Source organism: Trachinotus anak, unplaced genomic scaffold, assembly GCF_046630095.1.
Source record: "Trachinotus anak isolate AG129_WGS33_773 ecotype Australia unplaced genomic scaffold, CSIRO_AGI_Tana_v1 ptg000032l, whole genome shotgun sequence".
Taxonomy (NCBI): domain Eukaryota; kingdom Metazoa; phylum Chordata; class Actinopteri; order Carangiformes; family Carangidae; genus Trachinotus; species Trachinotus anak.
The window spans coordinates 22,888,481-22,945,351 of record NW_027273883.1 but is presented as its reverse complement, the minus strand read 5'-3'; the positions used below and the strand labels follow the sequence as shown (position 1 = coordinate 22,945,351).

Below are 56,871 nucleotides of genomic sequence, written 5' to 3'. Positions count from 1 at the left end.
AAGTTTGGAGCCCACTGCCCCTGCCTCCAACTCACTCCTCTCAGCTGTTAGACCCTATGGGTGGACCGGTACAATGCCAGCATGCCCTGCTAGACAGGGGAGCATCAGGGACATCAGGGAAGTGGGTGATAGGGGAGCTGGGACAGCAAGAGTGGACTAGTTACTAGCAAATGAACTACCAGGGCAAGGAGAAGGAGCAGTTTACCCCTCTGTTACTGCCAGAGCATGTGGAGTTTTGAATGGGATTGATTGGGCCTGCAGAAGAGAGGGCGGTGGTGACATTAAGTTGAGTACATGAGTGGAATGTCTACAGCTGCATATATGGGGAAATTATGGTGGAAATATGCTTTGTCTTGGCGGCAGCAGCCAGGGAAACAAAGCTATCAAGCACCTTATCTTTTTTTGCGACGGTCCGACTCCATGCAGTGGATGTCATCCCTTAACTGTGAGTAAGCAAGTTTTCAGTCCGCACACACAGCCGTAATACTAGCTGGATTTAACAAGTGTAACTCATAAAACAACACTGCTGATGAAAACAGGAAATTTAAGACAGCAAGATCAAGTAATCCTACAATCAGTAGAAGATAACCTTAGAAAGATTAAAAGATGAAAAGATTGTTAGGGAGGCTGAACAAAATACTGATAAGATTCCTTAATAGAGATTGAATAAAAATACATTACATTTTGGGTGAACACATGGAGAAGCCAAATCCTGCAAGGTTGGACGGTGGGCCATGCTGGGGGCATGGCTGTGACGGTGACTGTATAGTTGTGACATCACAAAATTATGGAAGGCCTTGCGACTTGTTTTAAGGCATATTTTCTCAATACAGGCTTTACATTCACTGTATTTATATAACACCTAAATCTGTTTTATACCGTAATCAGAAAAGACATGGAAATCTCACTTCCTACAATATAGGAGTGTACCTGTAAAACTAATGATATTCCATGAGCCTTAACTGTATTCAGTGTTCAGTCCTAAATCGCAAATTTAGCAAGTTAACACACTAAACTAAGATGGTTAACACTGAAGAGAACTGCAATCGTGGCGTCACTCTGGGCCAGCAGGTATGCCACTGGCTTCAAATAGTTTTGTGGGCAGAGAAAAAAAACAACTCCCATGAAAGAAAACTACAACCATGGCAGCATGGGTACTTACACCATTGTAACTTGGTTTTGTCCATATCCATAAAACACACTTGGAGTGAGCTGCAGCCCCTCAATTTGTAGCCCACAAATGCAAAGGCTGCTGAAAAGTTACTATTATAGTAATTATATTTATACATTATAATAACATCTTATATTGTATCATTTTTATCATTATATCATTTATATCATTTTTCTTTCCATACCTGCTAAACATTAGCATGTTAGCATTGTTATTGTGAGCCTGCTAGTGTGACGCAGCTGTACGAAGACTCACAAACTGTAGACTCTTAGTCTTGTTACTGCATACAATTAAATCACTTAATATTTTTATATAAATATTTAACATGTATTGATCAGCGTAAGTTTTGGCTTTGCAAACTGCAAACAAAGACCATTTTGTGTTAACTAGCAGAGCTGCCTGCAGAGCTCAGTCAGCTGAGTAAACCAAAATGATCTATCACTGATCGGCACTGGAGCTTGTGATGCCCACACCTCCACTTCATGGCTTGTGAACATGGCGTCCAGGCTCCATAGGTTACCTCTGACCAGCAATGCAGCATGTGTACGTTACAAGCTCTCAGTGAGACCGAGGGAACTATTTTCTTCTGCTCCCGACTGCATGCCTGGATCTGCTGAATGCTGATTCAAGTGACAATTACTTTTAAAAATACAAAGAAGCATTGTGCCCACTGAGGCGGCAAAGCAGAGAGTGAATTGGCTAATTAAATACATCTAACACTGAACCGTCAAGGGGTTCTCATTTCCTTTCTGCCCTTTCTCCACAAGTGCAAATGAAGTAGGCTCTAAATAACCCATTTGTTTCAAGCCTGCTGAGCAGAAGGAGCTACTCCACATTACTGGCTGCTGCTGCTGTTTTGAACACACCGACAGACACAGTCACCCACAAGCCACAAGGAGTTGCAGGCATTCTTCTCCCTTTTCTTTCTCCCCTTGATGATAGACAATAGAAGTGTCAAATTAAAAGTTTTTTTGGCCGGTACACCACCGTCTGTTGACACTGTGCAGCTCATTAGCCTTTTCAGACAGTTATCTCATGAAAAATATCAGTCTGAACAAAGGTCTACTCCATATTGAGCCTTAGTAATTACTTGTCCATGGTGGAAGACAGTTTTTGCTTGTTCCTCTTTTACATGTGCTGCTGGTGTGCAATAGATACAAGAATAAAAGGGAGACACTACTCAACAGGAGCCAGCAAGAATGGGAATATACTTATATTGCTGTAGATTGCTACAGATTTCCCATAAGAGCAACATCATGCTTTAGGATCACGCTGCATCTGACAGATAGTACTGTCATGTCATTATTTTAATGGGGATTTCTATGTTTTCGGGTTTGGCCAGTCCGATATAATGAGTGTAATACCACAGCAGTGATTCAACCTGATGAACCAAACTTAACTTAAGGTGAAAGATTTGGGAGGGGGTGGGGGTCTACTACCCTTGGGCTGATGAAAACATTTTAAAGCCTTCTTAAAACCACACAGATAGCATGGCTGTTGACACAAGAGTCGACAGCCATGGTAGCAGCTTTGTGAGGCTGCTTTGTGATTTCTGATCTGCTGATAGTTTACATGTAATCTTTACGTGTTCACTATCTCAAACAGTAACATTTGATAATTAGCCTTAAATGGAAAGTAAAGCTGAGGCAAATGGAAATCTGATTAGTTTTTCAGGTGTTTGGTCACAAATTGTCTACATTTACACATACAAGTGTCTATTCGATAAGGGGCACATAAAAGTCTATGAGGTTTATGGCAATACATAAAATTGTTGTCAACATTTCACTCAAAATCACAAACGTCAACATTTCTGTAGCACTTGACTACAAGGGATCACCAAAACGGTTACAATTCATCAGCTAGGGACCAGGAATGTATCTAACAGATACTAAGAGGTTTTGCTGGGCAACTTTTTGACTTATTGTTGGTGATAGATGGAAAGTCAGGGGATCACCAAAGCTATTAGGATTCATTCTCTGGGGACTGTGAATATCCATACAAAATTTCATACAATAGTTGAGATATTTGGTAGCACTGTAGCTAAAAATCTCACAAAAAATTAATCATGATGCTGTGAAGGACAAATATATTTAGGTTCGTAGAAAGTTGTTGTCTTGATCAGGTTTTCACCTGACTGTGTGTTGTACTTGGCATGACAGGTGTGCAATCTAGGAAACAAGCTGCCTGTTCTCCAGTGCTTCGACTGGTACCAAACTGTAGCCTGCAACCTAATGCATCTCTTCACACAGGACTTCCCACCTTCCTCTATAACGTCTATCCTATATTGGAGATAAATGTCCATTGAAACCACAAGTGACATAAAACATATGGAGTGATCAAGTCTACGAATGCCACAGTATGAATTTCAAATTGGATTTTCCGGGCCTGTACCTTTGCTAATGTGTTTGATATTATTTTCAGATTAAGCGAGACAGCGATGTGTGAGATTACAGTGGCCACTGTAGAAAGAAAGAGATCCTTTTGGGAGAGGTCAAGCCATAAAGCTTGTCTCATCTCTGAGAGGAAATGAGGCATTAGATTGAGTTCCCGTTTTAGTCACCCAATCCTAATGGGTCATCTATCCTGAGAGTCTTGGAGTTCTGTGAAAGAGGGATCACAAGCTCTTTGCTTTTTTCTTGATTTACACTCTGAAGGTGAAAAATAAAGACAAAAACATCATGATAAACTTTGTAATAACCATGGTTTTAATTGGATTGCAAAGGTGTTATGGTCTGTTCCTGGATGCGCTATTTGACCCTACCCTACCACCTGTTTCATCTAATTTATCCTTTTACAGTTTCCATTTAATTCATTGCTTTGCACTTGAGAAGCCAAACACCCCCAATAAATGGCTGAACTGGGTTTCAGAATGAAAATATATTACCTTCAATTCATTTTACTGATTTTGCATATTATACCTTTATGCACAAACCATTGTCATCGAAATTGGACTTGGTAGTTGAAAGCCTTTTTTGACTGACCCCAGAGGATGAATCCTAACAATTTGCTGATCCAGTGAATTTTTCAACGAGCTCCCACATGAGGCTGATAATTTTTTTGTCTTAAAATGCTTTAAAATAAAAGCGTAGGTATAGCGATTGGCCAATCATCACTTCTGTACCCGTTTTCATACGTTTACGGACACTGGATTTGACATAACCAGGAATAAGACAGAATAGCAGTAGAAGGAAACTGGGACAGTTGCTAAGCCTAGTTAATAAGCGAATGTTAGCATGCTAACACGCTACAATGTCAGCGCGTTAATATACTGTAGCCACTGTGAGCGCATTTTATTATGCCGATGTTAGCATTTAGCTCAAAGAATACTGTTGTACAGCCTCAGAGAGCCGCTAGCATGACAGCAGACTCTTAGTTGTTTCACTGTTATCGTCATTCCAGTCATACTGTCTTCCCCTCTAGCTTCCCTCACTTACCCCATAACTTTGACAACCACCCAACCCCCTACACCCATACCTCAGTCTTTCTCTCCCTCTGCAACTCTCCCATCCTGGCGTTTCTAACAAGGCCATGGGGCATATCAGTGGGGCCTTCAGGGGCTCATTAGTTTGTCCATTAGTCCCAACAAATCTCAGTGGCAACCTTAGAGCAAACCCATACCAAAGCCTTCAAGGAAGCACAGGCCATGATGTCAACCAGCTCCTGGTGAGGAATGACAGAGCTGCCTCAGAGAGCACATGGCAGAAACAGCAACTCAAAACAGACATCCAGGAAGGATACTGGAGCTTACAAGGCCTGTGACAGCACAATGACAGGCAGAAAACTGCTTACTGTCATGAGTGGCCAGTCCAATGTGAAAATACAGTATGCGATAATGAAACTTGTCAAATCCATCAGCAATATTTCTGTTGTTTATGCTGCAGAGTACTCTCATGATGTACAACCTAATTTCTAAGTTTGGAAAGAAAGTGTTGAGGTAGTTGGGCAGACAGACACGGACTGAGTTAAAAGCTCTGGTCTGACAGGTAGGAGACATTTTGAGCTGACAGCTGACAGAGGAGATGGAAGCCCTGCTGAAAGAGGGGTGTTAGGATGCTGTTTCTGCCGCTGCTGCAGCTTGATATCTCCTCCAGCCTGAGGGAAGATGAATCGGCTGCTGCGTCTGAGTCTGGAGACGGAGGAGCTTTTGCCTCGCTGTCGAGGGTGGGTGGGGGGGACAAAATGCTTATCAGCGGTTATGTTCGGCATGTATTATGGAAAAATAAGCAGTTAAGTTTCCTGTTGCTGCTAATCCGCTCTCCTCGGGGAAATACATAGTGTGTGGGCTTGCATTCTAGAAACCATGAATCAAATTGAGAAAAAATGGGTTTTTTTACAGATAGAAGCTGCATATAAAATAAAAAAGTGTTCCAATGATGAAGAGATTGAATATGACTTTTTGAGAGGAAGACGATGGCTGATGCAACACACCACATCCTGCAGATAAGACTCCAAAACTGTGATCTTCTAACTATTTAGCAAAGACTGATCATTCAGTTGTTTCCCATGAATGATATGACAGCTATATGGACTGCTGTCCTGCTGCTTCAGGGAGGATCTAAATGAGGGATGGACAGAATTGGGAACAGGGAGAGATGGAGAGGGGGATGTTAACGACAGGGCAATCTGTCAGCACTCATGGCTAAGACAAATGGTCCAATCGACACAGACTCGTGTCTGCTCTGCATGTTTCATGGGGGTACTCACTGCAGCTGTTGGTGTGGCTATTGCCACCTTGAACATTCATATAAAGAGCAAAGTATATAAACAGGAATTGACCTTTTCTCCTGGTAATATCAGGCAACAGATAAGGTGCATATTTCTATCGTTGTGATAGAGGTGACATAGATCTTGACAAAAGTGCATTACGAGACATCACTGTCCAGTTATTCAGAATTACAATGGTTAAAATGACCCGATCAATGTGTTTGACTTAATGTGTAAGACATAAAGATGTTTTCAGGCAGAGAGTAAAGCAACTCCTTTGAGAAGTCTTTGCTGATTTGCTCCAAACAGCCGATGCACCTGATGTTAGTTGCAAGCTAGCAAGAAGCGAACGCACAAACCATGTGTTTGGGAGTGTGCTTGTGCGTGTTTTTGTGATCTGATCTCAGAACTCATAAGCTATTTCCCTCCAGCCTCTCTTTTTGTCACATTTCTTATGAAGGAGATTCATAAAGCCCCAGGTTAAGTACACATTTTTCGCTCAGCTTGAAACATTTTCCAGGGCAATCGTATCTTCGCCTCAGTTCATGCACCCACTAACATCTTTCCATTGACTGTACGCAATTGTGCCACCACTAAAAGTGGCCTTGCATTCTGCCTGAATATGTGGTAAGAGTCCACAGCCACGGCTACATCAGTGCTTTAAGCTAAATGCTAACACCATTATACTATAATGCTCATAATGACTATGCTAACACACTAGGGTTTTGCAGATATCATGTTTTCATGTTCAGCATCCTAGTTAAGCACGTTAACCTGCTAATATTTACAAATAAGCACACAAAGTAGCTGGGGACAATAGGGATGTAATTAGATTTGCAGACATTTGGTCACAATCAAGAATTGGACAAAAAAAAGATTAAAAGTCAGTCATTACAGTTCCTAAAGGAGGCGTTAAATGTCTGTATGAAATTTAACAGCAATTCATCCAATAATTGTTGAGACCTCCCACTGTTGCTTACAGAAAAGTCAGAGGATCACCAGAAGGATTCTTCCCCTGGGGATAATGAATGTCTTTACCAAATTGTGTTGCAAGCCATTAATTAGATGAAAAAAATTTCACTAAATATATGAAATATCTGCAAGTGGTGCCAGATGAAACGTCATGAGAATTCATCCTGTGGGGGCCATGAATGTATGTACAAAATTTCCAGGCAGATGTCGAGATATTTCAGTCTGGACTTCAGTAGCAAATTGACAGACTGACAGTGCCGTCCACAGAGCCAGGCTGCTAATGTCCCTAAAATCACAGTGATGTGGACAACTTTTATTCCCGCAAATGTAAAAACCAGCAGATAAAATTGGATTGTCCATCTTTCCAGCGTTTCTAGAATAAAAAATCCAGGGAGAGAGAAAAGAAACAGGCACAAAATTGCTCAGCACATTTCTCTTGTCCTCCCCCTCTCTTTCTCCAGGAGTTTCAGCTGATTGTAGCCTCAAGCCTTTCTGTGTGTGTAGCAGACCTGACCTCTACAACCCTGCAGCAACACATCCTTCATATGATAAACCTAAGAAAAGTGGAAACCTGGAACTAAAGCAAATAATAGACGGAGACATATTCCCACTGGCCAACAGGACAGTGTCCACGGTTTCTGTGTGCCTGCGTGCCAGTTTGTGTGTTACCCATTGCCTCTTGCCAAAGAGAGGCCTTTTGTCTGTTCCAATATATTTTCATGAATCTATCTTTAGATGGGATTCATCGTGGTGAGACTTGAGTCCAGTTTTCTGAATGGTTCCAGGACTGTGCACATTATGAGTCTCTGAGGAATTAATGTTTTGAGGTGCAAGAGTCCCATTTGCTGGAGCTGGTCTTCTAGGCAGCTCGTTCTATTAGACAGAAGCTTTTATTCAGTGGAGGGTTTATCGCTGAGACACAACAAAGACTATGGCTATCCCACAGAGGTGACAGGTGGTGGGGAGGACGTTTTGATAAGCTGAGAGCATCATCTCATCTCATCATTTCCCTTTCTGCTGCAGTGTCTTCCTTCCTACAGCTTAGAGGATAAAAATGACTATAATATTTTTTTTTCTTTATATGATTTCTTTATCTTGTTTCAGTATTACTCACCTACACTGTACTGGGGTGGTGGCAGAAGCCTCAATGATGGATATTAGGAACCTCAGCAAACTCAAACTGAAACTAATGAAAAACATTCACTAGAAACTGCCAGGTGTAATTTGGATTAACTGACCTGTAAATGATTTATTTATGGTTAAACATGGAAATTTCCAGCCATAACAGAGGAAAATATATGATATAATAAATGATGGAATGATGGAAATGATATAATACCTAACGCACTAACTTTCCACTGAGCTACTTTGTGTTTCGCCTCCTTCAAATAATCCCTCATTTATGGGAAAAAACTATTTCCGTCACATTTTGTGCACGGGGCTTGTCTTTGCATTGTTTTCGTGCAATTTCAGGAAAAGACTAGAACCAAAGCTGTGATGTTCAGGTGTTAAAACTTAAATGTTGGACCTGCTCGTCTCCACGTCCTCTCATAATGATGAGCTCATCCTCGTGATGCCTGTGGCTGCAGATCTGGCATTGTGTCATGTTTAATAGCTTCTGTAACAAAGTTAAGAAATGATTCACTTCAATTTGCTGAAGGCTACTTGTGTTGTACTGTGCTGCTGCACTACGCTTTTCTGCACATGGAGAATGAATCATGGTCACGATTTCCCAGTTTTTAATGTAACTTTTGCAGAGGAAAGATGGGGGAGAGACAGCCAGTTTTTTTCCTGCTTTAATTGCAGTGCATGTTATTATCTGCAGGAGTTAGCGAGGACATTTTCACCAGTGATGTCTTTATAATTACCATACAATAGTTTTGACAGTCACTCATTGTAGCGCCATACTGTCGCATTTGCATATTTCTATAAAATGATCATTTTAACACACTGACAAAAAATACCATACTCAGTGGGAGAATGTGCAAATGTAATATATATTGAATTTACATGTGTGAAATATTTGTATATATATAATTAAAATATATGTAAAAAAATAAAAATAAAACATAACACATTTCATATTTTGACATGTATATGTGGCCCATACAAATATGTATGCTTATGTATATATGCTTATTTTGTAGACATAGGTTAAATCTATATATATCCATCCAAAGCCTGTCAGGATATGCTGATTATAAATAGCGGGTACCAAAACTTTCCCAGAAAGAAAGAAAGGAATAAGAACAACATACACAAGCATATAGAAGTTTGTATATGTATGTATATGTAAACTTAAATATAGAAATTAAATTATTATTAATAATTATTTTGTATTATTAACATATATTCTGACAACATAATATACCAAATAGAAATTCATCATAGGTATTTTTTTTATATTTTTGCAGGTACAAATTTTACTATAGGTATTTCATGTATGATATAAACTTATATCCTCATATATCCAGAGGATGTATATGTGTGATAATAATATACATACTGTATATGGCAACATCACTCTTGATATAGGGACATACTATAGATTTAATTTCTGTATGTTTCCCCCATCCTCAAAGACTTAATGTGGAGTAGAAACACAGAATCATTTGATGTGGAAATAGTGTAGTAAAGGTTATATTTCTCTTAGACTTTGATGACCAGGATTAAGTTACACACATTCAATATTTTTTTGATTTAATCTTGACCAAAACCATGCTTAGCCTTAAAGAGGCACTCCCCCGATTTTACATGTCACAATCAATTTCTTCATTGTGCTGAATATTATTCAGGCTGTGAAAACTGTTTTATAAAGTCCTCTGTGGCTGTAACGGACCTCTGTCAAGTCTAAGAAAATAACACAAGGTTGAGGTAATATAAAATTTCTCATGCCCCTTTTTTATATGGGACTGTGTTAAGTGTGTTACTGCCTGCTCATGCTAGTGTCAGGCTATTGTCCCATCCAGATATCAGTAGAAGCGTGTGGTATCACAGTGTTACATGGTTTGGGCTTGGAGACTAACGCCTGTTTTACAAACTAGCAGCGTTGAGTTTGAAAGACAATGGTATTGAACCTAAGCATAAGGAGCTACCTAACAGCAGCTTCACTGCTCCACCTGTGTTCACACAGCATGCATTCAGACACGGTGTTGAGTGTAGGACAACAGCATCTGGTATTTGTCTGAGCCCAATACAGAAACACTGTAGTTATTGGTGTAAAACGGAAGAAATATACTTTTCAGTTTGCTTTTACAGACATAAAGCTCAGGTGAAGCAGATGGACTGATTAAAATAAAAGTGTTCTGTCAGACAAGCTGCTTAACAATAACCAAAGTTTTAGCTTTACAAACTAAAGTATTAAAGTGACACTATGTAAGAGGAAGAATATGTTGTTTTGTCTTTCAAAAGTTACAATGCTCAGTTCAATACACTTAGAGGTTTTGCTGCAACAGCCTTTTTGGTTTGGCACGACCAGTCGCTTATAATATCTAATGGTAACAAACTTCAGATTTAGACATTGTTGTGTTACCAACATTATTTCAGCTGACAGCAACAGCTGACTTCATGATTTTTCTCCACCTGCTACTTTTACAGTGTATTTTAAAATAACAACCATCCCGTTATTGCCTCTCAGATAGGCTCACTTTGTGTGTGCACAACTCATAAAACTGTCATTTCATTTTTTTTCTTTGTGGAAAAGTAAGTTTCACACAATTTGTGGCTTCAACATATAAGCAGCGATTTTGGAGTGTAATTCCGCAAAACATTTCGGAGGAGTAGGCTGAAATCAAGTGTAGAGTGTAGCTTTTGCCTGTGAGCCTTACAGCTCTCTGTTGTTTTCATACCACTAAATGATGCCTCTCAGCGCTGTCAGCGTCTCAAGCAGCGGATGTTATTACAGCAGCCTTTTTCCTCTGATCTTCCTCTGTCTCTGCTTGTTATCCAATAGCTTCTTTATGACTTGAACAGCTCCATCATCACAGTACAGTGTCGCTGTAGAAGAGTGCTGCAGGCCCTGAACACTGAGCTTGTGTCACTGGCGTTATCGTGTGTCACAAGGTTGCGGCGCTTATAGGACACAGTATGTAGGCTGCAGCCCATCAATGGTTGTTGTGGAAATGCAGCTCCTACTGAAGGAGGGAGACTAAACTGGCCAGTAGGGATGATGATGTGATTACAGCGTGTGTGCATGCACAGCCGATCTGTTGTCATTAACATTTTACACTCCTCTTTGTAACATCAGTGTAGCACAGCATTATTGCCTGCGGCCTTGGCCTGCCTGCAACCCTGCCAACCTCGTTCAGGATCACTGCTGATGAGAGAGGGATGTTTGAAAACTCTGCTAATGGGCACAGCGAGGAGAAAGCGTTTCATTTTTCCACAGCAGCTGTCTGCTTGACTTTGTGCACCCTCTCACACATACACATACACACCTTTGTAGTCGCTCCCTCACTAATTAAAGCTGGAGCTTACCTGATGTCTGTGAAGGTAAATTAGCTCGCAGTCCTCAGTAGTCCCCTTGATTTTCTAAAAGTTTATTTATACAGCATATTTCAAAACAACCAAATAGTATTGAAACGCCATCATTATATAGCCAGTGCACGCAAGGGAGTATTCACATTTTTCACAGTTTTTATTGTGTTGCAGTCTTATGCTAAAAAAAGCCCTCATCAATTTAGACTCAATATGATAATTATATGTAATTATAAAATCATTTTTGCAAATTTATTAAAAATGAAAAACTGAAATATCACTTTGACATAAGTATTCACACCCTTTGCTATGACACTTGAAATTTAGCTTAGATGCCTCCCATTTGATTGAATCAGTCTCCCCCCGTCAAACAAAAAATAAACACTGAGCTTCCTCCATGTTTCCCCTGCTTTCAGTTCAGGCCTGAATTTTCCATCATTATCATTAAAATAAAAAGTGCTCTGAAAATGTATTATTTGGCCTCTGTATTGTCATGGGTTTGGATGTGGGCCGCCGACATTTTTGAGATTCTCACAGCCCAGCCAACATGTAGCTAGTTAGCCAGAGAGGTCGTAGCGAGTGTAAGATGACATTTAGTTTGTAAGATTTATTTTCTACATTAAATTGTCTTCCTCAGGTTTATCGAGAGAATTGAAGTAATGGTAACTGCACTACAGACAGTACATATACTGTATATTACATTCTGTTCCTTAATTAAGATTTGGAACTATATTACCCATGATGCCTGTAAAGTTAGTGATGGATAAGATTGGCGGAGTAAAATGATGTAAGGCCGTAAGGTGATTAATGACAGTTGTCAGTGTTCAGTTGTCCTACTTTAGAAGTGAACTTTCTCTACCCAGTTGCTCTGCCCACAACCCAAATGTAGACTGATTTAGTAAGAACTAAGTTTATTGTTAACACTACGAGTAACCAGCGTTACACTAGATTGTGCAGCCTTGTACAGCTAAGGTATATAAAACTTCAGAGGTTTAGATACAGTTTTATTGTTCACAATTATGTGACCTATGATAATAGTAAGACAGTTCTGTGTCTCCAGATTGTGAGAAAAGTACATGGTGATCTCAAAGTGACTGAGGTTAAACACACATTACAAACCAAGCGTGGCATTACAGCACATTCACTGCATGCAAATGCATAAGCCAAAGAACAAAATGGGTTTTGAAACAGCCGAGAGATCTTTATCAGACACTGCGGGTCTAGTGGGTCAGACCATAGCAGAAAACTGAAAGAGACCTGGCGGAAATGAACATTAACACAGAGCTCGCCTCATTTCTTTAATCTGCATATTCTCCATCAAATCAAAGAGATATTTGTGGGGGAACAATGCCCCACAGACATCAGGTCAGAACCTTCTCTACTTGGGCTGATTCTGATTTACAAAAATTCATCTGAAATAAATTGATTCTTCGACAAACAGCATCTCTGAGGGCCGACAAAATGTAGAAGTTGAGAAAAAGATAAATGGAAAGAGAAAGTAACAGGGGAAATAGCACATTTTGCCTCAGTCCATCCATTTTGAAGACTAAGAGTGCAGTGACGCCACAACATACCTTACTGGTTAGTGAATTTTGGCTGCCCACTCATGGACCCCTAAACCACAAGACCAGTTGTCACATCAAGTTTTCTGTTCATGTTTATTCCCACATTACTAAAGGGATTTGTGGGAGAGCATGAGAGATTAATCCTCCCTGAGCTAAACTTTTTGTATACTCCAGTGAATTGCAAGAATTTGGTTTTACCAGGAGAAATTGTATTTTCAGCTCAAAATGCCAAATACTGACATTAACCAATAATAAAGGGCTTAACCTGGTGTTTAAATGCATTAAGAAAGTATGGAATATGTGAGCCTGTACGTATAGAGAGGGCAGCACCTCACCAAAGCTAATTGAGTTTTTATCCCCCTCATCTCGGACTGGCTCACGTACAGAAGAGTAACCGGAGAGATCCTAATTGCCCAAAGCGTTGGCTTGTGGATGGTAATAGAGGTATTGCGAAGTACTATCTGATATCTACATATGAAGCTCATGTTACACAGCACTTTAAGAATATTGCATTTCATCTGTCGAGGGGCTGTCTGAGCCTGTATCTGAAGCCTATTTCATTATTCTCCGGCGCTGCTGCCAGACTGCTTTGCTGGCACGGAGACTCGTCTCATTTCATACAGAGAATAGAAAATGACAAGATGGAGTGCAAAGGGGCGGAACGACGTACTTGACAACTGGGGGCCGAGATTGTAACTGGAGAAATGTGAATGTAAGTATTTCCACATTCACTGAGGCTCCCAGGAGAGAGGGCTCCATTTGAGGTCTTGGATATTATACACACATGGAGAGTTAACAAAGTATGGACCCCTGAAACTGGCAGAGTTATCAGAAAAGGCCCAAATTATAATGCAATACATAAATAAATAATACTGTTCACTAAGAAATTAAAACTGACTGGAAAAATAAATAGTATTATACTTTTCCTTTGACATAAAGTCAGTCAGTAAAAAAAAAAAAAAAAAAAAGTGAAATGCTGTTATTTTTTTTCTTTGCCACCAATTACTACGGCTCATTTTGTCTCATTTCTTTAGTTTTCCCATTTTTGTAAACATTTTTTGTACACATCATCACATTTTAATTTTTTTTCTCATTGGTATATTATTAAGAGATGTGTTTCCCTGAAAATACTGATAGCTTAAGACCAAGCAGCAACCTCCTGGGCTTAAAAGTGAAGCAAACATCAAGGGCCAAAAAGTGCAGTTTGCTTCATTTGGCCTCTTGAGTCTGGCTCCAAAAGCGAGTCGTTCCTTGTAGACTCCATGTTAAAATGTTCAACTTTACAGCAGAAAAACAGTTTTGGTCTCTAGAGGTAATTTCTCCCTTGATGACAACTGAACTGGGTGGATTTTATATAACTCACCTGTTTAAATTTCATTAAGGATCAAAGTTATGCATATTTGAAGTGTGGTGGTGCAGCTCTGGGAAAAAGTGGAGAATAGATAAATCATTAAGTGTTTGCCAAGTCCAAAAAATAGATAAAACTAAGGAGCTGAAAAATAAAATGAACAATTCAAAAAGTCAATTCAATTTACTTATCTGAGAAATCTTGACTCTAGGTTGAAGGAAAACTGTATAACTCTGAATTTCTCTTCACACACCATTTAAAAATATGACTGAATACATTTTTTCTACATAAACACTACATTTTGTCAGATGGACAGTCCATCCTTGGACAGCATAATCCAGAGTAAATATTATGTAAGACCAGATGTAACATAGCCGTGAAGAGAGAAAGAAAATGTATTTGTAGACTAAACATACATGTTAAAGACCGGGGACATGCTGGTTTTCTGACCTGGCTGCCTCGTGTCGAGGTCTGTGAAACACTGGATCATTTTAGGCAACATAACAAATTCCTACTTCCTCTGTAAATGCTGTAGCCCGAGGAGTTGAACCAGTGTCCACTTTAACGCCACTTGTACCAAGAGATTAATGGCAGGAGCAGAGCTTTCATATTCTGTGTGGACCTTGTTACAGCGTTTCTACAAGGCCTGCTGAGCATCCTAATTTGGAGAAGAAGAAAAAACTACATGTTTTTAAACAGGGGTTTTTGACCTTCTGAAAACATTGCAGGATGGCGTGATCAAGTTCTCCTGGCTGTCGCTGCTCCCGGTGCCTTGCTGCTGTGTTGCTGAGGTCATTACTCACTGCGACACCCTCCGCTGATCTACATCATATTACCAAACGTTTAATATTGTTCCCTGCTGACCGCGTGGCCTCGCAAAACAACCACCAAGAGGTCTAGCAGGCTGTACTAAATACATCATCAAGATTGTTAAAGAGCTTCCCTCAGCAAATCCCTCACACCGCTGCGCTTCGTCTGGAAAACTTTTTCATTTTGCTTTGCAACTTTGGTCTGACGCTCTGGCTGATTAGTTATTGATCATCTTCTCTGAAGTGCATTGAGAAAATACACACACTATGCAATCAAAATCTTTAAGATTTTCCCTCCTGAGGAGTAAAGTGCTCAAAAGTCAGTGTGATAAACAACTGTACTGGGCTACAGTATATCATGCCTTTTTTCCACTTGTATTGTATTCAATTTTCTTACACTTCACTCTACAAAATTGGAAAGAAAAGTGCACGCAGAGAACAGAAAGCAACCAAGATGGTTTTTCGTATAGACCTGAGGCTACTGTATCTCTCTATGGCTCTCTAAATCAGTTTCATTTATCTCTCCCCTCAGATTATATAAGAATCACTTGAGCTTTATCAGATGGCAAAAATCTGTCACTAAGCTCTCGCCCTTTATTTGGACATGAGGGGGGGGGGGGGGGGGGGGGGACGACACTTGCTCTTGATGCTTGAAAGCAGAGAAATGATGGACAAACACACACAGCTCAAGTGGTGTTTAGGTTGCAGCATGTCCACATAGAAATGTTGCTGCATTTACCAAAAGAAAAACTGCTATCTTAGCACGTCAGCTCCAGTAGTTTTCATTAAAGGAGACATGATTAAGAGAGTATCATAAACAGTAACATTACAGCAGCAGTGTGACATTTCAGTGAATAAGCTTCTCATCTAACTCTCAGATCTTGAGAATTAGATGAGAAGTGTAGGATCACAACCACTTATCTGTCTCTAAGTAGAAAGCGTGGAGATGGTTAGCTTGGCTTAACATACAGACCAGAAATGGGGGAAACAGCTAGAAAGGTTAAAGCTTCATTAATTACACATTCTTTGTAGTTTGCACAAAAAAATTACAAGTTGCAGTTTTATAGGGGAGTTATGTGCCGGACTATGCCCTTCTTTAGGCCTGTCATCACTATACGATGACCGGTCAACCAGTGAAGTGGTATCAATCTTCTCATCTAACTATTTGACTATTCTTTTAAGAATTCAACCAAATCAGTCACTTTCAATGAAGATCTAAGTCAAATTCACCATAGTATTCAGGACCCTTCAGTAGCTGTTCTGGGGTTTTGATCACCTGATAAATGAACTGCACTTATGTAGTGGTTTTCTAGTCTTATCAACCACTCAAAGCGCTTTACAATGGAAGACACATTCACACAGAGGTTTTTCCCTACATGTAAAGCGTGTTTTTACCAAACATACACACTGGGGGCAATTTGGGGTTCAGTATCTTGCCCAAGGAAATTTCAAAATGCAGACTGGAGGAGCTGGGAATCAAACCCCTGACCTTCTAATTAATGGATGACTCGCTATATCTCCTAAGTCACAGCTGCCCATATTAACGGATACAAAGCGCTTCAAGGACTTCTCATCTGTTCTTCCTTACAAGCTGATCGAGTGATATGATTGAAAGCCCCAGAATGTATTAGAGTGTGAGAATGTGAGATTGTATTTCCTCAGTCAGAAATGAACTTTGAATCTATGCTTTTGAACCATGAACGAGAAACTCTGGAAGTGCTCAGAAAAAATGGAAACAGTTACAGTTCAGTGACAACAAGGGTAACATCATACACTCATGAAGATCATGTGATGCATTTGTGAAAGCTCTGGATCACTTACTAAAGACAAATTATCCAAAGACACACCAGAAAATTCAGTACCACATCTGCACTAGTGCTCATGACATTTATCCCTTTATTCAGCAAACTCTAGTTAACATTTCTCAATTAAGACGTTAGAGGAAAGATTAAAAGCAGCAGTATATGTAATTTATGAATATGCTATGTTAAACATTAGAATACAAAAAAAAAGCTCAAAAACAGCACACAAGCATCTTTGTATCTTCGATCATAATTAAACTCAGCATAGTAATATATTTGGAAAAAATATAGGCAGGTTAAACACTGTTCTTTTCCCCACCATCATATATTTACAATATTTGTTCATACATCGACTGTAATAATAATACACCCACTACTTGTTATGAGATGGCAGCTGATAGAAGGGCGGTAGACATCCTGGCTTCACAGATTGAGTATTAAAGTGATTAAAGGTAAGTAATCTGTGTTCAAGCAGTGAATGAACCAAAATGGCAACTGTGGGACCTGTTCACTCAGAGCTGTGTGGATTTAGTCATGACCCAGTATAAACACACAGATATCAGAAGGATAATATGTTTCCATGAGCTCAGGATCGAGGGTGTTATCTGGTCCAGGTCAGGTTTCTAACAGAGTCCAAACAGAGAGTAGCAGTTAATCTAATGACTTAGCAGTTTCCCTTTCTCTGCTGCACAAATGCTGCTATCATATTGTAATTAATTGGTGCACTCTTGATCCAGCATTAGTTTGTTAGGGGAGTGATGGTAATCTCACAGACAATCACTGTCTTCTGATCCTCTCTCTATTTTTAACTGAGAAAAGTGACATAAGACAAAGCCTGGTGCATTTTCTTATGTGTACGTCATGCTGCTACACATAACCAGGGCGTGATTGGATATGAAAGTTTAAGACCACTAATACTCTCATCTCTGTTGTGCCATCACCTCATTAAAGAGACAAACTAGTGTAAAAGCACTTGAACGTCTCACTTTCTGTTGAAGAGTGCACAGAAGAGAGCTTGACGGCTGATCCCAGCACCAGATGAACGTGTCCATGTTTTGAAATGCAGTGGAAATGTCCCTCATGTTACGGATATTACAAGAGGCAGGCTGAAAATGTATTGAAGGAAAACACCAGCTCCTTTTGAGACTGGCTCATTGATCAGCTATGATATCGATTGCCAAAAAATCAACACAAAAAATCATCAGTGTGTGCCTGATAGATTGATACTTACAGAGCTCAGAGGTAAAACTTCTTGAAGTCATGAGAGGTTGTGGGGGATTTATCATACTAAATCATAACACTGTGAACCTAAACAGCTGTAATGTAACCAGGGTTATTTTTGTGTGTGATCGAATACATACGGCATTTATCAGCGGATTTTTATGGGTCAGATGACAAATGCTATTTTGCTTTAGGTTTTTGTGCAAGACTTGATGATTTAGCTCTGGAGCTGCATTGAATTCTCCTTTTCTCACAAGATGCTGGTGGCCTATTTGCATGTATCAAAGCATGTAATCTACCAGCAGTACAAGAACATGCTGATAAAAAGAAATGTCCAGTATCAGGATTTTTTTTTTTTTTCTTTTTTGGAGGGAAATCTTATGCAAATGACAAATGACATCTTTTTGAAGTTATTAAATCCATTCTCTAAAGTCTTCCAAGAGGAAAGGTCACCCAGGAAAGGTCAGTATATTATTAACATTTTACATCCTCAACTTTCGTGCACTTACTCAACATTCTGTAAAAAACAAACTAGTAACCTCAGCTGACCCTCAGTGCCGGTAAAGGTCATTCTCAGTGTGTATTTTGACATTTTACATGTATCACGTTGACTTCCTTGTTTTTTCCTTTCTTTTTTTTGCTTTGTACGTGTTCAGCAAGTATAACCACCAGATATCTTAGCCTGAGCTGCATTCGCCTCCTCGACTCCCCCGTTGCTGCATTTCCCCCAGTATCTGTCCCGCAAGCACATGTGGCAGATGCTGCATGACCGAGCTCGCTCAGAGAGGCCACGGCGCTGTCAGCTCAGATCCGTCTTCGTTTAGGAAGGCGCTTGTTCATTAAGTCCAACATGGCTCAACAGGAGGCAGGCTTCCACAACACGCTCATGTACACCATCATAAATCCACATTAGAGAAGACGAGGCATCTCATGTGGGGGGAGGTTGCTGTTGTTGTTGTTGTTGTGGTGGTGGTGGTTGAGGCAGTGATAACAGATAGTCCAGGCCATCAATACCCGACATACAGATAAAGAGCTGACGTAGCTACTATATCCTAAAGGGCAATTGTGGAAATATCTGTTGCTTTGTTAAAAATCTTTAGCTTTTATTTAAGTCTACAAAGCATACCCCATATGACTGCCATTTATGTAGCCTGTTTTTTTTTTTTCTAAGGGAAAGGTCAGTGGCTGGGGCAACTTGCCAGGTGTTTGTGGAGCAGCAGAGCAGTGCGGTGCGGTGAATGTAATTACGGCACTCTGGCGATCTGATAACTTGCCAGTCTGTCTCTCAACACTAGGAAAGTGCACTAGCATATTAAATGTGGCTCAACAAACATGGTTGTGAGCAGGGAACAGTGTCTGTATGTGTGCACAGTATAATGGGGTGCAGGTTTTTGAAGGCCAGTTTGTTCTGTGTCATTATTCAATTTGAACACTTTTAGATTTGGTACATTTCATCCAAAAGAGTTTCGACTGTTCTGTTTTGCTTGAAAGGGTTGGAAAACTAAATTTCACAATTAAAGTCATAAAAAAATCATACTCACATGCCAATACCTACATTGAAATAATTATTGATCATTCCTCTTGTTACTGGCTGTTGAGCAGTGCCTTCAGCAGTGTGACTTCAAAGTAAGAGACCACACCCCTCGTTCTGTGCAAAAATCCAAGCCAGTAGGGGGGTTATGAAATGAAATGCTTCTCCCTGTGGCTTGTGACTGATGTTGGTGTCCTTATCAGACTTTTTCTTTTTCTTTTTTTTTTTAAAGTCATTGGTGTGTTCGCTTCATATTTGTAGGGTGTGCATGTCTACAAATTGCTAGATAATAGTATTTTAACTATACTCATTATTTTAAATCCGTCCATGAAACTCATTGGTTGTGGAACAACAAGGGACGAAGTTTTTGTTTCTTGACTTTATCCTGAAGGCAGCACTGCTCCCCAGGGGGGTACACCCCTTATCTGGAAGGAGGCGCAGCCATAAAGGTTAAAGTCAGGGAACAAAACCCTCCCAAGAGCAGTTGAAGCCATAGCTTACATGAGAGATCATAACATGATTGGCTGCAGCTTTGCTAGATGTACTGAGATGTACTGAGATGATTCTTCAGCAGTCAGGATCTTCAAAGTTACAGTTTGTTTTATTGCTTGATTAGCTCTTTGTGTTTTTTGTAGATTATTCTTTTTATTCAATTAAGACTGGAATTTTAAAGCATAACCACCTGAGGATGGACTGTGGATTTTTAATCTGATCTCTTCGATTGGAGTTACGCTAAAAAGGAATCTTTTCATGACCTTTATAAACAGGAGGAATTATTTTAGTGATGACTGACTCCTTCAATTTGCAGAAGTGCATATGAGTATTATATTAATATAGGCCCAGAGTAAGCTAAGCTATGGCATGGACCTACATAATCTATAAAATCTAATTCTGAAGTCACCAACCCATTACTAGGGCTTCGAATATCAGTTATATCGCTTCAGTATTTCACATCTGTTCCCCTAGAGCTGAATGACACTCAACAACATCTGCTTTAATAGATCAAAATCAACTGGGTGAGAGACCATTCAAACAGGAGGTAACAAAAGGGTACTCTCTGAATAAAAACAATGTTTCTGTCAGTAACAGTTGGGCCCCAGCAGGTCAGATAAAACAACAAAGTGGAGGAGACAAAACATTGTTGATATCTGAATCCCAAAGCTCCCAGTATCTGACAAACAGCTTCTGTTTCTGAGTAACAAGAACAAATATCAGTCCTGCTCCTGTCTGGATATGAGCTTCAGGCAACGGCTCTAACAGACAACTGAGAGAGTCCAGGGGGCTGCCAGAGACGCTCTGCTGCCTCTCTGGACCTCAGCTGACACCATAAGTCAATGACTGGCTATTTAGATGTCAAAGCTGTTTGGAGACTAGTGTTAACAAGCACAAAGCAGTCACTGAGTGAGCCAGAAAAGGTGCCGTCGTGCTTTGAGAACAGAGAGTACTCCCCACACTCATCTGTTTTATTCTTCTTCCCCTTCAACCATTCACTCTCTCACTTGCACCCCCCCCCCCCATCCCACTGTAATTACACTATCTCTGCCAAGCGTAGCTTGAGGCGTGGCTGGGCAAAATCACTTGTTAATATGAATCTGCAGAGTGTGTGAGGAGGAGGACTATTCACTGACAGTCTCTGTGGAAACATTAGGTTGTAAGCAGCCTGCACCTGTATGTCCCTCCTGGGACGCAGAGGTAAGGAAGCCTCACTTTGGGGAATCGTGTGTGTGTGTGTGTGTGTGTGTGTGTGTGTGTGTGTGTGTGTGTGTGTGTGAACTGAAACCATCCACTTTCAAAATGAACCTGTAACAACTGGAAATCCATGGTGAGGAAACAAGCGCTTGTAACGAACAGCTCTCTGGCTTGGGATTATTTAACCATCCGAAAATTACCTGCAAAATCTCAATCGCACAAAGGGCTGGAAAAATGAAGGTGTGATCATCAGAATAAAAGCTTCAGCAACACACCTTAAAGCCAAAGAGAATAATAAACCTGTTCAATGTGCAGCATATTACAGACAACTCCACACTCCGTCTCCCAGACAAAGAGATCTTCCGGCGGGAAGTGTGAAACTGAAGGTGTGACGACACGTCTTCAGCCCACAGGGGCGGCTGAGCGGCTGCTGTGTTTGTCAGAAGACACACAGAGCATTAACACCAGCCAGAGCACCAGACCAGACAGATAGTGTTACACATCGCTTCCCTTTCTGATGCCAAACGAGCGTAATCACACTCATCCAGAGACAATCAGGCTTATGGCAGCTGCTGATGGCAAAAAATTATTTCATACTGAAATACAAAGACGAGTCAGACATGAAGACATGTCAAGATACAAGATACGAGGCCTGGAATAAAACTGTGAGGGGAAAACTGGGCATGAGCCACGCTGTTGCACTGCAAATTACATGTAGCTGCAGGCTATGTGAGGCCAGTTGTTAGGGATGTTGTGTGTTTGTGTGTGTGTGAGAGTGAGTGATGGAGGGAGAGGGAAAATTATTGTCTCTAGGTGTTCTTCAACGGGCCAAGGAAGGTGAGTCAGTCCTGTGTGCAGACTTCATTAATTTAGACTGATAGACAGCAACATGCATGGTACACTCTTCAAATGAATACCACTCATTAATTATTCATACCATACCATACTGGATGGCGTGAAAAATAGCAGTTGACAGTGGGGTATACAGACCGACAGAACACTTTTTCCTGAAACAGCAGATACCATTTTTTCGGCAGCTGGGGTATATTGAAATGCTTACAGTTCTTGATGGAGTCTATTGGTGGATATCAAACCTGCCAACTGGCTGCAGCTCACAGACAGTATTTTAGGGAATTTCCTGTGGAGCCAAGGATTTTTATCAGATTCTCAGCAGGAAGCAAATTGGACGAGAGATAACAGTTGGCAACTCTCTTCACCTACAGACCTACAGATAGGCGCTCATTTAAATTCAGAAACTGTCCTCTATTCAACTTCTCAATCTGACTTTTTTCCCACTGCAGCAACTCACTAAAATAGCACTCACACTGTTGCAGAGGAGATAGTATAAATGTCTGCAACACCGCAAAAGTGCAGATGTTTCACGCGTTGTTGAACTTGTTGACAACTGGAGTAAGATTTAGTGCGTTAGGCACATCCTCAGGAATGAGTGTGTGCATGTGTGTGTGTCTGTGTGGCCCTGAACTCCTCCATCAAAGCCTTTGAATCACATTCCTCAGTCTTAAGATTAAAGGCCCTTAGTCAAGATGGATACCATCAATCCAGAGGCATTTTATTTAGATGAATATCTTCACAGGAAAAAAAAGAGCAATCACATCCACCTACTAAATCCAAAAACTATGCAATATGCACTATAATCATTCAAAAAAAAAAAAAAAAAAAAGGCATACTGTATATGACAAATTCACATATTAAAAGAACAAACTAAGAAAGAAGCAGTACAGCATTTCTCTGCAGCAGAGGCATAATGGGAGAGATGCAATGACCAGCTGTATGTTTTTACCAGGTATTCTTTCACTTAAAAGTCAATGCACTCCGTCCGTTTATCCTTTAGGAAAAGTAAAAATAGAACATATCACTCTTTGCAACTCTTCAGAAAAACCCTTTTCCCATGAGTCATTGTCCATGCAATGTTACAGCTGGCAGCTGACATCGCAGCTGCCAGGTACTTGTACAGGACATGCGGCAGTGGTTGAATGGATGTTGGTTGTGAGATTAGTTGTCACGACAGATGTAAAATTTGAATAGCATCATGAGGGAAAAGGGGATGGGGAGGAAGACTTTCATGCAAATCTTAATAGTTTAACGCATTTCATATCTCACTGTGGGGTCCCAGACAGTGTCCCATCCTGGGTCACACGTCCGAATTAATGCTCAGATTGGCCAAACGCGGGTCAGAGTTTATCTCATATCTGTAATGGTACCCCTCCATGTGGTCCCTACAAGCATCCCGGATGTTGTACATCCAGCGCTTGATGCCTTTTCTGTTCAGGTAGAGCACCAGCAGGAATATGACGCCGATCAGTGCCAGCACCAGCCCCAGGAAAACATAAGAAGTCTCCAGCACACTCTCCATGTCGCCCAAGCATTTCAGCTGTGAAGACTCTACCTGCAGGAGCGGCTGGCGCCTCAGGGCCTCAGGCTCTGCGCAGGTCAGGTTCTGCATATCAACGACCTGAGTGGAGTTTTTCAGCCACGACATCATCTCCTCGATGAAGCAATCGCAGCGCCAGGGGTTCCCCGCCAGCCAGATGTGGAGACCAGGCTTGACGCTGAACTCTGCCAGGGTGGTGGTTGGCAGGTCCCGCAAGCCGTTGTCCCTCAGGTCAAGGTCACGCAGCGAGGGCACCTTCAGCGTCCCGTTCTGGATGGAGATGATGGAGCTGTTCTGCAGGCTGAGGTTTACCAGGTTGGAGAGGCTCGTAAATATGTCTCCTGGAAGGATCACCAGGTCGTTGTTGGACAGGTCCAAGACTTTCAGCATGAAGAGGTTTCCACGCTGCAGGACACTTAAGAGCACGTCCATGGAGGAATGATCGGGAAAAGACCTACTGAGGTTCAAGACCTGCAGTTTGTTATCATCAGGGAAAGCTCTTTCACTGAAAGTCTGGATTTTGTTGTTGCTTAAGTCCAGCCGCACAAGGTTTGGCAAGTTGTCAAATACCATTGCGTCCACAGACTCCATCTCATTCCCACTGAGATAGAGATCTGTTAATAGTTTCAGGCCGGTTGGGAAAGAGTCCACATCAATACGGGAAATGTTGTTTCCTGTGACAAACAGAATTTTGGTATTGTTGGGTAAAGAATGCGGAATCTCGCCCAAGTCCTGGTTTTGGCATTTCACAGTCTGTGAGGAGCACAAGCATCTGTCCGGGCAGCCGTGACAGGACAGTGCGACTGCGAGGAGGAAAAGTAGATGCATCATACCGGACTTCTGTGCTCTCCCTCGGCTTTTTCCGCGGTTACATCCGCACGACGTGCTCAACAGGCGCATCTTGGATTGCGTCAATCTGTCTGCGCAGACGGTGCGTAAAGATTGTTTTTGCAACAATCCAGCTCAGTCACGTCTTTGTTCTTCCGCGGGGAACAAGGAAAAGTTTTTTTTCAACTGTCTCCCACCTTTGTCCTTTCGAAAACTGCTCCCACTATTCCAGCTCAAGACTCCATGTAACTACCCCCAAACCATTCTCGTTTTAGGATGAGTCTACATTTCCATGAGGATAAAGGCGATGTGGACGAAGCGTGCAAACTTATAGGATATCCTCTTGGTTTGTTTTCCAAACCTCAGATTTTCAAGAACAGAACAGCTACGCGATATTTTCCCTGTCCGAGCAAAACAATCAAGTCCGACGCAGAACCTGAACTTACTTGGGCTTGAGGTTCCGACACAGACACCGCTCCCTGTCTCCCGAAGATGCCTTGTGCTGCCTGCGCACTTCCACCTTACCGCTCTCCAGGTCGCTGGGAGTCTGGAGGGAAAGACCAAGCAGCAGCACGGTGCAGACCAATGGAAAGAGGGAACATACCATTATTCAGCAAAAGGGGGGTGAGCAGAAAACTCACACAAGTTTTATTTAGACTAATTTTAATTTCCTACCAATGCTAACAAGTGTTTCCCCCCCCCCCAAAAAAAACATCAATCTTAATTTGTTTGTATGAAGCATCCAAATGTGAAAATCGTGGCTAGCTTTCTTAAAATGGAGCATACTAGTGCACAGTGACTTGGGGTCCAGGGACCTCTGAGGGTCCCAGGGGGAGCTCCAGTGACGTTCCAAGCGAACTGAAGAGCAGTTCAGCCTCACTTCATGCAGCTACAATGGGGCCACAGTCTGTAGGCCTATTACACCATGTGGTAACGTATATATCTGATCAGACGTTTACCCAAAAGTGATGATCATCTACCAACATATTTTCAGATGGTAGCTCTTGGAAAAGATTATCTTCAGGGGCGCTCAGGGGGTAGATGAGTCCACTGGTCCCATGGGTAAAGCTCTTTAATCTATAGGCCTTTTTATATGATTTGATATTCATTCCAGTTCAACATAGAACCCATCTGATAAGTTGTAGTCTCAGTGGAAAACACATATAGCCTAAAGAAATTGAGAAGGAAAAAGGAAACTGGTAAAGGAAACATATTTATCATTTCCTCCACTGATAATGTGACTTCACTGAACCCATTATTTACTCCTATTTATGCAGAAAAGCCACATTCACATTTCAGGATCTTTGGGGATCTCTAACCCATAATGAAGGCATAGGAAAAACTCGACTTGTATGTCAACACAATACAAAACCACATAGACAATACATTGAAAATAATAGCATTGAAAATATTACTATTGCATCTGGCTCAGATTTTTTATTATTTAAAAATGATTTGAGATTTAAACACATTTCTTAAAATTATGATACGGTATTAAGGTTTTCATTTATACAAATAGTCATTTGAAATACTAATTTTTTAATGAAATTAACTTTTCACAGGAATATGTTTTCATAAGTAGGTATTGACAATTGGTGGTTGAATGTCATTAATGAGGTGTCCCTCAAACCTGGGTCCATTGACAAAGGGTGCTGGGAAAGGGGTCCTTGGCAAACATGGGAATGATTCATGTCACTTTATCCTCAAGTAATAACACTAATGTAAAAATGTAAATATAAATGTTTTTGAATATATTCTCTTCACTTTTATCTCTGCACTTTACGAAATCTTCTCAGGCTTTAGTCCATGGGATGGGACAAAGCTTGATTTAATCCTTGGTTTAATCAAAATGATTCTATTGTTGTAAATAAAAGTTTAGGAACTCCTGGATCTTATTAATGTTATAGTTTTTCTCATTTTTTCATAATGCAAAAATGATTTTGGCAGCGGTATATTCCCCCTCCAGAGATGATGATAAAAAAAGCAACATCTGACAGTGTCAGTTGTTCAATAACATGATACTATTTCAGAAAACAATGGAATACTCAGATTCCTGTATTTCTTTACATGTTCTGTATTCATATATCTCCTTTTGAGAAATGACTTGAGTGGTGAATTTGTGGTGAAAGCATTTTCTGATGGATTATGCAGGATTATATTCCTGAGAAGAAAAACTGTGGTTGTGTTCAAGTTTGAACGGTGAGGGAAGGCGTCCTCATCAATATGTCATATTTGGAAACCCCTGTGTGGATCCCAGTGTAACCTTAGCTTTACCCTCCTTTGACCCTCTCCTATTCTTGGCCTGGGTCAATGTGACAATCATCTGAGTAATTCCATGACACCTGGATTGAGGCTGAAAGGGATACTGCACCCAAAGTCTGTCTGTTGAGTATGAAACCACTGTAACTGACATTATGGTCTTGTGGAGGATCTACAAACTTTTTACGTCAATTCTTCATGCCCACACTTGGTGTGACATGCTCATAAGTTACATTTTGGATGGAATTATTTTTTATTTTCCATTAAAACAACAAAGCATAATTTTGTCCTTCTTGTGCAGAAATTAAAACAACTTTTAAACCTTGTTTCTGCTTTTCCTGCTCTTAATTGCATCTAAGTGGAAATATAGGATAATTTTGATATAATAATTGTCTGTCCATTTCAGAGGGAATAGCAATAAAACTTTGTAAAACTGCTGTCCTGGTTTGAAGACTAAGATGTAGGCCTGTCAATTACCATATGATGCATAAAATGTAAATTAAGCTCAAATTAAGCTCAAACTGTGTTACTTATAAGGTATATATAGGAGTTTTGTTATAATCTTTTAAACTTTTGAGTTATTTTATGATGTTGTTTTTATTTTACAATTACTACATTAATTAATTATTATCACAAAGTCCTAAAGTAAAAAAAATCTGTGACATCATATATCCAGCAACAGCGCACCCTGCCCACAACTAACGCCCTCGAAAACCAGCCAATGGGATACTGGTATGTACGCGCCCCGACCAATCAGAAGTCTCAACACTGGCGAGGGCTTTTACCTAACCTGCACGGTTTCAGGCGTTCAGTCCTGTCAAAATTTGCACCAGTAAGAAAACCGTTAGTGTCACCCATTTGTAGTAATGACACAGTGGATGTACGTCGTTTATGCAACTTTCCCGATGTCCTCTTTTTTCTTTATCTAGCGGAAGGTAAGAAACTATACGAGTTTAATTCCCCTCATCAGAAGAGCTGGCTAATGCTAGCTTGCGATGATGTGTCAGTTAAGCTAGCTGCCAAAGTAGAATTAGCCAATGCTAGCTAAGAGCACTTGGCAAATGTTCATACTTATTCCTTTTATAGTTGCTTAAGTCCACGCTGGGTGTCGAGTTTGTTGCCAAGTTTGAAAATACATGGCAAGCTATGATGTGGAACATTGTCCTGCCTGGTACAGTTGTTTAGCATGTTAGCCACCTAGCGTTGTTTGGGAGATCTTATTCTACTAAATGTTGTGTTTCACGGTGGCTGTAATGCCCCAGTCCCCTCACTTAGAACCTCAGCAGGGTTTGAGTAGAGAGCCAGTACGACAGCCAATATGGAAAATTAACAAGCTCATGGTATTTGGCTAACTTAGCTTGTTACATAATCCTGCTGTTAAAACAACATTAAGAACTTCCCTTATTAACGCCAGTGCACTTTATCCTCAAAAGCATACTTTTATGTTACGTTAACATTTAATAACCTCTATCTTTATTGAAAAGTGTTGCCAAATAGCTGACTTGCAAACCTGTCGACTCAGCTGATCTTAGCTACTTAAGTCTGTAATTAGGCCAAATTTGTTCTGACCTTTGCACTTACAGTTTTGGACCTGCACACAAAGCTGTTCTTGTATTTTTTTGGGTTGCATGTAAAAGTTTGAATGTACGCCTTTGATAATTGTGAAATTTTCTTCCTCAGGTGCACGCTACAATTATGGAGTTTTGAAAAGGAAAGTGAGAATTTTGGGGGGAAAGGGGGCCTTTCCCCTCAAGTTTGATGGTTGGACTGCTGGACAAGGTCAGAGGGTCGTTAAAATTATTGTCTTTTGTAAATTAGTAGAGGAAAAACTATTTTTGCAAACACTGAAATGTACAATTTTGTATAAAAAAAACAGAAGAAGTTTTGTATTTATTGAATATTTAATGTCATTGTATGCTGCAAGCACCTTAGTTTTTGCTAAAGTCTTGGTCGAAATGGTGGACTGAAACAAGTCACACAAAGGCTCTGGGGTCGCTAGGGTGCGGTGGAACCTCAACACAAGCACAATTCTAGCACTCCAAACCATCTCGACCTTTTGTTGACACATAATTTTTTGTGTACCTTTTGCCTCTTGGAGAGAGGCTTTGTTATAGTTTGCAATTTTAGTTGCAGTGTTTTTGGTTTCTTACTTTACGTCATATTTTTTTTGAGTTTGTTTGCAATTGTTGGTGGTGGGCTGTCAGAACGACTTTGGAATACATAAGGGAGGAGGGTTCACTGTGAAGATTTGGCGGAGGTCAGGATGAGTCTGGCACTTCCAGACTGCACCCCCAAATGCCGCTCACAGCAGCATGCAGACCAAGTGGTAGCGGCATTGACGGGTGGATCTGAGGGGCAGCTGCGGGCATTCTTGACGTCACACTGTCACAATGCGGCCACCTTGCGAGATGCCTTTGGCCGCACAGCCCTGCACCTGGCAGCCTCACTGGGAAAGAAGGCCCTGCTGGAGTGGCTGCTGGAGAGTAAGAGTGCTGACCTGATGCTTAAGGATAAGGAGTCTGGCTGGACCGCTCTGCATCGCAGCGCCTTCTACGGACAGATCCACTGTCTCATATCACTAGTCAAGGTATATGTTCAAGTGGATCATCAAAAAATATGCTCTCCATTTTGTCAAGAGTCAGTCAGGGAAAATTATCATTGCTCCTTTCTGTGTATTATTTCAAATATGCATAATCAGTTTTGTTTGGATCAGTTTTTTACACAAGTGAAAGAGTCATTTTTAAGAATTTGACATACATTTAAATTTGTTTCAGCATGGCGGACTTCTCTCCACCCAGGACAAGGAGGGTCTCTCTGTCCTGGACTTGACAATGAAGGACCGACCACCACATGTTGTGTTCAAAAACACTGGTAATAAAAGTTGATGACTTCTTCTAAGTTGACATTGTAGATGAACACATGATGATGAAACTATTACCTCTTTAGTTTGTTTTTGTCAAGAATCACAAGGCCCATGAGCATTATGGTGACTAATTCTGTTTACTGATGCATTTTACACTTGCACATACATGGGATTTAATTCTCCCTGTGCCCCATGTTTTTCTTGCCATGATGATATCTGTTAATGGCAGAATTGATGTGTTTAAGTCGGTCTTCAGGTGGAGGCAGTGTTGTGGCTATCCTTGTAAATGTTTTCTCCTGCACAACAGACCCAACTGAAGTATACACATGGGGAAACAATACTAATTTCAGTCTCGGCCATGGTAATCAGGAGAGCCGACAGCACCCTGAGCTTGTGGATGTGTTTGCCAGGACTGGAGTTTACATCAAGCAGGTAGGCTAACAACACCGTTGTCTCAGCTCTCTAGGGAAGTACAGAGTGTTTTCCTAAAGCAAAAGGCTTCCCCACCTGAAAACCCCACTCACATGCGTCACACCTGTAACGGCCTCATCCTTGAACTCTGTGCCAACATGTTACATCAAAAAAATCCCATGGGTATTCCAGATGCGATACACCACCTGGGTAAACCAGCAAAACAGTCCCTCCCCAGAGTCCTGTATTACACAATCTTCAACAGCATTTGTAAAAATGTTTTTAAGCTTGGCTCATGTATGACTTATAGAAATATTGGTTATACTTGAGAGTTTTAAAATGTACTTTAGATAAGTTAAGTAACTGGTTGTAGAACCAAGGCACATTATATTATCACATTATATTATTAGTAGGGCTGTCAAATGATTAATTTTTTCTTAATTGCGATTAATCGCTGAATTTCACTAGTTAATCGCGATTAACTGCATGTTTTATCACATGATTAAAATGCATTTCAGAACTGTTTTCTCTTACTTGACAACACATAACCATCAGTCTGTCTAACTAGAACGTTAGCATGTCTGACGTGTAATTATGAAGATGTCTGATAATTTATTTATCCGTAGATGAGCTCTGGGTAAGTTATATTTTTATTTTCCAACTCATTTGATCTTCACCAACGACGATTCAGGCATTGGATTTAAACACTTCAGGTCTCCCAGCACGCCGTAGTAAACTACTGACATTTATCGTGGTTAACTGTTTGTATAGGATCAGGACAAAAAAATAAACCATCTATCAGTAATGTTATTTGAGACAAATAGAGGGCATGGTTGGTGTTTCAGGCATGGAGTGAGTAGCTTTATCTTCTTTCGTATAGTTGTAATTTGTGACTTTGTTGAGCATGGTTAGACAGCCAGGCTACAATTTCACACATTTGTCATTTAGTTGCTCTTAATGTGATTAATATAGCTGCTGGCACCAGTGCAGCTACCCCCAGCGGTGTGTGTACACACCAGTAGCTAGTTATAGTAGATTAAGTAATGCAGAATGAATGTGTTAGATGGGTTGTTATTTTAATCTACTCTTAAGACTTGGCTTTTGAAAGCATGTTTGCATGTTTGGTAAGAAATAATTAATCTGAGGCTTTTTGTCACCATATTATTGCCGTTTACAGAAGAAACTCTGACCTGCAGAGTCTGTCATGCAGAGTAATATCATAAAGCCTATTGGGGGACAGGTGGATCTGATTTCATGACCACACAATGACCCAGTGGCACAGCGTATAGTCTTTGTCTTCCTAGCCCAATCCAGCAGGTGCCAGAGGTTAAATATTAATTCCACAATGACATGTTTTTAATTAAATGAACGACACTGGTGTGTATGCATGTGTGTGATTGTCCACATCAATGTGATACTTGGGGGAACATCACTGGACTCTATTGAAGGCTTGAGGGTACCAATGCATTAGTAATGATGTTTGCTTTTCCACTTGTGCCCTGGCCTTTATTGGCATAGTGTTTTACTACCACGACAAGAGGACTTGGCTTGAGGACGTGGAAAGAGATGCATTGCAGCCTCTGCTGTGAGGTCAAAATGATAATGACAGGAGCTGCCTTAATCAGCTCAAAACCAATACCTCTGACTGTTTTTCCCCAACAACAGGACATGTATTTAAAAGAAAATACAGCAACAACAAAAAAAATCCCAAATATGTTCATGTTTAATCTCCTCTTCCTTTAGGTGGTCCTGTGTAAGTTCCACTCTGTGTTCCTGTCTCAGAAAGGCCAGGTGTTCACCTGTGGCCATGGACAAGGAGGACGACTTGGCCATGGAGATGAACAGACTTATCTGGTGAGACTTGTTACTTATAGGGCATTATTTTGGTACAACCGTATAATACAGGAAATGTATCCTGCGGTACAGGAACAGCAGGAAGCATTCGGGACCAGTGTTTTGAAGCTGATAGAATAATTCTTAACTTGAGATAAATTATCTGGTAAACCAAAAATGTAAGTGACAGGTTTGGAAGTTTTGGTGTCAGTTGTTATTACTGTAGATCCACAGAGTGAGACGCATAAATTTTAGTCTGTATTTGCTTTCATTTCATTTGGCTTAATTAATCTATTTCAGCCAGTCATGTTGTCTGCAACTGATAAGGATGCAGGCTCTTCCCTGACCACAGCCACATAAACACAGACTTTAAATTTAAGAATCAATATGTTTTTCTGTTTTGTCTCCATGGTTAAACGTCTGGAGTTGAAGACCCTGAAAACTAACTTCATCAGATGAAGTGTAGTATTTCTAAAGTGTCTCCACTCTGAGGTAATAAAAAGTCTCTCTGATGGCAGGGATAAGTTGTGTGGAGATGGGAAAAACCTCTCTCTCTTTTCATGATAATCTGTAAAATGTGCGATGTGCTCCATAATTGAAAAACACATTTTAATTTCTCTTATGTTTTTACCATAATCCTTGAACAGAATTACATCTGTCTTGAATTCACATTCTGCAGGCATAGTTTCTCTCCTACGCTGATGAACAGATACAGACATACAGTCCCCTCCAAAAGTATTGGAATGGCACTGAAGACATTTGGGTTTAAGATCAAAAGATGAATATGAGACAAAAGTTCAGAATTTCAGGTTTTATTTCCTGGTATTTGCATCTAGATGTGTTAAACAACTTAAGACCTTTTGTATCAGACTGCCCTATTTTTAGGTAAGCAAAAGTAAAGGAACAGATAGTCTTAAAGTAAATAACATCTAATATTTGGTTGCATAACCCTTACATGCAATAACTGCATCAAGCCTGTGACCCACTGACATCACCAAACTGTCTCATTCTTCACATGTGATTCTTTTCCAGCCTTTATCGCAGCCTCTCAAAGGAGTTTTAAATCGAAAGCAACTGGACTTGGTTATTTGTCTAGGAAGACATTTCACCTCTCATCCAAGAGGCTCCATCAGTTCCTTCTCGCACCAGTCCCAGCCTGGTCAGGTGCGAGAAGGAACTGATGAAGCCTCTTGGATGAGAGGTGAAACGTCTTCCTAGACAAATAACCAAGTCCAGTTGCTTTCGATTTAAAACTCCTTTGACATACTATGACCTGGACAAATGAGAATATTCACAGGCTTTATCGCAGCCTCTTTTGGTTCTTGTTTGTTTCGGGGGGGGGGGGGGTTTCTCCCTTCAGTCTCCTCTTCAGGAGGTGAAATGCATGCTTTATTGCTCTTTTCTCAGCGTCAGAATGGCTTGCTTTTCTTCCATAGACAGCTCTCTTGTCTTAAAAACCAAGAGTAGACATTCAGAGCTATTTAATGTTTAAACAATCGATCTAAAAGGCAACACCTGGGCAACAAGAAACACCTGTCAGTCACATGTTCCAATATTTTTGCTCACTTGAAAAATGGGTGGGTTCAAACAAAAGATGCCTTGTCCTAAGTTGTTTAACACATCTAGATAAAAATACCAGGAAATAAAAGCTGAAATTCTGAACTCTTGTCTCCTATTCATCTTTTGATCTTAAACCCAAATGTCTTCAGTGAATAAAAAAAACAAAGGGGTTGGCCTTGCCGTTCCAATACTTTTGGAGGGGACTGTAACTAAGATTGCAGAACTGGTAAAATACATTCGTTATGAAGTACAGTGAGGAGGTGCTGGGCTGGTATCAACAGTAGCTTCATAAAATAACCTTAGCTTAAAGCATCAAATGAGTGGAGCAGAGCTTAAAATAGAAGGACTGTCAATTCTGTTCTAGTGACAGAGTGACTGCAGACAAATAGTGACTGTTAAACTCTCTGCACTTTGTGCAAAGGTTAATAACGTTAGTGTATATACTGTTGGTTTTTTTTCTAATCTTTGTCACGGTCTTCTCATTCCTCTCCTCAGGTTCCTCGGATGGTAGAGGGTCTGATGTCCCACCACTGCTCCCAGGTGGCAGCAGCTAAAGACCACACAGTGGTGCTGACAGAGGAAGGATACGTTTACACCTTCGGCCTCAACACCTTCCATCAGCTAGGCCTAGCTCCTCCTCCTGCCTCAGCACATGTCCCTAAACAGGTATGAAGTAGCAGGGCTGATGACATTTTGCAGTGCATGTAACAAGCAATGTTTGTGTGTTAAATGGCATGTGGTTGTTTTTGTGTCTAAAATTATATTGTGTAAAGATGTCTTCAGTGAGCTCTCTATTAAACAGAAGGTCCCTGTAATATCTTGTATAGGTGTTTTCCAAGACGCTAAAAGGGAGGACAGTGATTGGAGTTGCAGCAGGGAGGTTCCACACAGTGCTGTGGACTAGGGAGGCTGTCTATACAATGGGACTCAATGGAGGCCAGCTGGGTAGGTCTCAACATACTCATACAAGTACAAGGGCAGTATTACAGTATTAAACACATTCAGTGTATGGGCAACCTGGTGTGTTAACATACAGTATATTTTGTACTCCTTTGTGATTTAATCTTCAGGTTACCTCCTGGATCCTAATGGAGAGAAGTGTGTGACAGCCCCCCGGCAGGTATCAGCCCTGCACCACAAAGATGTTACTATAGCCATGGCAGCAGCTTGTGATGGAGCAACAGTAGTTGTGACTGAGAAGGGGGACGTATACCTGTTGGCTGACTACCAGTGCAAGAAAATGGCTTCAAGGTGAATAAAATTGTAGGATTGAAATCAAAGCTCATTGCAATTCAAAAATGTCTCAAGAATTACTTGGTCTTGTATCGAGTCTTCTTGTCTTAAAGGAAAAAAATTGTCGATCTCACTAAATGAGTTAACAGTCAGTCTTAAACTGTCTGTGAGATTAAAACACTACATATATATCCATCTCTGTTACGCAGCACAAAAAATCCACTGGTTGTCTCCCAAATCCTGTGTCCCAGAAGTAAAGGGCAATTTCCTGTTCCCACACCATATGCATTCATAACTAATAAAAGACTGCATCTTGTGATGTTGCACAAATATATAGTCTCAATTTTCTTCTGTGCTCATTGATCTGAGCAATATTTGCAGTCTTTCCAAGCCAGCAGAGGTACTGTCTGTTCTGCATCATCTCTGGTATTCTAATCAGGCCTTGTTTAAATGACAGCAGTAAATCAGCCACTAAACTGGAAACAGTCAGGCTACCTTTTTTACCTCTGCTTTGCATAGTGTAGTGCTGCAAATGTGTGTTGGTTGGAAAGGGTAGAGGAGCTAAATGGATGCCTGTCTGTTAAATAGCAATACCACAACAGTGGATTTACCTGAGTTCAGATAGTGAATAAATTAGCAATGATAATTAAATAACAGTCTTCCATCATGTAATATCCATAGATAGACAAAGTGATTAATATAGTATACTTATAATTTTAATGTGACACTTACAAATTATTTTTCAAATTATTATTTTTGTGTTGCCCTGTTCAGGCAGCTCAACATCAAGAAGGTTCTGGTCAGTGGCGGCAGTTTGGACCACCGAGTGGATCCACAGATCCTCAATGACGGAGGAGGGGAAAAGGTGGCCATCTTGGCTTTGGATGAAGCTGGGAGGGTAAGTGCATTCATCAGGTATCAAAATAAATGCTTGTCATTCTGAAACATTAATCTACACCTAAATTTGGCCGGAATCAATTATGAAACAATAAAACTGTAGCTTGAGTTCACTATTTTACTTCTGCCTCAGTATATAAATGTTGGCACAGTGAGAAAATCTATTCCTGATATTTTTGTTTTTATTTTCTGTATTGTTATCTAACCTATGGTGTTATACAATAATACAATGACAGTTATACAATGCAGCATCCAGGATAAATGGAGTCCTATAGATGAAAATGGTGACTAAGAGTTACATTTCCTCCCTGCTGTACTTTTCCCCTCTCTGTCAGGTGTTTTGCTGGCGTTCCTCTGGCAGCTCGGTGAGACAGTGCCGGTGGGCGTACGGGCGTCAGGTTTTCATGTCGGACATAGCTCTCAGCAAGAACAGCATGATGTTTGTGACTCAGGAGGGGGAGGGCTTCAGTGGCGTGTGGGCTGGAGAGTATAAGAAGTACGGTGAGAAGAAAGGTGAGGAATTTAGGAACATGGTATAAGAAAAGTTTGCTATTGTTTTGCATTAGCTGACGTTTCAAATGATCTGAATCCACTCGAGTTAAATTGTTACTTGACATGGTCTGAATATGAGTTCAGAATTTGTATACCATCTTTTGAAAATGAAATTGACAAACTGCTTTACTAAAAGGACTGATATAATACTTCTAGTTCATCAAAATGTAAATATATATATATATATATATATATATATATATATATATATATATATATATATATATATATATATATATATATATATATATATATATATATATATATATATATATATATATATATATATATATATATATATATATATATATATATATATATATATATATATAAAGAGGTAGTGAGGGCAAGCAACCATTACCAGACATCATTAAGGCAGGTTTTTAAGAATAGGTTTAAAGAATTGATTGAAATTATTATATTATTATTTAATCTGATTTACATGCCTCTTGTAATGTTACAGAGGTCAGTGTGGAGGTTTGTGGCCATTCAGATGCTGGGACACTGTACGAGCGAATACGCCTGGAGAAACTTCCGTACGTCCACAGAGCTGTCAGCATCACCATGGACTCTAAAGGCCGAAATTTTGGAGTGCTTCAGGCCGACCCCAAAACAAGGTAGGAGCTCCTTCTTGAAGCACAGAAAATGCTACTCACAGTCATGTTTGTAAGTCTGTAGAAAATAGACTTGAAGTGTAAAAAGATTCTTGGGACCAATCACATGTAAAGTATGAAGCATAAGCTGTTGGTAAATATTTAAGCACATCTGTTCTGTCAGGCAGATGTGAGACAGACAACTGAAAAAGCAGCTTGAGCACATCCTGTGTAAACAGGGTGTTAAAAACTAAGAGTGACACTGATTGAGCTGCAGATAAAAAAATTATCATAACATGATTTTTAACAGACAGAAATTCAATCAATGGCTAGAGGAGGCTAAATAATCTTGACTGGAGGATGGATCATCCGATTTTAAAATACACACTAGTTTCTTCTTTATCATCCTCCTTGTTTGATTCCATGATTATTACATATTTATTAGTGTCATCTTTTAGCATTAAGCATGCGGTCTACCGCTGAAACATACCTTAACTCTTGTTATTACCCACTATAAGGTAAAAAGCTTTCAAAGAGTGTATAACTAGTGCTTTGACTTGCAGATTGACTGGCTTGGGTGTCCTGGCTAATTGTATAGTGTATGTTGGTAAAACATCAAAGTTTAAACAGCTAACTGGTAAATGGGAAAAGAGCATTTAGAGAAATGGCAGGGAAAATCTAGTGGATACAAAACATAGCATCTTTTATGAAACAGGTCGCTTTGCCATCTAGAGGTAGGAACCTGGGCCTTCCTCAAAGAGATAAACCGTGCAACAAATTGACTTTCCAAGCTTTATCTCCCCAGAGAATCAGTGATAACTTAACTATTTACTCACCTAAGACTATTTATCTTAATCTGATTGGTTCTAAAATGTCTTTATTTATAAATCTTCACCCTGCTGATAACATGTAGTACTGTTGTCCTAAGGACGTATGACCTGATGATTTTTTTTTTTACATTTACTATCTGACAGCATTGTTATCTTGTTATTGGAAACTTCTGTTGTTTATTTACATTTATCTTTTCTAATTCCATGGGCAGCCAGCCCTTTTAAAAATGGATGGAGCTATTCCAATTATCAGTCAGTTGTCACAGATTATACTCTTTTTGTCTGTGATCTTGAAGTATAAGTCATTTTTTATCATTTTAATGATGGTTGTATAATGGCATCCATCCTGTGTCTTTAATCCAGCTTGTATGAGATCCCCAGCATTTCTCCATCCTCCTTCTCACAACACTTCCGGAGCCTTCTGGATGAGGCAGATGAAATGGACAGCATCCATGATGTGACGCTTCAGACCGCTGATCGCACCTTCCCGGCTCACAAGTACATTTTGTCCATGAGGTCTGAGTTTTTCCGGAAACAGTTCATGTCCGAACACTGCGGGGTCGATGAGGATCTGGATAAGGAAGTGAGGAAGAGCGAAGATGCTGTCGGCTGCGATTTACTCATTTTTGAAAAAATTCCACCGGACATGCTGGAATACGCCCTGCACTTCATCTACACAGACTCCTGTGAGATGCTGGTGCACGGGGCCCGGCCAAGAGTCTCAGGGGCCCTGACGGGACAAAACCAGGTAAGGAAAAATTAATAATTGATAATTAATATTCACTTAACACACAGCAACAGGATTCCGATATACTGTATAATACTGTATGTGATGTAGTTTCAGTCAATACAAAATATTTGCATTAGTAAATAGTGAAGAACTGGTACCTCTGACTCAGCTGTGGTTATTTCATGAAGACTGCCTCTGTTGCCTTGGCCAGGATACAGAGCAGCAGAGGCTTATCAGCAGCCTGCAGGACTTGGACCTGAGAGGTTGTTCAGCCCTCGAGGTGTACCGCTCCCTTCCCTCTGCAACCAGAGGGGATGGTGACAAGGCCAAGAGCAAGGGCTCCAAGCCTGGCAAGAAGGGGAAAGGAGGCAAAGGTGACAAGGCTGGAGCCAATGAAGGAGGGGCCAATCCTGTCAAAATCTTGCAGGGTGTTGCAAAGAAGCTTGGCCTGGGCAGCCTGTCTGCACGGTGAGAGACCCAAAGGTGCTCTAAAACCAGAGGCATAATCAGATTTTGTGTCGTTTGTCATTAATCGTCCTTTCTTTATTCCTTGACAGACTTGACGCAGTCAAATATGAAAATGGAAAAATCAACGTCATCCACAAGAAAATTGGCAACAAACCCAAATTCTGCCAGAGGAAATGGTGGGTATTTATGTGCATATTATCAATTGTAGGTGAACATTAGTTAATCATATGTATGATAAATAATAAATTTTATATCAAAACATGGATTTTCTGATTTCTATCGTTTTGTGTCTCCACAGCTCCTACCTTTGTGATGTTACTCTGAAATCTGAAGATGGGAAAGAGTTCCCTTGCCACAAAAGTGTCCTCTGTGCCAGACTAGGTAAGATAAGTCACATACAACGATCTAACAACAATCATTTACATTAATAGAAACTGTAACTGAAAGTTGTTTTTGTCCATAAACACATAGTATATGCAACAGATTCAGTATATGTGCCATTTGGTTTAAAAAATAAGAGCGTTGAGTGTTGAACACATGCTCATGTAATATAATCTATTGCCTATTGCAGCATTATTTTAATAAATGCATGTATTTCTTCCAAACTGAGGCTGTGTGTTTGTCTGTTAGTTAGCAGGGTACCTCCAGTTTGTGGAATTGTGAGCTTCCTGTGGTTTGTTGTGCAACTTTAGCGTGGATGGCCGTTTGGATGTTTAAAGTGAAGAAAATGAGCAGCAGTTTGTTATTTCTGTGTCTTTTCTGCAGAATATTTCAACAGTATGCTTGGAAACCCCTGGATTGAGGTATGCAATGTTTTTAATTCTTGTTGCTTTATTCTTTAACCAGTGACTCGCTGGTATAAACCTGTATAATTTAAATGCAGTCTCTAGGTGGTAATACAGTTGTCTTGTGCCCCCTCAGGCCACATCCTGTAATGCACTGGAGTTGCCAACCAGCTCAGAGATTCTGCAGGTCATTCTTGAGTACATTTACACAGATGAATCTCCCACCATTAAAGGTAACTATTCAAGTTTTATGTTGACTGAAAGTTCATTTGTGGTCTGTCAATAATTTAGTGATTGTTATAAGTCCCGGTTTTACTAAATTTAGACGAGTAATAAAAGGGAACATATTAACAGTACTTGTTCTCCTGCTTGACAGAGTCTCTGAATGTGGAGTTTGTCTGCAATGTACTGGTTGTGGCCGACCAGCTGCTCATCACACGGCTGAAGGAGATGTGTGAAGTCGTCATCACAGAGAATTGTATGTTTCGTCTTATCCTCTTCTCCCTCTACCCAACTTCTTTTACTTCTCTCTTATCTTTCACCAGTTGTTTTGATTTGTATGTAATTTTGCACTCGTCATGTAAAAAACACTTTTTGTTCGTACGTCCCATTCTCGTGAACACGATATCCATATTAACACCTTGAGGGAATTTCTTCACATATGTGCAAAACATGCCTTTAACAGTCCAGCGTCACACACACTTACTTAGAAAGTGAATCTTATAAATCAGATGAGCTTTGGATACATTTTTAACAGTAGTTTGATTAAGTAAATACTCTGCTAATTAGAAAAATTAGGGTAACATATTATTTGAAAATATTCATTTCAATTCAATTCAATTTTATTTGTATAGCGCCAAATCATAATATACATTATCTCAAGGCACTTTACAGGGTAAGGCCGAGACCTTACTTTGTTATAGAGAAAAACCCAACAGTTCCCACAAAGAGCAAGTGCTTGGCGACAGGGGGGAGGAAAAACTCCCTTTTATGTTCCCCCAAATAATTTAATACCACCAGAAGAGTGAAAAACTTAAACAAGCTTGATGATATGAGTGTAAAATAATAATAAAAAAACATTCAAGCATGAACCTAAAATTACTCAAAGACCATAAACAGATACAGATGGACTACAAAGACACAAAATAACCACAAACGATGCAGCTGCATCATTTGTAATGTGTCTGTGTGTGTGTGTGTGTATAGTCTTTGGGTCTTGCCCAGGGGCCCATTGTCTTCTAATCTGTTCATGTGAAGCCCTACATGTGATTATCTAGAATGGTACAACTAATAAATAATATTCTGACAAATCATGACTGACTTCCCACTGATGACATTTGAGAGAGTACAGCAACATGTTGTTATACTTTATACTCTGGTGTCTGAAAGCAAAGATAATGAGTCAACAAGTCAAATTACATTTTTACTTCTAATTTTCCAAGTCCAATTAAACCTTCCAAGCATTTTTTTGGACTGTGGGAGGAAACCGGAGCACCCGGAGTAAAACCTTGCAAGCATGAGAGAACATGTAAACTCCACACAGACATGCTGTGAGGTGACAGTGCTAACCAGTGCACCATCATGCCGCCCTGTAGGAGGACAGAGAAGTAGTGAAATGGTGTACTGGAAAAGTGTGATTGTAGTTGCTGCCAACATTTCATGGGTGCGTCGCATTGATGAGATGATTCACCAATGAAACACCGGTGAATTTATTGAATAGGTTTTGGTCAAGCGACCTTTATAATGCCTGATGAAGGTCGCTCAATCATGTTTATTTCACGAATTTACCAGAAGTGTTGACAGTGTGCAGTTTTTGTTTTTTTTTTATGTACACATCACTCATTATTGGTGTAATCACTTTCTTCATCACTGTCCACTTCACTCTCTGGGAAGTCATACCAGTCCCATTTGAATCTTTGGCTGTCCTCTTCATCTTCGTCATCTTCTTCACGTGCCCTTCTCCTGGATCCTCCAGGCAGAGGATCATCCCTGACTTCTGCATCATTGTGGCTGACCTCCCTGTCAGTCCCTCTACAAACTTCAGTTAGATTCTGTGTGGTGGTGTAATTGTTGTTATTGACCGACCAATCAAAGTCCTGTCTGACGCATTTGGAGACTCTTTCTTCCTCCTCTCCATCATCCTCCCTGACCCTCTTCATAGACCCCCCAGGCAGTGGTTCTCTTTCCCCTTCCCTTTTATTTAGTGTTGAACCACTGCCGCCCTTCACCTCATTCCAGCTTCATCATCAAAATTGCTGTGAGAATCCTATGCAACAGGGTTTGGATCATCTGACTGACAATATGTCAGTGATGTCACTTATAATGTTTGCCATTCAATAGCCTCATATGGGAACATTTGCTGTGGAGGTTGAGGTTCGTCCTCGTTCTCATGATCACCATGTTCGTTAAGTGTGTGAACATTTTGCTAGTTTGTTGTTGTTTGTTGCCGACGTGCAGTTTGTGCAGCGTATGCGACTCTACTCGTGTACGTCTGGAACTATGAGTGAATTCTGACGTTGATAACAAACTATTCCATGGTAACAGCAAGTGCAGTTTAAAATAAATGGAGGACTTGTGTGTCAGTTTTCCTGACAGCCACTCATCTAAAGATCTTCGCAGTCGACACTGTGCTACCATGGGTCCTCAGCAAAGCACCCATAAAGTTTGAACTTGATCAGATGAACAAAAAAGATTCCAACATTTTAGTTAGATTTTTAGTATATCTACCCAAGTACTGTACAGTTTTATAGTACTTGCACTTGTGTATTTCCATTCTATGCAAGTTAATATTTCCACTCCACTATATTTCAGAAGAAGATACTGTGCCTCTTTTTACAGATTAAGATTTTACATTTGAAAACTGTTAAATGATGATCTCATAAAATACAATGTACTGCTACAGATCAAACCAGCTGTTCCTGAACTTTTTGCTTTGCGACTCTTTACAATGAAGCAGTGTCTAGTTAGGCCACCATCACATTTCGGATGTCTGTGAATTATTAGCAAGTGAGATTTCCCTCTAAAACTTTCACATTGTTTTATTTAAATAACTGTGTGAGGTCCAAAGAACAAACGTGTGTTTATATATTACTAGATCAATTTTCTATTTGCTTCTAGACAAGATCATCAAGATCATATTGCCTGTTTTCTCCATATGATGTGAATGCCATGATTTTGCAAATCAAAGCTTCATCACTTCAGTTAAATTTCCCTGAGTGGTTAATTAAGCTGCTTGCTTTGCTCTCCTCAGTGACTCTGAAGAATGCTGCCGAGCTGCTGGAGTTTGCCGCCATGTACAACGCAGAGCAACTAAAACTCTCCTGTTTCCAGTTCATTGTTCTCAACATGGCTGCCCTGCTGGAATCAAAGTGAGAATCAAGTTTGGATTTTGAAAAATCTTTTAACACAGCTGTTTTAGAGCATACACACAGTGTAAATCTTTGAACACAGTGCTATGATGATATCATTCATTATAACGTCAAAAATTATACAGTGGTTATTACAGTGTAATCTGTGTTCATTAAATGTGTGGAAATAGAAATTCTGTTCTGTACACCTGGACAAATACATGTGCCAGTAGGAAAGAACTAAAAATGTTTTCTCTTCTGTATGTTAAATTGTCTGCCATTACCATGTTTCTGTGTTTTGCCCTCAGAGCTCTGGATATTCTTAGTGATGAGGTGCTTGTGGATCTTTCTGCAGCTTACAGGAGGATGGTGAGTCACCTTCCACCCATAGAAACAACCCTATATACACGATCCTTTCCATGACTTCAGTGTTTGCTTATTGTTTATCTCTTGACTTTGATTTTTCACTGCCCTTTTTTAACAATAAAACCAATGTTTGCAATGCTCTTAAACTTTTTGCTCTTAAGGTTTTTGGATGAAGTAACTCTCAGAATTTTTTACTTAGTCTTAAAGAGTAAAGTCTCTATAGACTCATCATTTTGTTCAGACTTTCAAAAATCCAGCAGTAGCTGATTTAGTAGATCATAACCAGGGACTGTTGTTACTATGGCTTTTGTTTTGCAGCTGAATTTAGCAACTTCTGATTTACTTTAAAGGGCTTCAGGGAAATGTACAGAAATAGTGCTCCAGAAAAATAAATGAAAATACTATTATAGAAATAGGGTTAGCTTTGTCTTGGTTCTCTTTATGTGAATGGTTGTAATCACATATATCTAGAGCTGGATATGCAGGGTTCTTTTGTTATCTGTTTGGACTTAAATTATATATTTTTTGTTATATCAGATCCCAGCCATGCAAAAGAGAGTTATCACTCCATACCCTGGCGCTCCAGACCTTAGTGTGTATGAGGATGAAGACCTGGACTCAGCATTCAGCCCCAAACCAGAGGCAGAACTGGATCACTCCTGCAGGTACACAGGCAGAACTGTTTAGTCTTTCCGTAAATACTGAGTTTTCGTATTTTCCTAATTGACGAAATAGCTTACTTCCAATTTGAAAAAACATTTGTCTCATATTATAGCACTTCTCTGCATCAGTCTTTTTACAAGGTGACACACCAGAAAACCACTGAATTGTGACTACTTAATGTATAAACCTAAAGTAAAGAAAAGCAGGAGCTAAACAGAGTGTTTGCAAGTCCTTGTAATCCCCTTTAATCATTTCAACTGTGCTCCCCTCAAAAGTATCTCCTACTGATTGTACAACATGGTACCCCCCAGGGATATCCTGTTAAAGAAGGCCAAGATGAAAGCTAAAAAGAAACCAAGGCGACGATCTGACAGCTCAGGGGGCTACACACTGTCTGATATCATCCAAAGCCCCCCTACTGCAGGTACACTTAAAACTTGAACGCATTTAACACATATCAACATGACATGACTAGACCACCTCACAGCCATCAGCTCCTTTTTTTTTTTTAAAGAATCAGGTTGTTTTAAGATAATAATTTCACTAAGAAACACTGTCTCCTCTCAGTGGCCCCCCCGTGCCTGGTGAAGTCAGGGAAGGCGAACTCAACAGAGTCGCTGCAGGAGCTGCTCACATCGGACTCAGAGGGCAGCTACATGGGGGTGGGCAGTCCCCGGGACATTCAGTCACCTGTCTTCCATGACAGAGCTGAGGTTAATATCTGACCACTACAACATTCATGTGCACCTACTTTATTACACACTTAATATAACAGATGCCGCATATTTTAAATTATTTTACATATGTGAGATGCAGTGCAGGCTTGGAATCAAAACGTTTGTAAAAGTTTACTATTTCCCATTGTGTCATCCTGTAGGGTTGATTTAAAAAAAAGTGGAAGTGGTGGATATAAAACTCTAATATGCAACAGATCATAGGTAATTATTTTGTTTTTTTTATCTTCCACAGGATGAGAAGGCTTTCAGTCAGAGGCTGAAGACTCCACCCAGCACCCCAACTTCTTTAAGAAATGGCTTCCCAACTCCCCCCAACTCTGCATCACAAATCATCCCCAATGTCCTGCCCTGGTAAGATAGATCATTCCAAAATCTCCAGGTGCATTTTAATTTTTTTATATTTTTTTTAACAATATCGGTTTTCTGTTCTTCTCTTCCTCCAAAAAAAGAAAAAAAAAAAGCTGGAGACAGAAAGTCCACAAGGCAGAGATGAGTTATTTTACATGCTTTGAAAAGCAGGTTTTAGATTTGATACAAGATACTTAAAGTTTTTAACAACAGATCGTATTTCCTCCCACTTTTGAGGAGGAGGGTTGCAGAAAGAAAGAAGGGAATGTTTTTATCCCTAGTTAATAAATAATTATTGAAAATTGAGCTGTCTGTCTGAATGTGTGACTGTGTTATTACGATCTGCAGTGCTCCACGTCCACCCCCAGTCTTGGATCTGAGAACCATCATGGACATGGAAGCCAACTCTCAGCAGACCCTCGGAGCAACTCCTAAAAGCCCTGGAAGGTATGGGAGATCTGCATCATTTACAATATGAATAAACTATTATTTGCATTTACCAGTTAGACTAATCGATGGGAGGCCATACAACTAGAAGGAAAGCTTGTCTGCTGCATATGAATGAAAATTATTTTTTTCCCTGTTCTCTTCAGCTAACTGTACATATTTTTCCTCCTGCTTTCAATGTCAGCACCAGCATCAAGCACTCCCCAGTTCCCACTAAATTGTCCCAGAAGCAGAGGAAGATGCTGGCAATGGTCAACAAGGAGGCCAGTGTGGAGTCCACAGCATCCAAACCAACCCCCACAGTTACCCCTTCCAAAAGCAGTGGGAAGGCCTGGTGAGTGGGCCCTCTCGATGGGTTTACAGCCTCTTGCTGTTAGTGCAGTTTGTAGAGTTCTTCACAGCTTCATCAGTGCATATATCTTAGAACAGATAACTTCTTTTTAGATTAGATTTAGATTTCGGATATTTTGCACTTTGACAGTCACTAAAGAGAGACAGGAAATGTGGGGAGAGAGGGGTTTGATATGCAACAACCCCCATTCCTTAACTCGGTCTACAGAAGTGGCAAGATGCTGTGGTGACAAATGTCACATAGAGGAAAGAATTAAGCCATTTTTAGGTTGTAGCTTTTATGTAAAGTGAACTTTATTTATTAGTTGCATATTAATTTATTTCCATGGCATCATTTATACAGATACGCTGCTACGGCACCTCCAGGTCAACAGATGTCAGCTAGAATTTGTCCTGTGTCAACCAGCAGTCGTAACAAAGGTGGTGTGCTGCAGATAAAATCATTATTTTATTATCTTTTAACAAAATTAACAAAAATACAGGTTACACAACCAGACACTGTGGACCTAAGGGGTAGAGTAGAAATGTAGTCATCATGGGTAGAAAAATCTCCCCACCGCCATGATGGTGTTATACAGCATGGTTCCCTTTACTGGGAAGAACTAACAGTATATCACTAGATATGCTTAGCTGCAATAGAAACCGTGCAACCATCTTTCACCTTCACCTACATGCTCTTTCCTTCTGTGTCATTCATTTCTGTCTGCAGGGCAACAGCAGTCCAGTCCCCTCCCTCCTCGTGCTCATTTCGGGCACTGCTGGAGGAGGAGGAAAACAGCTTAATCAGAGTGGGGCAAACAGGAACACAGAGGGGCCAGGGTGCTCAGGGATCACCTGTCACTCCTACACCTGCTGCCAGGAGGGTCACGTTCAAATGTGCCGAAAGCAGCGAGCCAGAGAAACTCACTGGGTGAGTATATCACTTACAGACGATACACACTGAAGCAGAAAGACACATGCCAAGACAAGACCGCCTCTATTCTGTACTGCTGCTTTCCACTTGGTGGTACTGTTGAGGTGTCTTCATAAAACTGCTTTAAGGTTTTTAAAATCAGCAGCCCACATATACACACACACTCACACAGTATATACTCACGATACCCCTATAACTAGTCTTATTACAATACCTGATCCAAACCTTAATTAAAAACGTGTGGCAAACATGATGCGTCTAAAAACTAGATATGTCCATCCCAATTCTTTTTTCACTTCTCATCAGATCAAGAAAATTGCCAAGTATTTATTTATTTTTTTGTAATTTGTCAAAAGATTAAAAACAGATTCAGAAATAAAAGGGAAACAACAATGAGTGTTTACCTCAGACTGATTCTGCTGGGAAGAAAACGAGCTATAAAATACTGAGTTGTACTTGTCAAAGATCTCCTCTAGTTACACAGATTAAGAGAGTCGTGAGGCTCTGGTCTGACTGAGGTGAACAGCACTAAATGACCCGGTGCAGCTGGGTTGACCTGCCCACAGCCACTGAGTCACCCTGACCTTTACGACATCCTCTGACAGCTGGACAAACACATCGCATGCACAGACTCACAAGTCCAACTCCAGTCCATAGAACTATACTCCTAGCTGTAGTAATAGATTGCCTTGTTGTTTGTATGAGGCCTATTTTTGACACAAAGAAATGGAAAACTTGAATTGTTACACCATCTCTGCAGGTTTTTTTTTAATCATTTCAGGACTTGAAAGTCAAGCGTATCCTCCCAGTGTTTTGTAAGTGCATCTCTCTTATCTGACACACTTCCTCTGTTTGTCACTGTGTCATGCTGCAATCTTTAGAGCAGACTTCTAGATATTTAACAGCTGTGTGAGTCACTCCAGTGAAGCTGGTGATGTTGATCAGAATTGATAAGGGCAGACCTCATGTCAAAACAGATCACACAGAACAGGGAACAGGTTTAAGGTTCCTCCTGGTACTTGGATGACACGGAGGAGTTCAAGGCTCAGGAAGCAGCAGCAACAGTCTCATGTCTGCCTCGTGCTTCCAGATTTTTAAGTCAGATATAATAGAGATGCTTTCATAATCTTGGCACTGAGTGAATGTCAGACTTTTTTTTTTTTCTTTCCTTAAATTTTCTACAAGCTTTTCCAGAGGTGTCTCTGAGTTCTTTTTCTGTTGCTTTGACATGCATCTCTGAGAGTGATTAGGAATGTTTTTGGCCACTTTCATAACAAACTGTTAAAGCAGCTTGTCATGCATGGCTACTATAACCTTACACAGGTCAGACTGCATGTTCCTCAGGTCATCTATGTGACATAAATTTTTAGAGAATATAAATATTAAAAGAGGAAGTAATGTGTTCTGCACTCTCGTTTGTGAAGGAAATATGTTTTAGAGTGTATAAGGGCAAATTTATTTATATAGCACAATTTATATATGAGGCATTTTCAAGATGCATTAATATGTTTACTCTTTATAAGGAAATAGAAAGTAACATATAAAAATGAAAAAGACATAAAAACAAAAACCAAAAAAAAACACACATTAAAAGGCAGCAGAAAATCATTTATTGTAAACCAGGAACCAGGCTACTAAAGTAATCTTACTCTGGTACGTGGAGTTGTTTTTCCAATGTGTGTCTTCCATTGTTATTTCAAATTTTTTGTAACACTTAGATGTTATTAGTTCTTTTTTATTTCTTTAACAGCATAGTTCAGTAACATCATTGCCAGGCACCATGACATCTACAACATCCAGATACCAAACATTACATATAATGGATTATGTACAGTGGGGTTTCTGCATGGTACTACATAGTCTGTCTTAAAGTTTCCATGATTAACAGAGCACAGTTTTAAGCAGTGAGGATGAGGGGGATGAGGGGAGAGAAGCTGCCAACTATGTTCCTTATTACAACAATTGTATTTGCTGTCTTGTCCAACTTGTGATTTAGAAGCCATCTCTCAGTCTCGGTAAGAAAGTCAGTCTTCAGATCTCATGAATCTCCTTGATGATTTTGAATTATCTACTTTAGGTGAATTGGCAACCATTCATGAATTATTACTTTTTTTTGCTGCGGCAGTCAATATTTTCAGGAGGTATCTGTCATTTCCTGGTATTCCTTCTGGCAGATCAGCCAAATAAAGGGACATTCACATCAATGAATATGTTGCTTGATTCTCCAAATACTTTCCCAAAATAGTTGTATGTTTGGAGAACTTCGAAACATGTGGTGGTGATTTGCCTCATCATTCCCACAATTTCTCGAACATGTGGTCCATCATCATTCTTCCAAAAGGATTCAGGGCAGTAAATAGAACAAGACATGTTTTCCCTTTGTTGAAGTTGACAGGTTATTTTATCATTTAATTCTTTTATGTTTGTGGTATTTCCCATAAACCAATGCAATTCCCTGGCAAAGTTTTAGAACTGCCAGCAGTGTTAATTGTGTTATTTCATTAGGATCCATAATTCACTAATTTTTCCCAATTTCTTTGAAGAAGTATTGGTGTAACTGTAAATATCTGAAAAGGTCAGGCCTTTTCTAATTGTGTTTTTATCTTTGTAATGTGTTAGTCTCCATTTTATTACAGGAAGCAGTTAAATCTTTATTCATCTGGGACTTAAATCTAGAACCCATACAATTCTGTGTCATGCGTTGTGTCATGGGTCTACAAATGTAATTTCTGTATAACCTCAGACCACAGGTGTATGGAAAATGAGATCACTGTTTTGTAATCCTCAATCATTGCTTGTATTATCTCTCCATCTTCTTCCATTGTGTCTCATATCCACTGTCACCCCAAAGGGCTGTAGTTTTTAATCGGGGAGAAAGGATGTAATAATCACTAAGATTAGGGAGAAAGAAACCACCTGCCCTCTCACTGATGTTAATGTACTGTATTTTATCCTTGTTTTTCTTCCATTCCAAACAAATGTTCTTGCTCTGAACTTCAGTAAGGGTGTTGACCAATAGCTAAGATCCTCTTTAATGTTCTTGTTTGCAGCTTCAGGTCACTAGAGTAGCGTGTTAACCAGACTCCCAGGTATTTGATTGTTTTTTGAGTTAATGGTGAGTTTTTGCTTAAGCACAGCTGATGGGTCATAATTGAATGTTAATATTTGCATTTTTTTGTATATTGAGTTTATATCTAGAATAATAAGACGTCTCTTTATCTTGTTTTCTTTGGTCGAATATCTAAATGTAATATCAACTAAATCAGTGATTTGAGGTATCTCTAGTTCCAGTATTGCAATTCAGAATCCTATCTATCATTCTTCTCTATCATTTTCTGTCATTTTTTAAACACAAAAAAATGATCTGTTCCTGATTCTGCTGCATCGAGCAGAGTAGAAAGAATTAGTCCGTTGAATGTAGGTCCCTCCAAACATCAAATAAGCCCATTTCAGTCATTCAGTTCCTTTTCCCAGCGAATCCTCATCTTTTCAGGGTCTGGTGTCTGAAAACGTATCTGTTTCTCTTTGATGAGTTTATTGATGTCCAGGCAGTTTTTAGTATTTTAACCAAACTGGATATAGAGACGGTTTGCACATCAGTGTTGCTGAAGTGTTAGCTCTGTCTTCAAACAGTTGTTGATGAACGCTAGCACTGAGCCTCCTTCTGTGCTTTCCTTGATGCCTTGTATGTGGATATTATTACAACACAATCTTCTTCTAGGTCTGTCCTTTGGCTTGAAGGAGTTTCTGTTGTCTGAGAGAATACAGCAGAACATCCCTTAACTCCCTTAAGTGTTCGCTGTCTCTGCTCCTTCCACTCGCTGCTTCTTTTAGCCTTGTGCCATGGATGTGGGCACCACTTGGAATTATCTCAGTTTTGAAATTCCTTGTTGTTTTTGTTTGTTTATTTTTTTCCAAGTTGTTTTTGAAGTCCATTAGCTCCTGCTTGAGATCTTTTTTTTTCGAGTTTTGTTTATCTCTGCCTAGGTGGTGGATGGCTTTAGTGTAGTAAAATCCCCTTCTCACTATCAGATTCCATCCTGATCTTGCTGGGTTTTTTTGGTCATTTGTTGTTTTTGTTTCCCTTGTTGTAGTTTTGTTTTTTCCTGAAACTTTCTTGCTGCTAACCCAACTCATCATAGGTAATTTTAGTTTCTTGTACGAGCAACAGTTGTGTTTTGGTGGAGTTTTAATGAAACTGACTGGAAGGGTTTTTGATCTATCCCACTGCTTTGAAGCACTCACTGGAGGTCTCTCTCTCGTTATGTTTTCAAGATGAAAAAAATGTCAGTTTTATAACAGAACTAGTGTGGCTTTTGAAGCTTATGTCAGTCTATGACTTAGTCCTAATTCCTTGTTTTGAGGTTTTAATTGACAGAGAATTTACAGTTTGGAGGTCAATAGAAGAAAGTCATATGTAAAGTTGAGCATTGTCTATATGATTGTGATGGGAAATATTATGAGTGTGAATTATATGAGCTTGTAGAGAATCGAGCCCTGTGGAACTCCCTATTGTTCAGACCTGAACTCTTGTCTTTGTAGATATGATTTAAACCATGCTGGGACTGGCCTCCTCAGTCCCACCCAATTTTCCAGCCGTCACTGAATCAAATGAATCAAATACAGCGAAGGATTGTCTTGTCTGGAGTCCAGACATTATAATAGAGATGTTTTTTAACTTGAGTCCAGTTATAAAATCATAAGAGGACTGGCGGCCTGTTCACACACAGGAGCTTGTCAATAGTAGTTGATTCAACCTTTGTACACACACTAAGACACTTGTTACTTTCACTATCAGAGTCACTGATACCCATCCCCACTCAGTCTCTCTTTGTCTCTTCTCTGTGTCACCTGTCTCTCCCCTCAGGCCCTGGGTGCTGGGTGCAGTGGGCAGCCCTCCCCTCTGCTCCCTGGTGGCCTTTGCCTCCATTGTGGAGGAGGAGAAGCAGCAGGAGGCTGCGCTGATCCGCAGCCGAGAGAAGCCGCTGGCACTCATCCAGGTAATGCGTCTTGTCTGTGTGCGTTAGTGCTCCCACACTCACTCACACATACACACTCCTACGTGACTGAATGTATAGCTTGTATGTGCAGCATCCAAAGTGGAAAACATGGTAGAAGCCACGTGTCTCTGTCCCATCATATCCAGCAGACATTAATCTAATGAATATCACATTCTGTGCAGTGCTGCTTTGAAATGAGGTGCCTTCAGTTTTTTTTCTGACAGCCCTCTCTGCTCCTCTTCAGCTGTTGCCAGGCTTCTGTCAGCGCCTTCACAGAACATTTTTTTTCTTGTGGCTTTCTGGTTGCCATTATGTAAAATGCCCTTATTATCATTACACTCTCAGTGTCAGCGTTTTCTCTTTCACCCTCAAATGAAGCGTGGTTTTGTTGCCCACAATATCCCCGGTCCTATATCCTTTTCTTGTCTTTTTCTGTCCTTGTAGATTGAAGAGCGAGCCATCCAAGATCTTCTGCTCCATTATAAGGCGCGTGACAACCCCGATGAGCTGATAGTGGTTGAGAGGTCTTCCAGAGGTCCTATGGCAGCCCCAACCTGGAACAAACACTGATGTTTAACAGCACAGCCACTACATACCATCAAAGTGAGAACATCCCCTGCAATTGTCACTCTTTATCATTGGCAGTGTTCCTGCTGCAGCTTCCCCTGAATCATCATCATCAGATCCATCAGTCCGTGTGGAGAAGTACGAGTCTGAGGCAAATGTATGCTTCCCTCTGCAGTGTTACTTTAACCTTTGTTTTATTGCTGCTCAACATTTTGCTTGTGTGTTTGATAGAGCGAGTGTTGTTCATAACTGAATGTGGTCCTTGAAGAGGTCTTTTGGGCCAGGGATTACTTGTGCATGTTTTTTTTTTTTTGTCTATGTAGAAGAAAATATCTTTCCCAAATAAATATTGTTAGTTTTGTGTTGCCATGTAAGTTGCCAAAGAAATGAGAAGAAATGGAGATGTCAGAAAATGGGTCCAAGCTACATCACCTCGAGGGCTTTTGTGTGTTCAATCAGTGAAAGCTCTCCATGTGATTAAGAAAGTAAGAGTGCCAATTATCAGCCTTGGCAGAGCATCAGCTGTGCTTAAGACGTGAAGTGAAGTGTTTACCAAGGCAGTACCTTGTAGTTTCTTTTTAAGGTCCTTTTGCCTTATTAATACATTGTTTTGACTTATAGCTTCAGCTGATTTGTGGTGACATGGTAATCTTGCTGGAATCCATACATATGTTTTAAGAAGAAATGAAGAAAATGCTTATTTTTCATATTTAAAATACATTAATTGATGCAGTCACAGTGCATGGTAAATGCTCAGTGTGGTTGATTGAGTGGTACTGGCTTTCTAGCCTTTAAGTTATCACTTGTGTGTGGTGTGCCTTTATTGAATACTGACAACATGCACACAGGTACAGCAGCTAAATATATTTTTTTTTCATTATTTTCTTTCTTTCATCATTTAGTTGTTTTATTCTCCAGTTTTTTTTCTGGAGCCAAGTAAGCTCAGTAGGTACCTCGGATCTGGACCACGTTATCTCATCTTGAGATGCCATTTGTGTGTGCGCGTGAGTGGGTGAATGAGATGTAGGGATGTGAAGCGAAAATGGCATGCAATAAAATATCTCACCTGTGCAATGACGCTGTCTCCTGTCTATATTTCAGTTAAGATTTCAGTAGACAGAAACAGAGACGCATTTAATCTTCCCAATTATTTCCTTGTTTTTGTCTTTTTTAAAACTGAAACTTGGTCCTTTATTGAAAAAGGTGGCTCTCACTACATCTAATAATGATAACATTTAATCTCCCCGTCTCCTGACACTTCATCTGCCCGGCATGAGCAAACGACCATTATCAAGTCTCAGCCTTTGATTAACTGTGATGACCCTGATCTGAGCAGAGAGTGTGCCGATTTAGGGATTTTATTGGCTGTAATTACAGGTAGAGCACCACATCGGAAGTCAGGGAGAGACGGCTTGTGGGGAAAATATTAATTACGGATTAAGATCTATTAGCAGGTGCAGAGATGACACATGAATCAAAGCCTTGGAGAAAAACTTTGCTTCTTACATCACAGCAGAATGAGCCAGGCTGACACCACGAGCCTGGAAGCCAATGTGCAACTACTCACAAGGACTGCTCATCCTGAGAATCTGTGCCCTGAATAAAAATGTAGTGTTTTTGTAGGTAGCAAAGTGCCACATGATATGTTTTAAAATAAGACTTTCAAGCATGAAAAAGCAGCCTACATAATGTACTTGAGTATGCACTCTCTCCATGTTGATATTCATCTATGTGATAGCTGTAGAGCAGAGGTTCCCAGACATATTCTCACAGGATACGGCCTTGTCTGTAGCCTTCCAACGCTGCTTGTCATGTTCCAGATGTGTCCATTTGGAAAAAAAAAAAGGGAACCTTTTATTTTCATACAATTGAAGTGTAATATTTGGATGGCTGGTCAAGTTTGCGTTCATACTATGACTTTTTTACATGACCTTTTTATGTTGTGGTTTAGCTATTAGCAATTATCTGTTGTCTTACCCACTTCATACTACTATCAATTACATATGGCAACTATAACAACAATTTATGAACTTTTTCTATATAGTTTTTTTTGGTTTTTTGACCATCTATCCATTAATTTTAGGCAAACACTTCAAACATTTAGCAATTTAAATAGCTAAACGTTTAGCGATTTTTAGCCATTCTAACCATTTATCCTCTCTTTTCAGTTATTTGAGCCATTTATACATTACTTTTAATTAACTATTTTAATCATTTATCTATTATTTTTGCCATTTTAACATTTTATCCTTCACAGTTAACTATTTCAACAATTTATACATCATTTTTACTTAACTATGTCGACCATCTACCTCATGAAAATCTTAGGAGCCTAATCTGTGGTGCTGTATGGAGAGAGACGTTAGCATGATTGTAAGGGCCTGTGTTAGGGGCCCTAAAAACGCAGAGCATTAGGTAAATTTTCAATGTTAATATTTATGTCAATATTATATTATTAATAGATAATCATCATTAATAGAAAATTTTGTCTAAAAACGTAACTGCACCGCCCAGGGCCAGTTGACCTTCCTCCTGTGTGCCGTGCCTGACTTCTTGTCAACTTTATACAACCTAAAGATCAGATCTGATCCCTTTGCACCCTGAATCACATCTTGACTGGCTCTCCCAAAGCATTTGGAGACGGCCAATACAGCTGGAGGCATGAAGGTCTTCACAGACATCTGTCTACAAATGAATGGACCTGCAGAGAGTCAAAGCCAATAAACACCAAGCATCACCACCAGAATTTGCCAGTTTCCAAAGGGAAGTAGAGATTCAAGTAGAACTGAAGAAGAGACTTGTCTTTTTACAAGAGGAGGCAGTATTCTCAAGCTGACCAGACATTCTTCTATTCTTCTGTCTGGGAGCACAAAAAACATCTTACAAGCCAAACTCACAGTGCCCTGGGAGGACAGACTACCCATCTGTCACCAGTTAAAGAAATCCAAGAACGAGGGTTTGATTGATGAGGGTCTTGTCAAAAGATGGCATGCAGCATTATTCCTAACTTAAGTTGGCTGCCGCGATTTCCCAGCGTCATCAGCGCGCTATTTCCTACAGAAGATGGGTTTGGAACCCAAACAACTGAAGAAAGCCACCGGGGAGGTAGCCATGGCAGCTGAGACCAACTCAAGAAGGATGTGGTTAACGAGAGTCCGCAGTTGGAACTTTGCTGCAGGTGAAGCCAAACTGACATGACTGACCCTGACATACCTTCTGAAGATGCAGGAGGGCTCCCAATGAGGTGAATGCTCTGAGCAGTCTGCCACCAAGGAAAACCATCACGAAAAGGAACTTACAATGTCATATTTTAAGAAGCTCTTTATGGCAAAGCATCTCTATTTCATCCATTTTTTTAGCCTTGCAAACAATTTATCCCATATTTTAGCTAACTATTTCAAATATGCATCTATTAGCTATAACCATCCAGCCACATTCTTTTAGTTATTTCTGCCATTACTTCATGGCCACTAATTGGCATTACTTTAAACTATTTTTAACAATTTATCCTGAGACAGCATGACAGAGCAGTGGAACATAGTTGAGGAAGATGCACTTTTCCTTTGGAGGGATGCTGGAGGATACTGTAGGCCCTGGCCTTCGAGCCTTCCTGACCGGCAGATGGGAAAGTCATAGCTCCATACTCCAGACAGTGAGGATGACTTAAGGATTAATTTGTTTATGGAGAAAAAGGGATGTGCTAGACACTCTGTGGAATACCTCCTACATTCCCAACCTGCTCTGACTGGAGAGTGCCAAAGCAAAATGATCAAGGTCAAACCTCCATTTATCCAGCCTGATTTCATCCCTCATCAGGCTGCTTGTCATCTGTTACGGTCTAATGATTGTAAATGATTCCTAAGGAAGTTCTCCAACCTCTTTCACACCAGGCGTACTGGTGCATTATGCCTTGGAACAACAGGATTAGGTTATTTATTTATTTATTTATTTTGTTGCTGTATATACTGAAATTGTATCCTGTTTCTCAGTGTTTAACCTATTCTGAATAGATATGTGTGATTCATTGTGTCTCCTGACTGTGAACTAGCAAGTTCGATTCAGTTTTGTTAGTGAACTTTACTATGAAATACTGCAGCATCACTTTTTTCTCCTACACAGAAAAGTTGCCTAAGTTGAAATCCTGTCAAGATAAAAATGAGGAAGTTGATGAAAATGACAACATTGACTGTGCAAACTCATCTACCCCTTAGTATTTGCAATAACCCATTGCAAATAACCCCATTGTGTCAGATCAGTGATTGCAATATGAATTTTTTTTTACTGACAATTGTACAGCCACTGTAACAGCAAATGTGGCTGTACTTAATGTTTTAAGGTCACATAAATATAGGTAATGCTTTTTGGTACATGGGCCAGACCGCTCTGAGAGGTGACCTTATCAAGTATGTGAATACATACTTAAAAGTAAACTGTTTCCTGTAGCTTCTGCAAGTATTAAACAACCCCTTAACAAGCAGTAGCCCATCGGTCATTACGAACTCATTCAGTGCAGCCAAACTTTGCTCAAGCCTACAGAAATTTATTTGATTTAGCAGAGATTTCAGAGTTTCCAAAGACAACAAATATGTCTGGCTGAATGCATGAGACAT

General features: G+C 40.1%; 2 protein-coding genes across 3 annotated transcripts; one reads left to right on the top strand and one right to left on the bottom strand.

The window, feature by feature from the left end:
* Positions 1-22,837: 22,837 nt before the first annotated feature.
* On the bottom strand, positions 22,838-25,049 carry tpbg (trophoblast glycoprotein). The gene has a single exon (XM_071468880.1). The coding sequence runs from the start codon at positions 24,578-24,580 to the stop codon at positions 23,441-23,443; it is 1,140 nt and encodes a 379-aa protein (XP_071324981.1). The 5' UTR covers positions 24,581-25,049; the 3' UTR covers positions 22,838-23,440.
* A 2,512-nt stretch (positions 25,050-27,561) lies between these two features.
* ibtk (inhibitor of Bruton agammaglobulinemia tyrosine kinase) lies at positions 27,562-53,338 on the top strand. 2 transcript variants are annotated; one of them, XM_071468878.1, is made up of 30 exons: positions 27,562-27,702; positions 28,448-28,546; positions 28,972-29,354; positions 29,542-29,638; positions 29,938-30,062; positions 31,785-31,895; positions 33,930-34,100; positions 34,262-34,379; positions 34,505-34,685; positions 35,442-35,565; positions 35,900-36,077; positions 36,580-36,733; positions 37,903-38,287; positions 38,481-38,737; positions 38,827-38,913; positions 39,036-39,118; positions 39,503-39,540; positions 39,659-39,755; positions 39,899-40,000; positions 42,773-42,890; positions 43,178-43,238; positions 43,773-43,900; positions 44,210-44,322; positions 44,466-44,611; positions 44,868-44,986; positions 45,332-45,430; positions 45,615-45,764; positions 46,491-46,691; positions 51,562-51,694; positions 52,139-53,338. In XM_071468878.1, the coding sequence occupies exons 3-30, from the start codon at positions 29,031-29,033 to the stop codon at positions 52,262-52,264; spliced, it is 4,026 nt and encodes a 1,341-aa protein (XP_071324979.1). In that variant the 5' UTR covers positions 27,562-27,702; positions 28,448-28,546; positions 28,972-29,030; the 3' UTR covers positions 52,265-53,338. The 2 variants fall into 2 exon arrangements, with proteins under 2 accessions (XP_071324979.1, XP_071324980.1); XM_071468879.1 differs by lacking the exons at positions 46,491-46,691; positions 51,562-51,694; positions 52,139-53,338 and adding an exon at positions 46,125-46,181 and having other exon boundaries at positions 28,448-29,354.
* The last annotated feature ends 3,533 nt before the right edge of the window (positions 53,339-56,871 follow it).

What these genes read in the sequence shown, in the direction of transcription:
- tpbg (XM_071468880.1), bottom strand. Translation starts at nt 24,580, where the DNA reads ATGCGCCTGTTGAGCACGTCGTGCGGATGTAACCGCGGAAAAAGCCGA.
- ibtk (XM_071468878.1), top strand. Translation starts at nt 29,031, where the DNA reads ATGAGTCTGGCACTTCCAGACTGCACCCCCAAATGCCGCTCACAGCAG. An exon ending in CAGCACATGTCCCTAAACAG is followed by an intron (nt 34,101 to 34,261) that starts GTATGAAGTAGC and finishes TATCTTGTATAG; the next exon opens with GTGTTTTCCAAGACGCTAAA. An exon ending in CTGCAGCTTACAGGAGGATG is followed by an intron (nt 43,239 to 43,772) that starts GTGAGTCACCTT and finishes TTGTTATATCAG; the next exon opens with ATCCCAGCCATGCAAAAGAG.